The 72089-nt window shown below is 42.7% G+C and overlaps 1 protein-coding gene across 1 annotated transcript; it reads left to right on the plus strand.

Annotated features, from left to right (window-relative positions):
• Positions 1-2354: 2354 nt before the first annotated feature.
• Positions 2355-37985, plus strand: LOC126101018 (phospholipase A2-like; the record flags this gene model as incomplete). Its single annotated transcript, XM_049911685.1, has 4 exons — positions 2355-2487; positions 18521-18680; positions 23980-24132; positions 37894-37985. Coding segments are annotated over 4 exons (531 nt in total), but the record flags the coding sequence as incomplete, so codon positions are not given.
• Positions 37986-72089: the final 34104 nt, after the last annotated feature.

Below are 72089 nucleotides of genomic sequence, written 5' to 3' on the forward strand. Positions count from 1 at the left end.
ACCTGAAGTTGATGTTGTCACTCACCTATTGACAGATAGTTGAAAAGCCTTGTGACTTAGATGGTGTTGGTTTGCCCCAGCACATTTGCCTTTGTGTGGGTGGTTTATGGTGGTCGGGTCTGTGGTCATGGTGTGTCAGCCCATCTGGTGCACTACTACACGATCACCACCTGCCATCGCATAATACGTTCTTTTCCCGTTTTGGCCATGTGAATGGACGCAGTTGGGTCTACTATGTAATGCCCACACACAGCCAGACGGATCAGCTACACAATCAGTATGGGCCATCAGCTGACTCATCGTCTTGTGAATGGCTGGCATTAGAATTCCTGCTTATTGTGCTGGTTGTAGAGACATTTTGTGAACCCATCACCTCCTCCCTCCTTTCTCTGTCCATCTTCTTCTTACTCCTGTCTCCATCTGCTTCTGCTCCCTCTCTCTGTCCATATCTTCCATCCGATTTCCTATGTGCATTTCCTCCCAACCCTCTCACCATCTCATCTTGCCATATCTCTCTGATATTGAGACTTGTTTATTGTTATTACAAATTCAGATTCTGTAGTAATTTTCTAACCATAAAGCAATAAGCCATCAGGACAACTTTCCTTTCTGCTAACAACATTTATTATTATGATTTTGTAACGTTTCTCTACTAATAAATTTATGTATTATGTATACTTAAAAATAGGTAAATAAAAACAAGTGCATACGCCAATGGAACGTTGCGTCAAAATTTTGAAGCATTCGGGCAAACACTTTCTGAGATTAATGATTCTGAACCAACAAAAATATGTTTTTATAACTTTATGTCATTTATTACATATACGTTTACACATATACCAGATGGCATCGCAGCAGGTACACAAAAACACGTGAGTATTTGAATGCAATGTTGTGCCAAAATTCAAAGCAATTCCTGTGGAACTTTCGGGTATTTGAGATTCTGAAGAAATCAACATCTAAGTTTGTGCTTATATAGAAAATGTTGTTCCTAATAGAAAATCTCCGAAATTTTTTACCGATTGCTTTGAAATTTTGGTAGAACGGTCAGGTTTTGTTTATCTATTTTCTAAAGCCGGCCGCGGTGGCCGAACGGTTCTAGGCGCTTCAGTCCGGAATCGCGCGACTGCCACGGTCGCAGGTTCGAATCCTGCCTTGGGCATGGATGTGTGTGATGTCTTAGGTTAGTTAGGTTTAAGTAGTTCTAAGTTCTAGGGGACTGCTGACCTCAGATGTTAAGTCCCATAGTGCTCAGAGCCATTTCAACACATTTTTTTAAAAATATGTGTAATACCAAAATTTATATAACGGAACGTTATCACAAAAACTCTCAAAGAGTTGCACATACATGTGCTGTATATCACATGTTAGAGAATTAGATACGTAAAGAGAGGCGCACATTAGAATTCGACGTTGCGTCAAAAGTTCAAAGCAACTGGTTAAGAATATTAAGAGATTAACGATTTGGAACAAACGAACACTTACACTTTTATAGCCGCTCCACTTTTGTTACATATGCAGCGGATGGCGTTCCAGTACCTATATGAGAACAGTCTAGTATTCGAATGCAGTGGTGTATCATAATTTCGAAACAACCTGTAACGAACTTTCGGAGATTCGAGATTTTGATGAAACGAACATCTGTGTTTGTGCTTATACAGAAACTATAATCATTCCTAATCAAAAATCTCCGAAAGTTTTTGACAAAATGCTTTGAAAGTTTCACCCAACATTGCATTGAAATACGTGTATGTTTTTATACAGTTAATTATTTAAATATGTGTAATATACAGTTTTTTTATATAAATTTAACAGTAGAGAAACGTTGTTGCAGAAAGTTTCAAAAGATATAGGAACATAAGAACACTCCTGTATTACAAAGCAATGGGTCAAGTACTTTCGCTTTCGGACATTCACGGTTATGAGCGAACGAACATTTACATTTTTGTTAAATTACATAGAATGAAGAAATGTCTCTGAATGTTGCTCGTACAAGTAAAGTAATGAAACCGGCTGTCGCCAAGTCCGTGCCAGCGACAAGCAGCGTTAAGGAACTGTCTGTCCAGCTGTCCCGGTTTGGCGATATTACTATGCGTCCAGAGTACGGCTGACAAGACACGGGCGGCAGCCGAGCTACAGCTGGCAGGTAGGTAGGTAGGTAGGCAGGCAGGCAGGCAGGCGGCAGAGGCGCGCCTCATTCCGTTGCGGGGCGAGCCCTTCTGCGACACCGATTCCAGGGCTCACGTACGGCACGTGGAGAGACACGACACGGCGATACCGCAGCTATCTGCCGCCCCCCGGTATAAGGGGCAGCTCCCTGGGCGGCGGCGGCACCGAGAGACATGGGCGGCGCCGGGTGGCGGTGGCTGGCGGCGCTGGCGGCGCTGGCGGCGGGCTGCGACGCCTGGAGCGTCCACCTGTACAATGTGACCGACGCCAGCGTCGAGGAGGGCGACGCGCACGGCCGCCTCGGCATCATCTTCCCCGGTACGTGACCGCCGCTCCAGCTGTGACTCTCCGTGCTACCACTAGCTGGACTCTGGTGGTGTACCCCTCCTCAGCCTCGGCAAGTTTCATGCACAATGCCACCATTTAATTATGGTCCTACCGTTTTCGCTACACTATCGCAATAGGTTTATGCTAATGTCTTTGGCACTTTTGTTTAGCATGTTGGTATTCCAGTTGCTGTGTCTTTTTATATTTATAGTTCACTACTGCTAAAGAGAACCAATTGTATGAATATCAAGAGCTCCTATGGAAACCCAGTTCTAAGCAAAGAAACGAAAGCAGAAATGAGGAAGGAGTATATAGAGGGTCTATACAAGGGCGATGAACTTGAGGATAATATTATGGAAATGGAAGAGAATATGGATGAAGATGAAATGGGAGATATGATACTGCGTGAAGAGTTTGACAGAGCACTGAAAGACCTGAGACGAAACAAGGCCCCGGGAGTAGACAACGTTCCATTAGAACTACTGACAGCCTTGGGAGAGCCATTACTGAAAAACCATCTGGTGACCAAGATGTATGAGACCAGCGAAATACCCTCAGACTTCAAGAAAAATATAATAATTCCAATCCCAAAGAAAGCAGGTATTGACAGATGTGAGAATTACCGAACTATCAGTTTAATAAGTCACAGCTGCAAATACTAACGCGAATTCTTTACAGACGAATTGAAAAATTGGTAGAAGCGGACCTCCGGGAAGATCATTTTGGATTCCGTAGAAATGTTGGAACACGTGAGGCAATGCTGACCTTGCGACTCACCTTAGAAGAAAGATTAAGGAAAGGCAAACCTACGTTTCTAGCATTTGTAGACTTAAAGAAAGCTTTTGACAATGTTGACTGCAATACTCTCTTTCAAATTCTAAGGTTGGCAGGGGTAAAATACAGGGAACGAAAGGCTATTTACAATTTGTACAGAAACCAGAAGGCAGTTATAAGAGTCGAGGGGCATGAAAGGGAAGCAGCTGTTGGAAATTGAGTGAGACAGGGTGTAGCCTCTCCCCGATGTTATTCAATCTGTATATTGAGCAAGCAGTAAAAGAAACAAAAGAAAAATTCGGAGTAGGTATTTAAATCCATGGAGAAGAAATAAAAGCTCTGAGGTTCGCCGATGACACTGTAATTCTGTCAGAGACAGCAAAGAACTTGGAAGAGCAGTTGAACGGAATGGACAGTTTCTTGAAAGGAGGATATAATATGAACATCAACAAAACCAAAACGAGGATAATGGAATGTAGTCGAATTAAGTCGGGTGATGCTGAGGGAATTAGATTAGGAAATGAGACACTTAAAGTAGTAAAGGAGTTTTGCTATTTGGGGAGCAAAATAACTGATGATGGTCGAAGAAGAGACGATATAAAATGTAGACTGGAAGTGGCAAGGAAAGCCTTTCTGAAGAAGAGAAATTTGTTAACATCGAGTATAGATTTAAGTGTCAGGAAGTCATTTCTAAAAGTATTTGTATGGAGTGTAGCCATGTATGGAAGTGAAACGTGAATGATAAATAGTTTAGACAAGAAGAGAATAGAAGCTTTCGAAATGTGGTGCTGCAGAAGAATGCTGAAGATTAGATGGGCAGATCACATAACAAATGAAGAGGTGTTGAATAGGATTGGGGATAAGAGGAGTTTGTGGAACAACTTGACTAGAAGAAGGTATCGGTTGGTAGGATATGTTCTGAGGCATCAAGGGATCACCAATTTAGTATTGGAGGGCAGCGTAGAGGGTAAAAATCGTAGAGGGAGACCAAGAGATGAATGCACTAAGCAGATTCAGAAGGATGTAGGTTGCAGTAGGCACTGGGAGGTGAAGAAGCTTGCACAGGATAGAGTAGCATGGAGAGCTGCATCAAACCAGTCTCAGAACAGAAGACCACAGCAACAACAACAGTGCTATTTAGTCCTAAATATTGCAATTTTGTCATTTGGAGAGAGCCAGTGGAGCTATGAGTGCTACAAAAATTGAGTGCCAAGTGGAGATATCGGAATATTTTGGACATACCTGCTGGAGTTCAATTTAAGGGTGCAGATGTTGCCATAAACATTTTCGGCGAAAATGGGGACAATGCCGCTGGACAGAGCACGGCAGAAATGGTTTTCTTGCTGTAAGAGTGATCGTTTTCACGGTAGTGACTCTCCACGTTGAGGAAAACCTTTTGATGAAGATCGTTTAAAACCATTAATCCACGACGATCCACGCCAATGTACTGGAGAAGTGGCAAATGTAACGAACTGTAATCATTCCACCTCCGTGCAACATTTGCATGAGATGGGACAGGTTTAAAAATCCGGTGTGGGGGTACCACATGCTCGAAGTCAAAATCACCAAATTCAATGGGTGGCCATATCTGCATCTCTTCTTGCTCGTTGTCAATTCGTTTTTGAACGACACCGACCATCCCTATCTTGAATCGTTAATGGTGACGAGAAATGGTGTCTTTATGCTAACATGAGGGAACAAGGGAACGGTTGGGCGCAAAAAGAAGCAGCAACCCCACGAAGCGAGACCTGAGCGCATCCACAAAAGATAACGTCATGGATCTGGTGGAACAGTAACGGTGTGCTGTACTACGAATGCCTTCCCCGAGGTGTAACCGTCGCTGATGACATTTATTGTCTACAACTGACACGTCTTTCAGGCAGTCAAATAACAACGACCAGGAAGGTTGCTTCTCCACAATAACGACCGCCCGCATTCCGGCAGACTGACAAAGCACAATTCACAGGAGTTGGGTTGCCTAATTTTAACGCACTCATCTTACCCAAACGTTGGCAGACTGATGTAAACAGTGGGGGAGAATATATTGAAGACTATCACCTCTGTTTGTGTATTTCCAATTTTTATTAAACTTATAGAAAAACGCTACGAACTTATGCACCAACCCATTATTAGACTGGGTGGAGGAAAGCAACTGTTGCGGTAGCATCTCTTACTGATATTCCTCGAGCTACCCTGCCTAACAAAGGGAGTAAAGCATCCAGAAGACGAAGAGTAAACGAAATGAAATTTATCGGGCAGGAAGGGTATATAACATTGTTTCCCTTACTACAAAGTCGACTCAAATTTACAATGAACGAGGCGCTATAAACACAGGTATCAATATGACGCGCTGATTTAGTTGGGAAGGGTCTCATATCTGCATCTACATACATATTCACGATCCACCGTACGGTGCATGGCGGAGGGTAGCTTGCATCATTACAAGTCATTTCCACTCCTGTTGCTCTCGCAAATAGAGCAAGGAAAAAACGATTGTCTAATTTATCTTATCATTGGGCCTTACGCGAGATGTACGTTGAGGGCAGGAGAATCATTTTGCAGTCGGCCTCAAATGCCGGTCCTCTAAATTTGCACAATAATGCCTTCCGGAAAGAGCATCGGCTTCGCTCCAGGGATTCCCATTTAATTTCATTAAGCATCTCCGTAACACTTGGGTGCTGATCGAACCTACCGGTAACAAATCTAGCAGCCCGCCTCTGAACTGTACTGACGTCTACGTGTCATCCGACCTGGTGGGGATTCCAAGTATTTTAACAGTGCTCAAGAGTGGGTCACACTAGCGTTGTATATGCAGTCTCTTTTCCAGATGAGTTTTTCTAACTTTCTCCCAGTAAACGGAAGACAAGATATTTAATGGAGGTTATATTCAAGCCGCTGCCTACTAAGTTTTTCTTACTCGTCTCCATTAACTTACATTTTTATACATTTAGAGCAAGCAGCAACTCACAACACCAACGAGAAATTTTGTCTAATTCATCTTGTATATCCCTACAGCCACTCAACGATGACACCTTTCGTACACCACAGCGTCATCAGCAAACAGCCGTAAATTGTTGCTCATCCTGTCCGTTAGATCATTTATGTGTACAGAGAATACAAGCGGTCCTATCACACTTCCCAGGGGCACCCCTGACATTACCCCCGTCTCAGAGACGTATTATGTCTTCTCCTGAGATATGCTGCCACACAGCTGCTGTGACCTGTCCGTACTACCCTTGATATTGTCTCTAGGACAGAATTTACATTCTAGGTGACCCACACAAAGCTTTATTGCGAAGAGGTCTGGCAAGAGAGTAGCTGAACATCACGCAGACATCTCTTAGAGAGTCGTGCGATGTATGGATGTGCTTTGTTCTGTTGATAAATGGTACCACTGTCACATTACAGGTAACACACGTAGCATAGGATGTACGTCATGCACCGTTTCGCTGCCAAAGCTCCCTGAATCACTGAAAGTCGAAGTCATATCCGACGGTTTCCCACACCACGACACCAACAGTAACACCGCTGCCCCTCTACGTGACGATGAAAAACGGGAACTCACGCCAGTCACTGTTGTAGAATTTTAGAACATGTTTTTTGCTCGAATATCATGTCGCTTTTGGAAACTCAGAATCTACTATGTAGGAATCAACATGGATTCCGGAAACAGCGATCGTGTGAGACCCAACTCGCTTTATTTGTTCATGAGACCCAGAAAATATTAGATACAGGCTCCCATGTCGATGCTATTTTCCTTGACTTCTGGAAGGCGTTCGATACAGTTCCACACTGTCGCCTGATAAACAAAGTAAGAGCCTACGGAATATCAGACCAGCTGTGTGGCTGGATTGAAGAGTTTTTAGCAAACAGAACACAGCATGTTGTTATCAACGGAGAGACGTCTACACACGTTAAAGTAAGCTCTGGCGTGCCACAGGGGAGTGTTATGGGACCATTGCTTTTCACAATATATATAAATGACCTAGTAGATAGTGTCGGAAGTTCCATGCGGCTTTTCGCGGATGATGCTGTAGTATACAGAGAAGTTGCAGCATTAGAAAATTGTAGCGAAATGCAGGAAGATCTGCAGCGGATAGGCACTTGGTGCAGGGAGTGGCAACTGACCCTTAACATAGACAAATGTAATGTATTGCGAATACATAGAAAGAAGAATCCTTTATTGTATGATTATATGATAGCGGAACAAACACTGGTAGCAGTTACTTCTGTATAATATCTGGGAGTATGCGTGCGGAACGATTTGAAGTGGAATGATCATATGAAATTAATTGTTGGTAAGGCGGGTACCATGTTGAGATTCATTGGGAGAGTCCTTAGAAAATGTAGTCCATCAACAAAGGAGGTGGCTTACAAAACACCCGTTCGACCTATACTTGAGTATTGCTCATCAGTGTGGGATCTGTACCAGATCGGGTTGACGGAGGAGATAGAGAAGATTCAAAGAAGAGCGGCGCGTTTCGTCACAGGGTTATTTGGTAACCGTGATAGCGTTACGGAGATGTTTAACAAACTCAAGTGGCAGACTCTGCAAGAGAGGCGCTCTTCATCGCGGTGTAGCTTGCTCGCCAGGTTTCGAGAAGGTGCGTTTCTGGATGAGGTATCGAATATATTGCTTCCCCCTACTTATACCTCCCGAGGAGATCACGAATGTAAAATTAGAGAGATTAGAACGCGCACAGAAGCTTTCAGACAGTCGTTCTTCCCGCGAACCATACGCGACTGGAACAGGAAAGGGAGGTAATGACAGTGGCACGTAAAGTGCCCTCCGCCACACACCGTTGGGTGGCTTGCGGAGTATAAATGTAGATGTAGACATACGCTACAGCGTGAACATCCAGGACAGTGCAGAGCCGATATTCATCAATGAATATAATGTGGCGCCATTTATCAGCAGTCCACGCTTCTCGGTTACGGTACCACTCCAAATGCAGCCGTTTGTACGTTTGTAATGCTTACGGCTGCCTACGCATGGGATGGTATTTCCCCATTCCGACTGTAGCTTACGTCCCACCGATGGTGAGCAGTGACACACAATGTTGCTCGGAGCCCATCACTTGTTCTCGGATGTCAGGCGCAAGGTGTAAAGGGGTTGCGATGTGCTCGGTGCACACCATCGCGAAATCGCCGTCTGGTGGTCGGACGTGGAAGACCTGATCCTTCACGACGGGTATGCGTGGCCTCACGGACCTCATACTCCAGTATCGCGCCACTGTTACATCTCAATGCCCCACAAATCTGGATATTATATGATTCGACCAGGCGGCCAGATGAAGACCCACAATGAGGCTCTTTACAAACTCTGCCAGGTGATGGTATCCCTGTCTCACATGAGTGGGCGGCTTCTCACGGCTAAATATCTGACGCTGCACTCCCGCTTATGTAGCCCACTATGCCTGGTAACAACAGTAAACATGAGCAACAATAAAGCATCCTAGTGGCCGTTCTACCTACCAAAGAGAACTGCAACTCTAATAACTCTAATTATTTACCTAACCACCGACGACGTGTAGGTGTACGAAGTTACATTGACATCCGGCCATAACGTTTCAGTGCTTCGCTCTTTAAGTGAAGCGGCATAGTTTAGATCCGTAGCGTCTCTTCCAGGAACTGTATAAACTAAACGGGGTCTTCTTCTTCTTCTGCACTCCATGGATTAGGCAGTGTTGCCGTTCCGCTCCAAAAAAGCATCTCACTATCGTTTCGTTGCTCTTCCCGGATATCTACTTCCCTTTTGTCTATAGTACGAGAACACTCTTCTTGAGATACTTTCGTTCGGCATTCTGTAACATGCTGTCTCCAAACATTTCTGTAGTTCATAATAAATCCATTTCAGAGGAGATTGTTGCCATGTCAACTGGAATGCGCACACCATAGGCCACCGTTGTCACCATTACACTTAGAATGCTCTTGTATTAGGCCTACAGAATCTAAAATTGAATATAAGTTTTCTGAGTTGATTTCTGGAATACAAACTAACGTCTCACGGGTAATGAGTGGTTATTTTTGTTTTAATATTCTCAAGAGGTCCGTGCGTGAAATCGGCTAGTCCCAACATCGCGTTTTGTCTGTGTGCCGTTCAAAATTCTTCCACAAGCTAGCTTGCTTGTGTATGCTAAATGTTTGGAAGTCGGACTAAGTTGTTCTACATTGCAGCTGCGCGCCCTGACGTACGAACTTGTGGCTATATACTTCTTTCCTGTTCTTGGAATTAACGGTGTTGTGGAATGTAAACTACCCTTGACATTCGCCGACTCCCTACGAATATCACTCATTTGTGCGGTTACATCAGCACACCACTGAGGCAGGTCTTTTGTTAGAAGAACTTTTATTTGGTTAAAGTCACGATTAAATTCATTTCTCGTAGTACTCTGTTCAGATAGCAGTTACATACTACTCTTTTGTACCGTGACTTTTAGGTCAAATCTAATTTTTCAATAATTGCTGTGTCGTGATCGTCAGTCCACTTTGAAAAGCTGTCGTAAATGTTTTCTCTCGAACATTAAATCGTTCCTGCAAATTTTTGTCTTGGTCAACAGTGAGACTTAATTTTTGTAGTTAATTGCTGAACGGTATGTTCGATTTGAGTGTCAGCAGTCTTAAGGGACTGGACATAAGAAGATAACTGCTTGGTTGTTTCCAGTACATTTTTGTAACATGTTGATTTGTAGTGCGGGCAACCACAGCCAAACTTAGACATTTTTTGAAAGAAAATTCCCCCCGCCATGTTTCACTCTTCGTGAGCAAACTGGGCCACAAATTGGAAACCGTGTGAAACAAGACCCGTCCGACCACATGACTTCCTTCCGTTGCTCCAGAAGTCAGGTTTAATACCCTCAGCACCACGTTTTCCTGTCGGGGAATGTTGCGTCACTGATGTGTGGTTTTGGAATTCGAGATCATCCAGCAATTCCCTGTATGTGGAGCTCCCTTCTTGTTGTTTTGGTGCTGACTGGGTTTGCGAGTGTGACATTCAGTTCCGCAGTGGCTTCGGTAGCTCTCGTTCTCTTATTTTTCATAACAATTCAGAGATGGCTTGAAAACAGTCGTGAGCGCAACAGAATACTTATTTGCGATGGATAACGGTTTCGGTGAGAAGGTTACTTCTTCAGTTCATTTATATGATGCTGGTAGACGGTGACAGTGCCCCGTTCACCACAACCACTTAGCATCATTATGCAGGGTGGTCCATTGATCGTGACCGGGCCAAATATCTCACGAAATAAGCGTCAAACGAAAAAACTACAAAGAACGAAACTTGTTCTGGTGTGCATACTGTAAGACCTTCGGTACACACACCATCAGATTTTTTGACTTGTTGCTCTAACGAAGTAGGCGAGTGTCAGCAATATGTCTCGTGGTCTTATCATGGCGTGTTTATCTTCTGCCGTTAGGTCAGACGATAGAAATGCCACTTGCACGCTTAGAGTAGCAGATTGACGGTGACCAACTTTAAACAGAACTTGATTAATTTTCACACACATTCATTAAAATAATAACAACATAAAATTACTTAACTTGATTCTGGATGCTATTTACAATTGACAATCTTAAGTTCCTTTGGTATTGGTACGTTAATCTTATTCTCACATATCTCTGATACTTGACAAAGTGTCTATACATTTATCTTCATGGCTATGTACAGGACTATGATAATCTTATTAAGGCAGACTGAAACTTGACTATAGACTGGTACAGACAAATGCAGACTAAGGCCGACTAATGCAGACTGACTAATCGGAGGTCTGTACGCTCATTATAAAACCTCGCGCGTTCATGTATTACTGCGCGAGTGTGACCCGCGAGGAGAAAAGGTTCTACGTTAGCAGTAATCTCATTGGCTGCGTTACATATTAATACGCAGATCGGCGGAAGCAGAATTTGGTCCGTCTCTTCGATAGCGCCATCTCGTAGTTCGGAGACGGACGAGCGCTGCGCCTGCGCTGTTGTGCATAGCGGGGCGCGCTCTAGTGGGAAAGTTGTGTACGCGCTGACTACGCGGAACTATGTACACAACACTTGTCTACACAGACGAGTTCGCGATGCCGACGAGCGAGGAAGATGCGCGCGCGGCCGTGGCAGCCGCCTCGGACGCGCCGGAGTCGGCCGCTGTTCGGTCGGTTGGGCCTGGCCCGCCGGACGCCCCAGCGGCCGCTCCACACAGGACGGATCCCAGGTTGACGACCCAGGCTACGACACCGGTTCATGACAGGATAGAACGACGATCGACAGGCGCTATTCGACCGCAGAAGACTACACACCACACGACGAAACCGTATTCGGACGTCGGCCATACATCACGTCACGACGGACGCAGCAATGAAGACGACCGCCAGGACTACGCCAGAAGACTCGATATATGTCGGGAGGAGGACAAAGAAACGCTGAAGGACATACAACGCCTTATCCGCTATTCACGGGAAACGCAAGAGCAGGATAACGACACCTGTCTGGCATCTCCATCTATGGACTCAGATGTCGAATCACAGCACTCCCACCAAACGGTCGACGACGCGGAGATGGCAGCGGCCTTTCCAGCAGAAAACGACAACGACTCCCCACACGCTGAGGAGTACTTTACGCTCGTACACAGCAAACGGCGCAGAAGCAACGCATTAGCCAAGGACTTAGCCAACCCGGCTAAGAGACGAACGGAGACCATCCCCACAACGAACCGATTCGCCCCACTGACACCTCAAGCTGCGCCTCCATCAACCACCATAAAGCCGCAGGCACAAACTTCTAATGCCGGCCGGCCGTGGTGGCCAAGCGGTTAAAGGCGCTACAGTCTGGAACCGCGCGGCCGCTACGGTCGCAGGTTCGAATCCTGCCTCGGGCATGGATGTGTGTGATGTCCTTAGGTTAGTTAGGTTTAAGTAGTTCTAAGTTCTAGGGGACTGATGACCTTAGAAGTTAAGTCCCATAGTGCTCAGGGCCATTTGAACCATTTTCTAATGCCGCAGAAGCCGTGGACAGAGACAAGAATGTGCTTCGCAAAGTGCCCCCAGTCATAATTTATTACACAAAGTATTACGTTCACCTCAATGAAACGCTCAACGGTCTTCTAGAGGGCAACCTTAAAGCTATATACCAAAAGGACCGCATCAAATACCACTTTGAGTCCTTCGAAGACCAAAGGCGTGCAATAAAATACTTCACGAACCACAGCTTCTCCTATTTTACGCATCAAGCACCAGACGACAGGGAACTGAAAGTAGTTGTCAAACGCCTTCCGGCGGAAGTTACCGAAGAACAACTTTACTATGCCCTCAAGGAAAAAGGCTTCAACGTGCTACAAGTCTACCAATTTAAGGAACGCGACGAGAAGACGAAACAATTGATACCGCAACCTGTGTACCGAGTCACCCTCCCATCCGGAAAAGACAGTGACAAGATATATGATGTCAAATACCTGCTCTACACACGAGTGATAATAGAAACCTATAATAGTAAAGAAGGACCAGTCCAGTGCCGACATTGCCAACGTTTCGAGCATACAGCGAATTACTGCAGCATGCCAGCACGCTGCGTCCGCTGCGGTGGATCCCATAAATCGTCGAATTGTACCCATCCTAGGACGGCGCCCCCAAAGTGCGCCAATTGTGAACAAGAACATCCAGCGACCTTCCGAGGCTGCCTAAAATTTCAAGAACTCCTACGGAAGTATACTAGAAGGACACCAAAGAAGTCGACCCCACAAGGGCCTATAATTGTTAAGAACTCGGCCATGGCAGCGATTCCGGCCACCCAACAACAAGCGGCACCTCTCCCTGTGGAAACAATCGCCTCTCGACCACAACCGGCACCCAGAGTGACTCTCCGACAGACAAGACAACAGCGCTCGTACTCCGAAGCAATACGTGCCCATCCATCGACGCCAACACCAGCGGAGACATCATTTGCCTGGACGACCACTTTTACACCAGCGTTAACAGATATTCTTCAACTACTCACCGCCCTCCAGAAGAAGCTGACGTCTATCCTCTCGCTTGTAGAAAGCGTACTGACAGCTTTTCAAACACCCTAAATGGATAGACGGCATCACACGAGGAATCTTAACTTCTGCATTTGGAATGCCAACGGCCTGAAACTGAAGAAAATAGAATTCACGGACTTCTTACATCGCCACAAGATAGACGTAGCACTTGTCTCCGAAACACATCTCCGCGAGTCAACCGACCTCCGCTTGAGGCACATGCACATCTACCGGACGGACAGACGGGACCAACGGGGTGGAGGGACCGCAGTTCTGATCAAAAAATGTATTCGTCACCACCAAGAACGTTTACCCCAACTCCAGACTTTAGAGGCCACGGCAGTAACAATCCACACGACGCTCGGAAACATTACCTGTATAGCGGCTTACCTTAGCCCAAAGAAGCCTCTCCACCCAGAAGATCTTTACTCCGTTACAGAGGGTTACGACAAGATCCTCCTTGGAGGGGATCTTAATAGTAAACATGTTGCCTGGAATTCCCGTAAGACTAACCCAAAAGGACATATGTTGTTTCCACTGGCTGATAATTTACATGTTTCCGTCCATGGACCGCGGGAACCGACGAGGATACCTTACGTCCAGACACAAGACCCTGATGTTCTAGATATCGCCATAATCAAGAACATCAACGCGAATCTCCATCTGCGGACGCTGGATGATCTTTCGTCGGACCACAGACCGGTGTTAGGACTCATAGAGAGGGCTACTTTGCAGCTCACACTGCCGACGACAAGAACTTACGACTGGCAGCAGTTCCAAGCGTACCTCAACAACAATGTGCGACCAACCCAGGTTGTTACTACCAGAGAAGCGATTGATGTGGCAGTCGCAGTACTCACGAAGAAGATTAACAATGCGAAACAACGAGCACTCACGGAGCACCTGCAACCAGAAGTCAATTATGACGAGTTTCCACCACCACTGCAGGAACTTAAGGCAAGGCGCAATCGATTTCGGAAACGACGGGTCCGTTACCGCCACCCGGACGATAGACGGGAGACTCACAGACTAACCCGAGAACTCCGGAGGAAGGTTCAGTACTGGAAGCAACACACGTGGGAACTCAAAATGGACAACTTTCTATTACGCACCAAAGATGAATGGCGAATAGTTAAAAGTCTCAGACAGCAACAGCCCCCCAAAAGGGCAATGCGAGGACCCCATGGCCTCTTGTACGACTCACTGGCGCAGGCGGAGTTGTATGCGGATACATACCAACAACAGATGACTACGCCCCCCACGGAGGATGGAGATGATGCACTCCACCGTGCAGAGGAGGACACAGCGGCGGAATGGGAAGCTATTCGTGACGCCCCTACTAACGCTATGCCCCGGCCGACAACGCCGGAGGAAATTCGGAGGATTATCAAGTATAGCAAACACACCTCACCTAGAGCAGATAGAATCAGCAATACGGAATTGAAACACCTCCCGAGAAAGCCTGTTGTGCTTCTCAGCCGGAGAGTGAACAGCTGCCTCAGGACTGGATACTTCCCAGAGGCATGGAAGATTGCCAGAATAGTGCCAATACCAAAACCGGGCAAGATCTCTCACACCCTGACAGCTACAGACCCATAAGTTTACTGCCGACGCTGGGAAAGGTACTGGAACGTGTCCTACTGAAACGCATGCTGGACATCCTTGTGGCACACAACATCATCCGACCGGAGCAGTTTGGCTTCCAGGCGAAGCTATCGGCTGAGTTACAACTACTGCGCATCACGGAATCTATCCAAGACAATTTCAACAAGAAACGACATACTATTGGAGTCTTTGTCGATATAGAGAAGGCTTACGATAAAGTATGGCGACGCAACTTGATCGTCAAGCTCCGACGTACCACTCCCCTACCAGACTGCTATTTAAAACTTCTCGACAATTTTCTTCAGGATCGCAGATTATATGTTCGCATTGATAACAAGAATTCAACAACACGGCCTGTCCTTGAAGGACTTCCACAAGGATCGGTCATCTCTCCACTGCTGTTTAATTTATATATTAACGACCTCCCGACGGTGCCACATGTTGCTGCCAGTTTCTATGCCGACGACATAGCGCTCCTGACTGCAGGCACCAGAATGGACCACCTCGTCACACGGATGCAGCGCCAACTAGATTTAGTGGACCACTGGACCCACATGAACAAAATAACGGTCAACGCAGAGAAAACCAAAGTTATTGTCTTCACATGTCGGAGACCCATCGTCAATGAACGCCTACGGATATCAGACCAGCCACTCCCCTGGGCAACAACTGTAAAATACCTGGGAGTGCATCTGGACGCCAAACTGTTGTATAGTCACCACATTGTGGAGAAGAAGACGTCTGGCCTCAAAATGCTGGGAGCTCTCCTCCCATTTCTGAAGAGCTCATACCTCAGCCAACACACGAAACTCCAGTTGTACCATGTCACAGTCGAACCATCTATTTTGTATGGATCGACCTCTTGGGGTACTACGTGTGCTACTAACTACAAGAAGTTACAGGTTGTACAAAGCAGATGCCTACGATGGATCACAGGAACCCAATGGTGGATCCGAAATCATGACATTCATCGAGCCTTAAGAGAATCTTTCCTCTCAGACAAGGTCAAGGAGAAGGCACGAATCTTATTTCGGAAGTTGGACATGATACGTGACAGTACATCACAACTCACCACAGTAGGTGCGGTAGAACCCTTACGCAACCACAAATATAAAGTACCGAAGGCGATGGTATTTGAGCCTCCGTAAATGATATCCCTACGTAATTCTCCAAAATTTAAGGACATATCGTCCTTTAGCACTTCTCCACACATGTTTTGAAACACACACCAAAAGCAACGAGTTGAAGGACCCTTCTGTGTGCCCAAACTAAAGCTGAAAGAACAATAAATAAATAAAGAGAAAATTTTTACCCCTTCCATTCCCTACAGAAGTAAAAATCAACGAAGTTGCTCAGACTTCAGCACCACCACAAAAAAAACACTTGTCTAGCTTGAAGGGGGAAACCAGATGGCACTATGGTTGGCCCGCTAGATGGCGCTGCCATAGGTCAAACGGATATCAAGTGTGTGTGTGTGTTTTTTTTTTTAAATAGGAACCCCCATTTTTATTACACATTCGTGTAGTACGTAAAGAAATATGAGCATTTATTGCATTAATGTGTTATTTAGAGGTAATCACACTGTAACAGCATGTGTTCTCAGAAAGGATAAGTTCACAAAGCTACATGTATCACATTGGAAGAACCGAAATAACATGTTCAAACGTACCTACGTTCTGTATTTTAATTTAAAAAACCTACCTGTTACCAACTGTTCGTCTAAAATTGTGAGCCATATGTTTGTGACTTACAGCGCCATCTATCACAAAGCGAAAAAAGTGGTCCAACTAAAAAATTCATATTTCTTTACGTACTACAGGAGTATGTAATAAAAATGGGGGTTCCTATTTTTAAAAAAACGCTGTTGATATCCGTTAGGCGTATGGCAGCGCCATCGAGCGGGCGAACCACAGCGCCATCTGCTTTCCCCCTTCAAGCTAGACAAGTTTCTTTGTAGTTTTTTCGTTTGACGCTTATTTCATGAAGTATTTGGCCCAGTCACGATCAATGGAGCACCCTGTATAAATGATCTGAAGGTGGTGAGATTCAGACCGAAACCAGTAACCTTCGCACATAAATATTTTGTTGCGGTCAACACTGTTATTAATCAGTTTTTAAAGTATCTTTCCTAGCCGCTGTTTTCCCCCAGGAGAAATGTTCTAAAAAATTACAGTTTTCTTCAGTGATCGCCTGTCACAACCACTCAAGACACACTTTCGTCCGCGTTGTGACTTACCGGGTGATGTTTCTCCATTTCCCTGTATGCGGTGTAAATCTTTGTTGTGGTGCCTTTTGAAACACCAAACACTTGGCCGGCCGATGTGGCCGAGCGGTTCTGTGCGCTTCAGTCCGGAACCACTCGGCTGCTACGGTCGCAGGTACGAATCCTTCCTCAGGCATGGATGTGTATGATGTCCTTAGGTTAGTTAGGTTTACGTACTTCTAAGTCTAGGGTACTGATGACCTCAGCTCTTAAGTCCCATAGTGCTTAGAGCCATTTTTTGAACCAAACACTTGGGCGTCCTTGGTTACGGGAGCACCAACGATATGAACACCAACATTTTGCCCTCGTTCGAATCCAGTTTTCTACGACACTTTGCATTCACATTTTAATATTTTTTTTGTGGGATCTAAAATTTATTAACCTCTCTCACACCGGCCTGATTTAGTTTCACTGATCAGGATAGTAAAATCATGCGTATATTAAGGGAATTTTCATTGACAAAGCAGGCTTATCACATTCACACAGTTCAATACTGTTCTATCCTGATTAAATTGAGCTTAACTTAAATTCCATAAGGCAGTGAAGCAATTTCGAAGTCTCGGTGCGACGAAAATTGTCAGTCGATCTCCTAGAAACATTTGTAATAATTATTAACTTTCGGTGATCACATGGGGAAGACCGGAGATCTGCTGGTAAGACCGTGTTAGCCTATTTATTTGATGTAACTGGATATCTTGAGCATACAAAACGGCAGGTTCGTCCAGTGTAAATCAGACGTTCTCCACTGATCCCGTGCAACACAGCGTAGTAAGCAGACACTGTCAATAATAAACAGTTAAATAATACGCGAACACACTTACTTTAGTTTAGTTCATGTATTAAATTCCTTCTCATATAGAATCTCATCAAGATGGCGACTAGCCCAACAATACATACATATACATTCTCCTTTCACGACTAATTGGCAAGAAGTCCTCTTTCTTTTCATAAGAGAAAACATAGATAGCAGAGAAGCTATTCCATGGAGTAAATGGACGCTCCAAGGAATAATTGGGCTTGAAACTACTTTGCATTGATAATCGGTAAGACAAGAAGAGACATTTCGAGATATGTACTGAGTAATATAATTTATAAAATTTCTGAAAATATCGCGGAGAGACCGCTGCAAGAGATATTACAACATCTACACAAGACAATGTTCTGAGCACGACTGAGACTTACGACGTACTGAGGACATTGAACAGGTGTTGTTCATGGTCACATACAACAGCGCAACCTACACGCTCAGCTGGCATCTGCGTTTATGTTCAACCGTGCATTTCTCTCAGTGTTGCCAAATTTTTGGCCAACCTCTATGTTTCCCGTGCTCTCTCTCTTTCTCTCTCTCTCTCTGCTGGAGGTGTGCACCCTACGTGTGTCCGCAGGCACCAAGTGGTGCGGATCTGGCAACGTGGCGTCCGACTACGATGACCTGGGCCAGTTCGCCGACACAGACGCCTGCTGCCGCGCTCACGACTCCTGCCCTGACGTCATCGAGGCGGGCCAGATGGCGCACGGGCTCACCAACAAGGCCTTCTACACGAGGTGGGTGTTGGGCTGTTCACAAAACACCGATACATCGATGTTTTTCACAGAAGATATCAATATGCGTCGGCGATGCTCTTGCCCGATATATCGAAACCAAAATGGCAATACCGAGTGTCGTTATTATTATTTTATATTATATTTCTTTATGTTATATTTTTTTCACAACTTTAGGTAAATATTTGAAGTTCCTTTTTTATTTTTTAATTTATCTGTAGTAGAATATAATTTTACTTTCACTGTGTGAAGACGTCTTGCTACTTTTTGACCTTTAATCACGTCTAGTCTCTCTCTTTGACTATCTGAAACAAGTATAGGTGGCACAAAAGAAAAAGTCAGATTGCACAGGGGGGTGGTGGTATAAATACACTCCTGGAAATGGAAAAAAGAACACATTGACACCGGTGTGTCAGACCCACCATTCTTGCTCCGGACACTGCGAGAGGGCTGTACAAGCAATGATCACACGCACGGCACAGCGGACACACCAGGAACCGCGGTGTTGGCCGTCGTATGGCGCTAGCTGCGCAGCATTTGTGCACCGCCGCCATCAGTGTCAGCCAGTTTGCCGTGGCATACGGAGCTCCATCGCAGTCTTTAACACTGGTAGCATGCCGCAACAGCGTGGACGTGAACCGTATGTGCCGTTGACGGACTTTGAGCGAGGGCGTATAGTGGGCATGCGGGAGGCCGGGTGGACGTACCGCCGAATTGCTCAACATGTTGGGCGTGAGGTCTCCACAGTACATCGATGTTGTCGCCAGTGGTCGGCGGAAGGTGCACGTGCCCGTCGACCTGGGACCGGACCGCAGCGACGCACGGATGCACGCCAAGACCGTAGGATCCTACGCAGTGCCGTAGGGGACCGCACCGCCACTTCCCAGCAAATTAGGGACACTGTTGCTCCTGGGGTATCGCGAGGACCATTCGCAACCGTCTCCATGAAGCTGGGCTACGGTCCCGCACACCGTTAGGCCGTCTTCCGCTCACGCCCCAACATCGTGCAGCTCGCCTCCAGTGGTGTCGCGACAGGCGTGAATGGAGGGACGAATGGAGACGTGTCGTCTTCAGCGATGAGAGTCGCTTCTGCCTTGGTGCCAATGATGGTCGTATGCGTGTTTGGCACCGTGCAGGTGAGCGCCACAATCAGGACTGCATACGACCGAGGCACACAGGGCCAACACCCGGCATCATGGTGTGGGGAGCGATCTCCTACACTGGACGTACACCACTGGTGATCGTCGAGGGGACACTGAATAGTGCACGGTACATCCAAACCGTCATCGAACCCATCGTTCTACCATTCCTAGACCGGTAAGGGAACTTGCTGTTCCAACAGGACAATGCACGTCCGCATGTATCCCGTGCCACCCAACGTGCTCTAGAAGGTGTAAGTTAACTACCCTGGCCAGCAAGATCTCCGGATCTGTCCCCCATTGAGCATGTTTGGGACTGGATGAAGCGTCGTCTCACGCGGTCTGCACGTCCAACACGAACTCTGGTCCAACTGAGGCGCCAGGTGGAAATGGCATGGCAAGCCGTTCCACAGGACTACATCCACCATCTCTACGATCGTCTCCATGGGAGAATAGCAGCCTGCATTGCTGCGAAAGGTGGATATACACTGTACTAGTGGCGACATTGTGCATGCTCTGTTGCCTGTGTCTATGTGCCTGTGGTTCTGTCAGTGTGATCATGTGATGTATCTGACCCCAGGAATGTGTCAATAAAGTTTCCCCTTCCTGGGACAATGAATTCACGGTGTTCTTATTTCAATTTCCAGGAGTGTAGAATAACGACCTCCGATGTGAAGAAATAACACACCAGTTGCGTTAAAAAACAATTTTTAACGCAGCTAGTTTGCTACCTTCTCACATCGACAGTCATCAAAAACAGTTGCTGAAAATGATGAACAAAAATCTAAATGACAAGATTGGTCATTGCGGTGGGCGGAGGCATATGAGGGGATATGCAGACGAGTCGGCGCTTTGAGCTACGAACAGAAACGGCAATGTTTAGCTTCGCCACGCAATTTCGACAATACATGTGCTACTTCATTGGCGTGTGCATAAATGAAAAAAAATGAAAAAAACAAGAATGTCGACATGAAATGTTTCGGACAAATCCGTTATGTCACGAAACCGTATGACTGTCCCAACGGACCCCTAGTATTCTGCCACTTACATGCAGTCACCATTCTTAGCAAAGTGGTTATCGCCAAGCGTGAACGAGCATCGTTTTTCGTCAATTCTTGCTCTAAGGGGGCTAGGCGGGCTGCTAAAACCGGCAGTGTACTTACAATGTGCAGCCTATATTTTTATAGGGCGGTAAGTCGATATTTTTTTCCTTCGATATATCTACGTATCGATACTTTTCTCCGTTATATCGGAAGTGAGTTTTGCAGACCAAAGGACAAGACGCAGTAGGTTTCCTTGGGAAAAAGACGAGATATTCACTTTAATAGATGAAAGGAGAATATGTACAACTGCAGCATAAGATGCAAGGAAAGAGTATAAAGAACTCTAAGAAATGATATTGACAGAAAGCATAAAATGACGGAGCCAACATGGCTAAAGAGCAAACGCAGGGCTATGGAAGCACGCATGACTGGAGGCAAGAATATATGCCACTTACTGGAAACTTGACGACGCCTTCCGAGAACACTGAAGCAGCTGAATGAATATCAAGACCTAAGATGACAAGCAAGAACCAAGCAAAGAAAGGAAAGCTGAAAGGTGTAAGGAATGTACAGAAAGGCTATAAAAGGGAGATTAACTCAAAGGCAGTATTACAGAAGCGGAAGAGTAGGTGAACGAAAATCAGATAGGAAGAAGATACTGCAACAATAATCTGACAGAGAACTAAAAGAGCTAAATCGAAAAAAGGTCCATGGAGTATACGACATTCCCTCAGAATAACTGAGATTCTTGAGAAAGCTAATTATATCACTAGTGTTCCACCTGGTATGCAAAATATGTGAGAAGAATGTTATAGTCTCAGACATTAATCGTTCACGAAAGAATGGAACATCTGGTAGAGGCAACCCTTCGGGGAGATCAGTTCGATGTAGAAAAATACGAGACAGTACTCCAACTGCACACGCTCCACACCATTACAGAACCTCCACCAGCTTCAATAATCCCCCGCTGACATGCAGGGTCCATGATGGATCCATGAAATTGTCTCCATACCCGTACACGTCCATCCACCCGATACAATTTGAAACGAGACTCGTCCGACCAGGCAACATGTTTCGAGTCATCAATAGTCCAATCTTGGTGTAGATGGGCGCAGATGAGGCGTAAAGCTTTGTGTCGTGCAGTCATCAAGGGTACAAGAGTGGGCTTTCGGCTCCGAAAGCCTATGTCGATGATATTCTGTTGAATGGTTCCACGCTGACACTTGTTGACGGCCCAGCATTGAAATCTGTAGCAATTTGTGGAAGGGTTTAACCTCTGTCACTTTGAACGATTCTCTTCAGTCGTCGTTGGTCCTGTTTTTGCAGGTTCCCTCGCCAGTCGCAGCGATGCCGGTGATTTGATGTTTCACCGTATTTCCGATATTCACCGTTCTCTTGTGAAATGGTTGTACTGAAAAATCACCAAATCATCTCTACCCCGGAGATGCTGTGTCCCATCGCTCGTGCGGCGACTACAACACCACGATTAAACTCACTTAAAACTTGATAACCTGCGTTGTAGCAGCAGTAAGCAATCTAACAACTGCGCCAGACACTTGCCGACCTCAGCGCCGTGTTCTGCCTGTTTACATATCTCTGTATTTGAATACCCATGCCCGTACTAGTTTCTTTTGGGCTTTAGTGTATAATTTAGTTTCGTAAATCGACGGTAATGAAAGGGAAGAAGTAGTTGAGAAAGGACTGAGGCAGAGTTCCAGCCTGTTATTCATTCTGTACTTTAAAGCTGTGTTAAGGAAATGTGGGAAGGCGAAATGTGGGAAGTGAATTAATGTTTTGGGAGAAGATATGATAACTCTGCGCTTTCTGATGACATATTAATTTTGTCAGAGACGGCATTGGATTTGGAAGAGCAACTGAACGGAATGGGTTGTGTCTTTAAAAGAGGTTATAAGACGAACGTCAAAAAAGTTTACATATATCCATCAGTGTATCTACTATTTTATTGCAATTATCGTAATTATTATTATTATTTTGAAAGATAATTTAGTATTACTATTATTATGATTACGTACTGTCACATACTACTTATATTCCAACGAAATTACAAACCAATCAAAGTTGCACAGACGTTTCTTTTATTTAAATGGCGACCGGTTTTGGAATTTAGTCCAGTATAAAGCCGTTCACAATTGTCCGATCACAACAGAATAATGTGGGTAACTTCATTACATAATTAATTCCGAAACCGGTCGCCATGTAGATGAAGTAAACTTCTGTGCAACTTTGACGGTTTTTTAATTTCATTGAATCGTAGTAATTTGCTGCCTACTGTCGACCAGCATGCTGAAACTGTGTGGATGTATTTCAGTGTTAACTGACTAATGATGTTTGGTTAGAGGGTAAGAGATATCTTAAGGACCTTAATGTTTCCAGGAGAAATAAATGCATAAAAATAAATAAACTTTAGAACTGATGACCGAAAAATCAGCCTCCTCTTTATCCATCAAGATGTACTGATTTACTTCTCGAACGTACCAAACTAACAGAAGTTACTATGAACAAGTGCAGAGAACTTGTAGAACGTCCCAGTACATCTCACCACTCCGTCGTCCGCGATGGGATTTTCAACCCTAATCTTCGTTCACTCGTTCCACCTCTTAGAAATAGTTACAGTTTTGATAAAACCTTTTACTGTTACTTAGATTTTCAGCTTTCATACAACGTTCCTATTCACAATTATTTATTCAGTCAGTCTGAAGTTCCATAAAATATTTCAAATTTTCCTCCGTAGCATCGAAATCTTGCTTTACTTTTAATAATATTACCGAGAAATTACGCATGTGTTAGTGTATTTAAAAACATAAGAGACTCCATAAAACCCAATTTAAACTGGCGTCTCACCATAGGCTGTGTGACGCAGTGTACTCAGGTCGTTCACTAATCTTACTGTCTACCACTTTGCAGAACACCACAAGCGATCCGAATCAGACTGCGATTGTCAGTTTTCTGGTTCTAAAGGCCTTTAGCGATGGAGAGTCTTAGGCCCACCGTTCGTTTTAACGTCAAGGAGAGGAGTGTCCTCCGACGGAATCCCCCCTAGACAAGTCTGCCGCTTGCCTCTCGTAGACCAGAGTTTCGAGTAGTTGCGCTCTCTTGCAGGCTGGAGTGCACTTGCGACGAGAAATTCTACGACTGCCTGAAGGCGGTCGACTCCCCCGTCAGCTTCCAGGTGGGCGTGGCCTACTTCAACCTGCTCAACACGCAGTGCTACCGCAAGGACTACCCCATCGTCGAGTGCAGGCGCTACTCCACGTGAGTATCACGGTCACACTGTTCGCATTGGCTCTTATACAAGCAATACTGCCTTAAGACGTTAGGCTGGTTCTTTCAGCGTCACGGACAGTCATAGGGAAATTAGAGACAGCATTTCTTACCGCATTCCTTGTTAACTTCAGGAACAAATGCAGTCATCAGTGGATTGTATACGTACATGTTTACTTGGCTTTCCCTTGTTAAGGGGGTTCCCCGGTGTGAAGTTTTCAAAAAGTGGTTTTTTGCGTATTTTGACTCTTTATGGTCTTAAGAGCATCAAAAGAATTTTGTCGGTAAATAATTCTTTGTGCCTGAAAATCATATTTGAATGGGAGCGCGCATACGCCCACTCTAGCCGCTCTCGGCATTTGGTGCTTCGCGACTCCGATCGATATCTCTTTCCCTGTAACATTCTGAGTCGAATAAAATATCGATATACGTGCTGTACTTGCCCACCAGAGGTCTCAAGCATATGCTTGCGACGAATGTGAGATTAAGAACGCAGTTATGACAATCGGCAGCACGGTTACTGTTCTAAAAGTTGGTGTAAATGGAAGGAAGCTGATATGAACATGACACAGGATACGTTTGATCATAAACCATCACTGACGAGGGCAATTACTATTGCTGACGTGTACAAACATATGAGTAACCACAGTGTGATGGAGGCATGCCCTAGGCCGATACCCAGAACGACAAGGAATTCATCTTACACTTACGATCCGAAACACATGTCTTCGAGTGTAAAAGTTCTCATAGTTGCTATCAATCAGGCGTGCGTCATTTTAACGACGGATTTAAGGATATCCTGGTTGACATGATAGTCATGGGAGTCTTTATCGGCTCCACGGCTTCCTCATTCGCCACGAAAATGGACAGGAAATGCCTCAAAGGTTCGTACTGCCACTCGTTCCAGACAAGCCCCGAGCCTAGAATTGCAGCTAGAGAAACTCGCGGTTTAGAAAATGACGTCTTCGAAGAAGATGATCATTTACTCTGCTGGCCAGGAACAGCAGATTAATGGTAAGAGTAAAATCGAATTCGAAATTTTGAAACTACTTTGTTTGTACTAGAACTGCTGAATGCAACTGAACCTACTGTCTCGTTACTTATTTTTATCATTACTTCACTGGCCTACAGAATTTTCCCACACAAGGACGACTCAAACCTAACCTATTCATTTGTTACCCACAATACACAAGCACAACGCATTCTGACTGCTCTAAAATGACAACATGACTCCAAGTAATTAACACAAAAGAATGGCCCCAAAATTGGAAGAAATCATAACAATAACCAATGCTTTTTCATCTGTCACTAACCTCACAGAAAATCTTCATAACACGAACTACAGCAAGCAGCAACTACAGCCGACTCAATGAACAGATACTGACTACTATAGGCTCTAACTACTGGTAAGCGTATGGTTAGCAAAAGAAAGATTTTGTTGAAGATCAAACGATGTATTTAGCAGATTTTATCTTAATCGTGTGACATCCAGTTCCCAAAATTATATAATCATCAATAATTCCACTACCCAAACGTTAGCAAATACATCAATCATCATTTTACAATACGTGTGCTGCCAGCACTAAATCTCCATGAAGGAGACACGTCCGAACCGCGCTTGCTAACTGCTAACCTCTAACTGCTAAATGCAAGTCTGTCGAACCACAGAGCCTCTTACTTAGGTCGCAGGACGCTGTCAGTGACATTAATACAGTCTATAGCGTTGCCAACGTACGAACAGGCCACTTACAACTTTAGAAGGTGTATTTCTCGTGGCAAAGTTTGTCAAAATGCTTGGAATGATTTTTTAAAAAAAGAGGAACCCTGTAAAATTGCATGCCGTTTTGGATTTAATAAAAAAGACCTGAATAAACAGTACGTTTTTCATATTGTTCGTTATTTATTTACGTTTAAATCCAATTAAATCGGGCGATTTCCAGTACCTACGTTTTCAAGTGGCCACCATTTTGAAATGCACATCAGGAAATTCAATCTTCGTGGTTCACGCCACGGAACATTTAGTTTCAATATTGTACATATGTTTAATTACGATTGCAGACCTATACTTCATCCTCAATCGTGCGAACCATTTAGTTGCGCAATCTGCGCAGAGGCATTTTGGCTACCATTTTGTGCTGTATACGCTCATCAATTTATAGACCAAAAATTATTTAAATCGTGTTTAGGGTTGGGTTGTTTTGGGGAAGGAGACCAGACAGCGAGGTCATCGGTCTCATCGGATTAGGGAAGGACGGGGAGGAAGTCGGCCGTGCCCTTTGAAACGAACCATCACGGCATTTGCCTGGAGCGATTTAGGGAAATCACGGAAAACCTAAATCAGTATGGCCGGACGCGGGATTGAACCGTCGTCCTCCCGAATGCGAGTCCAGTGTCTGACAACTGCGCCAACTTGCTTGGTAAATCGTCTTTAGCATATGTACTTTTGTTTGTTGGTAAATATTTGTATGGAATAACAATTTCTGGCAGGAAAAAATGGTGAAAATGAGGATAAAATAAGGCTCTGAGACCAGAACAAACCCTTACCTTGTTTGACTAATCTTCTGTTAGATAGTAAAACGACTGAAAATCTCTCTGTAATATGAAAGCAAGCTTGGATTATTTGTCTAAGAAGCAAGCCATATGTGTATCAATTATGGTAGAAATTCCTCTATGCGAAAGGATTTATGGAGATGTCCTATTCTGAAAGTATTCCAATAGTCAGATGTGTACCCAGAATCCACAGAATTAGTGAGGATAGGAAAATGTGGAGAACACAAATGAGAAGATTGGAGAATTACTAGTTGGAGACATAGAAGATTACGCGGCTCATTTCTCAGTAAAAAGTTTACTTTCTGTCTTACGGACATCACGGAGAGCATAATCCCAAGTCCTTTTACATATTTATATTGTGTTGCTATATCCTATAATGGATTACGTATGTGCTGTATCAAGTAGGACAGAAATACGTCTCAGAGAAAATGGACAGAGCCTAGATGACGTCTGTTCGTATTTTTCCTCGGTGCAATGACATCAACATCGTCCAGTAACTTGCTGATGGAAGAAACATGAATGTTGATTACTATTGGTAGACAAATTACTCATCTCTTCAGGAGCTGAACAAAACACAGCAACTTATCCAATAAGACAAAAATCTGGACAGGGACACAGGTATTCGGTAAAATTTCCTTCACAGCCAAAGAACAACTATAAACTCATATTATTTACTGCTGTCATACAAGGCACCTGAGAAACATCCTAGACGACAGACCTCGAGATTTCAGTTTGTCAGTGTCTCAAACAGAATGTGCAGAAGTAAAACGTCATTCAAGAAAAATAGTCTGAGATATATAATTTTTTCACTGATGTAGTCAGGACATTCACCGCAGAAACGGTATGGATTGCGCTATTTCCCACCGAATTACTGGGTACCGTCTACAACTCCCCCTTCCAGCGTGATCGCTTGTCATCTCCGTGGAAGCATGTGTCAGTCGAGAAATTGTAATCTTTTGCGACATGGACTCACTCAGGCTTCCTAATTTTCTCTGTAGCAAGAGTCCAATATAACCTAGATCCATCTCAAATATTATTTAGAGTTCGAACAACAATTAAACACACCAACGTTTACCTGTAACAGAACATGTGTTTGTATGGTGGTTTATTTCACTATGATCCACACACTGTTTGTAAACATCCATTTAATCGTGACCAAAAATGTGTTTTGTGTATATGTAACACAGTGAGACGTTTCACCACTGCAGACTCTTCCAGTAGATACCAAAAATACCAAGCAGAAGTGGAACGCTAATGTAGGCCCGGCACGAACGAAGAGCATCATGAATATACGAATAATACCACAGTGTTATTCAGCACCACATAGTTAAAACACGGATTGGTTTTGTTTACGATTAAGTCCTGGATCATTATGATCTTCATTATCCTTGCACTGAAAAAATTTAAAGAGGATTTGCACTTTACAGCAGCGCCATTCTGTAGAAATTGTGGCACCGCACAACAAATAACAGAAACCACAGAACGTTCTTAAGGGCCTGAAATTTCGTATGAGCTTAAATACCAGCCGCTTGCTTTCAGTGAAATGGTAGCAGGAAAGAAACTCATGTGCATAAACTGCATTTGTAGAGCTCCGATCGAAACGCTAATAGCATTACACCGTCCAGCCAAAAAGTTCAGAGACTGTTGTTATTAATGGGGTATATGACACGTCAGCGCTATCACTACGGTGTCAGCCTGAACGAACAACACTGTAAAAAAGAGACGGGAACTGGATCAATCAGTTTTGAGCAGGCAATACTAAAGGCCGGCCGGAGTGGCCGAGCGGTTCTAGGCGCGTCAGTCTGGAACCGCGCGACCGCTACGGTCGCAGGTTCGAATCCTGCCTCGGGCATGGTTGTGTGTGATGTCCTTAGGTTAGTTAGGTTTAAGTAGTTCTAAGTTCTAGGGGACTGATGACCTCAGATGTTAAGTCCCATACTGCTCAGAGCCATTTGAACCATTTTTTAGGCGATACTAAGTACTCGACGTGTGAGACTTCGTGTTATAAATATGAACCTAACACAAAGCGACGGAGTGCAGATATTTTTCCGTGCAAGGTCAACGGTTTGACAACATAACGGATATTCTAGCCAATTTAGCGGAGCAGTTGAAGAACAACCGTCATGAAAATTTTGTGGGGTTGGATGAACGGGCGGCCGGTGTGGCCGAGCGGTTCTAGACGCTTCAGTCTGGAACCGCGTGACCGCTACGGTCGCAGGTTCGAATCCTGCCTCGGGCATGGATGTGTGTGATGTCTTTAGGTTAGTTAGGTTTGAGTAGTTCTAAGTTCTAGGGGACTGATGACGTCAGAAGTTAAGTCCCATAGTGCTCAGACCCATTTGAACCATTTATGAACGTTCATCTCTGTTTGTATTCAACTGTGGGGAGACTAGGCGGGAAACCTGAAGCATTGAAATCACCATTTTAACTTTTCCCTATAATTTTATTCATCCAGTCATGAAACTTTTTCGACTGGCTGGGTAGTTACACGTCCAGTAGTCGCTACGTGTAGCAAATATTTCTCATAGTGGAAGCTGCATGGGTGTGTGTGATCTCCTTAGGTTAGTTAGGTTTAAGTAGTTCTAGGTTCTAGGGGACTTATGACCTAAGATGTTGAGTCCCATAGTGCTCAGAGCTATTTGAACCATTTGAACCATAGTGGAAGCTAAGGTGGAATCGGGTAAGGAAGTAGAACAGGGAACCCTCATATCTCTTTTTACGAGTTGGCAACATTGCCTTTTGGCCGTTAGACCATAAACACAGCCGGTAACTTCAGTACGACTATGAGGCTTGATAGTGTCAAAGGGTTGTTGTTGAGCAAATCAGTTTGTTAGATTTTTACCGTTGTGAATCTTACTTTGTGATATTTTGTGTTCAGTAAGGAACTTATACCATCATATTAAAACATGAAACTAGGAACTCAATGTACAATACTTTTAAGAAATTTTTGGAACATATGTCGTGTTAAACGATTCTTCGTCTTTGTCTTACACACAAGGAATTTTACAGATAAGGTGCAGTTGTGGGGTACTACCTGATATTACTCCATGGTTTCGTTAAAGTTAACTTACATGTGTGAAATATAAACTTTTAACTGTACGCTACTTACGTTTTAATAACTGCTATTTAATAATTACATACAGAATTTACAATTATTTTGCGCCAATTTTCAGGTTGTTATTGTCACCAATAATTTGATTAATTATCTCTAATTGAAGAGGTATATTTACATTTGAAATGGAGCCATTAAGCGCTTTATCGAGTGGAAGGTCATTCCAAAGTTTGTCAGGCTGCGAAAGAGTTTCAGAGGGGCCGAACGTAGGGCCTCCACGGTTCGTTTGACGAACTGGTTTCGGGCGTTATCTGTGGCTGACAATGTCTCTGAGCCGGATGCAGTCGTCCACCCTGTTCCAGAGGAAGCTTCTCGGCCCGCAAGGTCTGGACAATCATAGAGGATAGGTTTCCTGGGAGCTCCAACGTTAGGCGGGCAATGGGACCCCTTAGGAACATGACTGCCAAGGAGGGGAAGGAAGCCTGTGTGCACTCCGTGTGTATACCGGGGGGTGTCATTCCATATTTGGAAAGGGTGCTTCCGGATGCCATGAAGACTACAGCGTGCAGCCAGCTGCAGGTGGTGGCTCAAGTCGGCACCAATGACGTGTGTCGCTTTGGATCGGAGGAGATTCTCTCTGGTTTCGGGCGGATAGCAGAAATGGTGAAGACTGCCAGTCTTGCTAGCGAGATTGAGGCGGAGCTCATCATCTGCAGCACAGTCGACAGAACTGACTGTGTTTTTTGGTGCAGAGCCGAGTAGGTCTGAATCAGAGTCTCTGGCGCCATCGGGTGGTGGGTTTCCCGGTTCCGCTCAATAGGTCAGGAGTCCACTACACTCAGGAAGCTGCTACACGGGTACCGGGGGCTGTGTGGAAGGGACTGGGCGGTTTTTTTAGGTTAGAGGGTCTCAGAAAACCACAGAAAGGGCGTCCGTCTAAAGGAGGGCAGGTAAAACACAGTAAGGTAGTTGTAGAAACTATCGGTATTGTAGTTGTAAATTCTCGTAGCTGTGTTGGGAAAGAACCAGAGGTACAAGCCCTAATAGAAAACACTGAAGCTCAGATAATTATAGATACAGAAAGCTGGTAAAAGCCGTAAATAAGCTCAGCAGAATTTTTTTCTAACGAACTAACAGTGTTCAGAAAGGATACATTAAATACAGTTGATGGTGGAGTAGTTATTGCTGTCAGAAGCAGTTTACGATGTAGTGAAATTGATGTAGATAGTTCCTGCGAAACAGTATGGGTAGAGGTTATAGTTGACAATCGGACTAAACTATTAAGTGGATCTTTTTAACGACTCCCCGACTCAGAAGATATAGTTGCTGAGCAGTTCAAAGAAAACTTGAGTCTGATTTCTAATAGGTACCCCAATCATACAGAGCTTTGTCGACCGTGATGTCATTGCATATAGAACCTATCATGTTACCGAAAATGCTAATAAAGACTTCGGCAAATCTACCTATATGTCACCCTCACCCTTTACTTTATATACACGTAATAGACGTAAACTTTCATCTAATGAAACTGTATTTATTTGGATCAAAGGCATAGAGCGGACGGGTGATGACTTCAATCTACCCTCGATTTGCTGCAAAAATTATACGTTTAAAATCGGTGGCAGCCATAAAACATCATTCGATATTGTACAGAATGCTTTCTCAGAAAAATTATTTTGAACAATTACTTCACGAGCCCACTCGAAGCGTAAAGGATTGCATACTTGACCTATTAGCAACAAATAATCCTGGACGAATAGGGAGCATCATGAAGAATACAGGGATTAGCGACCACAAGGCAGTTGCTGCTACGCTGAATGCCGTAACACCAGCAACCATTAAAAAAGAAAAGAAAAGTATACATATTAAAAAACTGATAAAAATGCTCTTAACGCCGTTTTAAGAGACAGTCTTCACTCCTACCGATCTGATCATATAAGCGTAGAAAAGGTGTGGAGTGATTTCAAAAGGGATAGCATCGACGGCAGTTGAATGATATACATCACATAAATTAATAAGTGATGGTACTGATCCCCCATGGTACACAAAACGGGTCAGATCGCTGTTACACAAGGAACGAAAAAAGCACGCCAAATTTAAAAGAACACAAAATCTCCAAGATTTACGAAGTTTTGCAGAAGTTTGAAAAATAGCGCGTACTTCAATGTGAGATGCTGTTAATAATTTCCACAACGAAACGCTGTCTCGGAACGTGGCAGAAAAGCCAAAGAGTTTCTGGTCATACACAAAGCACATCAGTGGCAAGACACAATCAATACCTTCACTGCGCGATAACAACGGTGAAGTCACTGATCATAGTGCCACTAGAGCAGAGTTATTAAACACGGTTTTCCGAAACTCCTTCACCAAAGAATACGTGGTAAATATACCTGAACTCCAATCAAGAACAACTGCCAAGATGAGAAATATAGAAGTAGATATCCTCGGTGTAGCAAAGCAGATTAAGTCAGTTAATAAGGGCAAAGCTTCCGGTCTAGATGGTATACCAATCAGGTTCCTTTCAGAGTATGCAGATGCAATAGCTCCATGTTTAGCAGTTATATACAACCGCTCGCTCACAGAAAGTTCCGTCCCTAAAGACGGGAAAATTGATCAAGTCACACCAATACCCAAAAAGGCAAATAGGAGTAATCCGCTGAATTACAGGCCCATATCACTAACGTCGATTTGCAGTAGAGTTTTGGAACATATACTATGTTCGAACATAAATTACCTCGAAGAAAACGATTTATTGACACAAAGCACGGATTCAGAGAATATCGTTCTTGTGAAACACAACTAGTTCTTTATACTCGTGAAGTAATGAGTGCTGTCGACAGGGGATATCAAATTGATTCCATATTTTTAGATTTCCAGAAGGATTTCGACACCGTTCCTGACATGCGTCTTCTAACCAAACTGCGTGCCTATGGAATTTCGCTGCAGTTGTGCGACTGGATTCGTGGTTTCCTATCACAAAGATCACAGTTCGCAGTAATAGACGGAAAGTCATTGAGTAAATCAGAATTAATATCCGGTGTTCCCCAAGGAAGTGTTATAGGCCATCTGTTGTTCCTGATCTATAATAACGACATTGGAGACAATCTGAGTAGCCGTCTTAGATATTTTGCAGATGATGCTGTCATTTACCGTCTTGTAAAGTCCTCAGATGACCAAAACGAATTGCAAAATGATTTAGAAAAGATATCTGTGTGATGCGAAAAGTGGCAATTGATCCTGAATAAAGAAAAGTGTGAAGTTATGTGAATACTAAAAGAAATCGACTAAATTTGACACAAATCTGAAGGCTGTAAATTCAACTAAATACTTAGGGATTACAATTACAAATACCTAAATTGGAACGTTCACATAGACAATGTTGTGGGTAGAGCAAACCAAAGACTGCAATTCACTGGCAGAACACTTAGAAAGTGTAGTAGATCTACTAAAGAGACTACTTACACCACGCTTGTCCGCCCTATTATGGAGTATTGCTGTGCGGTGTAGGGCCCGCATCAGGTGGAACTGACGGATGACATCGAAAAAGTACAAAGAAGGGCAGTTCGTTCTGTATTATGGCGAAATAGGGGAGATAGTGTGACAGACATGATACGTGAATTGAAGTGGCAACCATAAAAACAAAGGCGTTTTTCTTTGTGACGGAATCTTCTCATGAAATTTCAGTTACCAGATTTCTCCTCCAGGGAAAATATTCTGTTTGCACCCACCTACATAGGAAGAAATGATCATCACGATGAAATAAGAGAAATCAGGGTTGGCACAGAATAATTTAAGTGCTCGCTTTTCCAGCGGGTCGTTCGAGAGTGGAATGGTAGAGAGACAGCTTGAAGGTGGTTCGTTGAACCCTCTGCCAGGCACTTGATTGTGAATAGCAGAGTTATCACGTAGATGTAGATATAGATATGACTTGACTTACTTGACTGAATTCCTTTGGCCCCTATGGGGGCATAGGGCATCCAGGAGAACTCGCCATCCGTCTCTGTCTTTGGCCATTTGCCTCAATTCTGCCCAGGTCTTGCCAACTCTTTTTGCTTCCCCTTCCACTGTCCTCTTCCATGTGCCCCTTGGTCTTCCTCTCTTCCTTGTTCCCTGGGGATTCCATTCCAATGCTTTTTTCTCGATGGCTCCATCTGGTTTTCTCAAGGTGTGCCCCAACCTGCCCCACTTTCTCTCTCGTATCTGGTCTTCTATAGGTATCTGGTTTGTTATTCGCCAGAGCTCCTCATTACATATTTTTTCTGGCCACCAGATATTCATGATGCGTCGAAGACATCTATTTATGAAGCTTTGTAACTGGGTTAATATCTTTTTATCCATTTTCCAGCTTTCACTGGCGTACAGAACGACAGCCTTCACATTTGTATTAAAAATACGGATTTTCGTTTTGTATGTGATATTTCTACACTCCTGGAAATGGAAAAAAGAACACATTGACACCGGTGTGTCAGACCCACCATACTTGCTCCGGACACTGCGAGAGGGCTGTACAAGCAATGATCACACGCACGGCACAGCGGACACACCAGGAACCGCGGTGTTGGCCGTCGAATGGCGCTAGCTGCGCAGCATTTGTGCACCGCCGCCGTCAGTGTCAGCCAGTTTGCCGTGGCATACGGAGTTCCACCGCAGTCTTCAACACTGGTAGCATGCCGCGACAGCGTGGACGTGAACCGTATGTGCAGTTGACGGACTTTGAGCGAGGGCGTATAGTGGGCATGCGGGAGGCCGGGTGGACGTACCGCCGAATTGCTCAACACGTGGGGCGTGAGGTCTCCACAGTACATCGATGTTGTCGCCAGTGGTCGGCGGAAGGTGCACGTGCCCGTCGACCTGGGACCGGACCGCAGCGACGCACGGATGCACGCCAAGACCGTAGGATCCTACGCAGTGCCGTAGGGGACCGCACCGCCACTTCCCAGCAAATTAGGGACACTGTTGCTCCTGGGGTATCGGCGAGGACCATTCGCAACCGTCTCCATGAAGCTGGGCTACGGTCCCGCACACCGTTAGGCCGTCTTCCGCTCACGCCCCAACGTCGTGCAGCCCGCCTCCAGTGGTGTCGCGACAGGCATGAATGGAGGGACGAATGGAGACGTGTCGTCTTCAGCGATGAGAGTCGCTTCTGCCTTGGTGCCAATGATGGTCGTATGCGTGTTTGGCGCCGTGCAGGTGAGCGCCACAATCAGGACTGCATACGACCGAGGCACACAGGGCCAACACCCGGCATCATGGTGTGGGGAGCGATCTCCTACACTGGCCGTACACCACTGGTGATCGTCGAGGGGACACTGAATAGTGCACGGTACATCCAAACCGTCATCGAACCCACCGTTCTACCATTCCTAGACCGGCAAGGGAACTTGCTGTTCCAACAGGACAATGCACGTCCGCATGTATCCCGTGCCACCCAACGTGCTCTAGAAGGTGTAAGTCAACTACCCTGGCCAGCAAGATCTCCGGATCTGTCCCCCATTGAGCATGGTTGGGACTGGATGAAGCGTCGTCTCACGCGGTCTGCACGTCCAGTACGAACGCTGGTCCAACTGAGGCGCCAGGTGGAAATGGCATGGCAAGCCGTTCCACAGGACTACATCCAGCATCTCTACGATCGTCTCCATGGGAGAATAGCAGCCTGCATTGCTGCGAAAGGTGGATATACACTGTACTAGTGCCGACATTGTGCATGCTCTGTTGCCTGTGTCTATGTGCCTGTGGTTCTGTCAGTGTGATCATGTGATGTATCTGACCCCAGGAATGTGTCAATAAAGTTTCCCCTTCCTGGGGCAATGAATTCACGGTGTTCTTATTTCAATTTCCAGGAGTGTATTTTTCCATATTGGATACAATTGTATGAAGGCAACATTTGCCTTTTTAATGCGGTTTTTCACGTCATCTCCAGCTCCACCATCTTCCGCCACTATACTACCCAGATACAGAAATGAGTTGACAGTCTCCACTCGCTGCTCACCTATTAACAGGGGCATCTCCATGTTACCTGAATTTACTCTCATTTCCTTTGTTTTGCCTGTATTTATCTTGAGGCCAGCAGTCTCTGCTTCTTCTTTCAGAAAGCTTAAATTAGCTTGCATATCAGTCAGCCTTGGAGCTAATAAAACTATGTCGTCTGCAAAATCCAAATCCTCCAGACGTTCGTGGATCCCCCACTCGATTCCTCGTCTCCTGCCTGCTGTGACTCTGCTCATAACAGAGTCTAGAACGAGTAGAAAAAGTGTCCTGCCGGACTCCAGTTGTTACTTTTATGGGCTCTGTCATATTTCCCTTGTGGAGTATGCAGCATTCGTAGCCATCATATAGATCTTTTATGATGTTTAAGATCTTCTGTGGTATGCCATACTTCCGCAACACCTGCCAGAGCACTTTATGTTTCACGGAATCGAAGGCCTTTTGAAAATCAATGAATGCCAGGTACATGGTTGCTTGGAATTCTTTTCTTTGCTCTAAGATGATCCTAAGAGTGTTAATAAGATCAACACAGCTGCGTTGTGCCCTAAAACCGGCCTGTTCTTTACGCAGATATAGATATGGCCAGGAAATTAAGACGTGGCTTAACAGCCATCCGGGAAGAGTGGCAACCCAGAACCAAATAGCTCAAAAAAATTGAAATTTGTGGTAAGGTCTTAAGCGACCAAACTGCTGAGGTTATCGGTCCCTAAGCGCTACACACTACTTAATCTAAGTTAAACTAACTTACGCTAAGGACGACTCACACACGAATGCCCGAGGGTGGACTTGACCATCCGACGGGGGGAGCCGCGCGGACAGTGACAAGACGCCTTATACCCCGCGCGCCTCCAAATAGCTCAATTGTTCTGACTTGCATATACTAGAACAGCAACAATGCAAAATTACCAATCTGGGTTTAAAAAGACTGGTGTCTTCCCTCTTAATGCAAAACAGAGAAATTTGCATCGTCAGTTACAACAGAAAGAATAATGCCAAATTCCCAGAACACAACAGAGTCAGTTACTGCTTCCTCTCCACATCCTGGTCCGTTGACTGGTATGCTGACACAGTCTTCATTCACTGTATCACCGCAGAGTGTAACGCCAGTTTCTCATTACGAGAGGCCATCATCATCCAAGTGGAGAGGAAAATTTGCTGTGGTCACCGAGTCTCCCCACTAAAATGAACTAAGTGCAACAAAAGCATCTGCCCAGCAGGTTAAAAAGTTGTTGAAGGACTCCGTTTCTAGACAACGGAAAAGAGCCAGAAGAATCTGAAGTCGTGTCAGGGAAACAGATCTTCTTTGTAAAATCAAATGGCTCTGAGCACTATGGGACTCAACATCTTAGGTCATAAGTCCCCTAGAACTTAGAACTACTTAAACCTAACTAACCTAAGGACATTACACACACCCATGCCCGAGGCAGGATTCGAACCTGCGACCGTAGCAGTCCCGCGGTTCCGGACTGCAGCGCCAGAACCGCTAGACCACCGCGGCCGGCGATCTTCTTTGTAAAGAGCTGCTGATTCACAAGAAAATCGAATGACTGGCTAAAGTACAGAGAGTGTGAGAAGTAGGACCATGAGGACTGAACAGGGTGGATTTAAGATGATTTACGTGAGTATCGATGTGTCGCATTCATCAGACGGGAAATGTAGCATTGCCGTTTGTGGCCACAGAATACCTGCTTTTGCCCCAAGGTTGGGGAATAACCGCACACTACACAGTGCTGAGTTATATTAAATATAATTTAAACCACCAAAAATATGACCTCGTATTTCATATATGTTGTTCATGCCTTAGTTATCTTTCACCGAAATAAATTTGAAGTCCCAACAGAGAAAATTGTCATTGTTATCTAGACTTTTTCTCAGCTACTCAATTATAGCTCATATTCCCCTATAAATTTTAAAGAAGTATCCATATAAAGATAGGTATCCGATTCGAGAAATAAATCTTACCACTGAATTTTTTATTGAGACTGTGACAGAATGGACTCTCAAATTTGTACTTTGATATTCCTCTGTATGCCTTTTAATGTAATATTAGACAACACTGTAATATTTTATGGTAAATGTGTGAAATAATTTTTAGGAATGATCTTTCTTCTTGTAATCTGATATTATTTTAATTTTATCTAACACACCTGTTTTTGTGTTTCTAGAATAATCCGCTCCAGGTGTCTGGAATATCAGCTGGATGAGTCTGCGATGCCTAAGTATCAATGGTTCGACGTACCTTTATACTGAAGATGGGTAATAAAATCAGTACCAAAATATCTGTTTACTGAGTTTTCTTTCCCTGTACCTTTTCTACATATGCATAGCCTTCGTGGACAATCTTCCTCCGAAATGAAACGGTTATCATGAGTAGAGGCGATATTAGAGATATTACAACAATGTCACATGTCTATGGGTGACTAACGTTTTGTCTACTGTGGTTGTTGGAGAAGTAATTCTGTCTGCGGGTTTCCGTTGTACACATATAGCCAAAAGACATGGGAAGGCACTGGGTCTGAAGCCAGTGGCGGGCGTCTCTTCCGTTGCTGAAGCCTATGCGCTATGTTTCTGTCAGTAAGGTCCCGTTAGGAAAGGCTTACTACGGCCCCACATTCAAACTGGAGGTGTGTAGCTCACATCAGACGGTCCATCTTCCCGTATGTCTTTGCGGGGGCGGCGTGATGTCAAACACTGTGATCGTCCTGCTCGTTGGGATGTGCCTGTCGAACCACCATGGTCTCTGCGATACTGAGGATCCACCTTAGATAATTCTGGCCTCAGATTAAGAAATTCTAATGTGACCTAGGACACGCGTGATTAGGGGAAGATCAGGGTCTAACGTCCTGTAGACATTGAGGTCATTAGACATGGTCATGCGATTGTCATCATGCGTTAAGAATCGTTTAAGTAGCGACATCTTGCCATCTTCACTACACCCTTGTCTACAGTATAACAGACTGCTCAAATATCCTATCTACGAAAGAGACAGAACAAACATAAAGAGGCTATGGCACATTATTCACCGCCTCTGCAGTACGAAGCTGAACTCTTAGCCACCTTGTTTCGTGAAGGCATTTTGCAGCTGATTTGAAAGCAAGAGAGTACGTGTGCGAACTTCTAACATAAACAGTTACCGAATTTATTTTCCAGTTCGTACCTGCCGTTTGCACTGCAAGCACAGAAACAATGAAGCTCGGCATAATTCTTATTTCGAGTGAATATTGTTTAAAAATACCATCTGTTATTGGTTCTGTTCATATGTCTCATACGCGAGTAGAAAAATAATTTTCCGGTGTTTAACTTTACTCGGAAATATGACGTTACTATAGATGACTGCTATCCGTACGTTTTTTAGACAGCGACCACAGAAATGATCGGTGTGCCAAAAATGTGTGGATAGCAGTCATTGATTGCTGGCTCTTATTTTGACTCGACCGAGGTGGGAATCTTCTTATACGTCCAGGGTGCCTGAAGATGGCGTAATATATCGCCGTAATTGGTATCCCAATAAAATAACGATGTAGCAACTTAGAATGGTGAAGGCTGTCTGACGTGACTTCTGTGATGAGCAGCCGATGTCCTGCAATCAGCTGTGGAAAGATGAACATACAGAAACTGTTTAAACCATAGATGAATCAATTCATGGAAGTTGAGCGGCTGTACGGATATTTTCAGTAAGATGGAGCAAGAGCAATCACCGACTTGACAACCTCGTCACGAGTAAACGCTAAGGTGTTCTGCAAGGAATGGACAGTGAGGGACAATGAGGAGGGGCAGTGCAGTTTGCCGGCCACCTCGATCTCCTGATCTCTCCCACTGTAATTTTCAACTGTGGGGCAAATAGAAGAGTCAGTGTACTCAAATAAATCTCACACACTGGAAGAGCTACTGCAGGACATGGAAAACGCTGCTGCTGCTGCTATTCCTCAGACAGAGCTGCTACGTGCGTCTCATTTGTTTCATAGATCCAGCACAGCGCTGCGTCAACGCCACCGGGTGGCACTTCGAGCACCTACAGTGGGGTTCATTTACAAGAGCCAGTCTCTAAATACGTAGGATGGAATTTAAATAGTGGCAACACAGCTGAGGAGACACTGTGCAATGGAATCTACTATTGTCGCTGATGGCACACGTTGTTGACATGCCTACCTTACCTCGTAGCAAATGGACTCGCCCGTCCCAAGTCACCGGCGTGCGCACAATCAAGGGAAACACAGACACTTGTGAGCGAGCGGTCTAACGTAACGCTGTCACTATGTTTTCGAAACAGGAACAAGTGAGTTGGATCCAAACTGAATGTGCCATAGGTCGTTCAGCACGACAGTGTCATTAAGGTCTTCAAGAGGTGTGGGGGGAATCGGCATTGCCGTACAGACCAGTGGCACGTTGGGTAAAAGCCTTCAACGAAGGTCGGCAAACTGTGGCAGACATGCATCTGGCAGATCGACCTTCTGCAGAAAACGTGCATGCTGTTGCCGCGTTAGTGGACAGTGATCGACCCCATACGATTCGTGAGCTCTCCCACGTAACCGGATTAGCGCATACGACTGTGCATCGCATTCTGAAGGAACGCCTGAGCATTCGAAAAATTGCTTCACGAAGGGTTCCGCATGACATGACAGAAATGCAGAAATGTATGCGTTACGACGCTGCTCAGACGCACTTGGAGCGCTATGAGCGCGAAGGAGAGGCTTTCTTACGCCGTATCGTAATACTGGATGCGACATGGGCCACATCTTGTGAGCCAAAACTGAAACGCCAATCCAACGAATGGCGTCATTCTGGGTCGCCGCGAAAGTAGAGAGTGCGTCAGAGCCTCAGTATGGTGAAAGTTATGGTGATTCTCGTGTACGACTCTGATGGTGTTATCCTAACATACTACGTTCCTCCACGGCAGACCGTCAATGCACAGTATTAGTTTTTGGAGGGTCGCCTGCGACCAGCTTTGCGAAAGAAGCGACGACACTTTCGGCGCAACCCACCCATCATTTTGCACTAAAATGTGCTGATGCATACAACGCAAGCTGTGGTTGCTCTGTTGGGTCGATGGGACTGGGAAGTACTGTACCATCCAACATACTCCCCGGGCCTCAGTCCTTGTGACTTTGATTTGATTCAAATGGCTCTGAGCACTATGGGACTTAACATCTATGGTCATCAGTCCCCTAGAACTTAGAACTACTTAAACCTGACTAACCTAAGGACGTCACACAACACCCATCACGAGGTAGAGAAAATCCCTGACCCCGCCGGGAATCGAACCCGGGACCCCGTGCTCGGGAAGCGAGAACGCTATCACGAGACCACGAGCTGCGGACTTGATTTGATTCCGAAGATGAAGGAACCACTCCGTGGCATTCGCTTCAGAACTGTTCCAGAGTTTCGACAAGCAGTAGACCTCTCCATTCGCACCATCAACAGAACAGGCTCTGCTAACGGTATACTACGCCATCCACATCGCTGCCAACTGGGTCTACGCAACGCTGGTGACTACTTTGAAGGACAGTAACTGGTGCAAGCATGTAACTCTTTTGTATCGGTTGTGAATAAACAGTTGCCACTATTTAAGTTCCAGCCCTCGTACTTGCCGGACAGTTCCATTTTGCCCACTCCATAGGTGAGAACAAGTTCTAGGAGACTTTCCTATTACCGGAGTTTCGTTCTTCTATGTAAGGCTCTGTCATGATATACAGATTCTAATAAAAGGCTAGACGGACTTCGTGACGATGGAGACGGTGTCTTAGGCAACAAACTGCGCACCGTACCCCATGTCCAGAAACGTCATCTAGTGACACTGTAGCGCGTACAAGTCAAGGGCATCCCCTTGTACAGAAAATGTCTGTTTGTTCTTCAGAGGAATCCTCTACTGCTCCAATAAGTCTGTCGGGGCCGTTTTCTACATCCTGTGCATCAGTTGAAGACATGAAGTCTGAAAATGAGTGCGCGATCATGTGGTGGCACTTTATTTGTAAAGATCCGTCTTGATCAGGTGAGTCGCACAGCTCACAGTTACCGGTTTTGGGTACATCTACAACATACTCCGCTAACCACTATCTGGTCCCTTCAACCGTGTTCCACTCTCGAATAGTGCGTGGGAAGAAAAATTGTCGGTAAGCCTCTGTATTGGCTCTAATTTCTCGAAGTTTCTCCTCGTGGTCAATACATGAATGTGGCAGGAAGTAATATGTTGTCCGACTCCTCCTGAAAAGTGCTGTCCCGAAATTTCAATAGTAAATCTCTCCGCGATGAACAACGCCGGTCTTGTAATGTCTGCCAGAGGAGTTTATTTAGCATTTCCGTAACGCTCTCTCGCCATCTTAACGCTCCTATGACGAATCGCGCCGCTCTTCATTTGATTATCTCTATCTCCCCTACTAGTCCTATCTGACAGGGATCCCAGATGGATGAACAATAGTCAAGAATCGGGCGAACAAGCGCCTTATAAGCCACGTCTTTCGTGGACGAGTTACATTTCCTTAAGATTCTCCCGATGAATCTGAGTCTTGTGTCTGCTATTCCCACTATCTGTTTTATGTGGTCATTCCACTTACGGTCGCTCTGGATAGTTACGCCAAGATATTTTATGGCAGAGGCTGTCTTCCGCTGTTTCTCATCAACAGTGTATCTGTACAGTAGCGGGTTTTTTTCTCTATGAATGCGCAATATGTTGCATTTACTTACATTCAGGGCCAAATACCAGTGCCTGCACCGTTCATCAATTCTTTGCAGGTTGTTCTGCAAATTCTTACTATCGTCTGGCGTTGCTATCTTGGTATAGACAACTGCATAATCTGCAAATAACCTTAAAGAGCAGACGACGCTTTCTACTAGATTATTTATATATAATATAAACAGCAACGGCTCTATCACACTTCCCTGTGGTACTCCGGAATTAGTTCCATTAAGAGTGACATGTTGAGTTCTGTGTGCAAGAAAGCCTTGAATCCAATGGCAAGTCTGCTCCAATACTCCGTAAGCTCGTACTTTTTTCATTAAACGGCAGTGCGAGACGGTGTCAAATGCCTTACTGAAATAAAGGAACACGGCATCAATCTGAGCGCCGTTGTCCACTGCGCAATGGATCTCATGGAGAAACACAGCGAGCTAAGTTTCGCAGGATCTTCGTTAGCGAAATCCATGTTGATTTTTATAGAGGAGATGTTCGTTTTCCAAAAACGTCATAATTCTTGAGCACAAAACATGCTCCATAATTCTACAATAGATTGACGTCAACGATGTAGGTCTATGATCTGCCTTGCGGCCTTTCTTAAAAACGGGAATGACTTGCGCTTTTTTCCAGTCGTTAGTTGCCTTTCGTTGCTCAAGCGATCTACGATATATTACTGCTAGAAGGGGAGCAAGTTCTTTCGCATAATCTTTATAGAAAATTATAGGTATCTCATCTGGTCCCAAAGCCTTTCCACTAATCAGCGATTGTAGCTGATTTTCAGTTCCGCGATATGGTGTCTCAGTATCTGCCACTTCGATGTTCGTACGACGGTTGAAAGGAGGGACAGTATTACGATCTTCCGCGGTGAAACAACTTCGGAAGACCGAATTCAGTATTTCGGCCTTCTCTCTGTTATCTTCCGTTTCGGTGCCGGTGTGGTCGCTGAGAGAATGGTTAGATGAGAATACATGATTTTGACCCACTTCATGATTTCACATACGACCAAAATCTCTTAGGGTTTTTATTCAGGTCGGCTGACAACGTCTTACTTTCAAAATGATTGAACTCATCTCTCATTGCTCTCCTTACGATCAACTTAGCTTCGTTCAGCTTTTGTTTGTCATCTAGGTTTTTACTGCTCTTGAATCTCAGATGAAGTGCTCTTTATTTACGTAGCACTTCTCTGACACAGCTGTTAAACCACCGTGGATATGTTCCATCCCTTAAAACCTTACTTGGAACATACTTGTCTAGGGCATATTGAACGATGCCGTTGACATTTTTCCATTTGTTCTTCACATCTTCGCCCTCATCGCCGAATATTTGATGCTGACTACTGAGATGTTCTGAAATTTGTGTCCTGTCACCCATACTGAGCAAATATATCTTCACACCTTTCTCAACATTCCTTGTAAGACCCGTCGTAATAGATGCTGTCACAGCCTTATGATCACTGGTACCTTCCTCTACGTTAACTGCTTCGATAAGTTCAGGTATATTGCCAGGAGGTCTAAGTCGTTACACCCTCGAGTTGGTTCTCTAACTGTCTGCTCAAGGTAATTTTGGGGCAACACATCCAGAACATTGCCACACGATTCCCTGCCTCTGGCATCAGTTTTGATGGCATAACACTTCCAATCAATACCTGACCAGTTGAAGGCACCCCCTATTACAACGGCTTGATCAGGATAATTGCTAACGATATTCTGCAAGTTCTGTCTGAGGCGCTCTACAACTACAGATCCTGACCCAGGTGGTCTATAAAAGCATCCGGTCACCATTTTTGATCGTTCTTTGGTACTCAATTTCACCGAGATTAATTCACATTCGGAATCCGTGATAACCTCGTTAGATTTTATCGAATATTTTAATGCAATAAATACGCCGCCACCATTGGCCACTAACCTATCCTTGCGATAAACATTCCTATCTGAACTTAGGATTTTGTTGTCAATGACCTTTGGTTTCAACCAGTTTTCTGTTTCCAATAATGTCTGTGCATTATAACCTTCAGTAAGCGATACTGATTCCCGGACCTTTAATTGGATGCTCCTGCAGTTCATGAAAATCATATTAATCTTTTCCATCTCTGTTCTGCGAGACCAAGTTTCTCTGAGGTCGCTGTGGCTCATTTAACAGGCAAATCGTCCTTGCTCCCGAGGGAGGAGTTCACTAACCTTAAAAAGCCCCATGTGCCCGCCACACGTATTCCGCTACCCTAGTATCCGTTTCCTGCATGTAGTACACGCCCGACCTGTTAAGGGGAACCCTACAGTCCTGCACCCGATAGCAGAGATCGAGAAATTCGCATCTAATACCGTCGCAGATTCGTCTGAGCCTCAGGTTGAGACCTTCCATTCTGCCCCAAATCAGAGGACCGCGATTCAACCCTGGGCACGATGCTACAAACAGACAGCTTAGCCTGCACCCCGCGTGCGTCGCTGGTTGTCTTCACAAAATCAGCCAGCCGCCGAAAGGAGCCGAGGATGACCTCAGAACCCAAGCGGCAGGCGTCATTCGTGCCACTACATGCAGCCCGTTGCACCCAGTGTGCTCGATAGGCGCCGGCAAGGGCTCCTCCACATCACGGATAAGACCTCCCTCCAAACATACCGAACGCACACTGGAATTCTTTTCCACCTTGTCTGCTATCTGCCTGAGGGGCTCTGTCACCCGCCTAACATTGGAGCACCCAATGACAAGCATACCCACCCACTGTACTTGTCCGGACTGTGCAGGAAAATCGACCGCTGTCCCAACAGGAGAGGTATCCCGTGCTGGCTCAATCAACAACAATGGATAGCACCTCGTACCTGTTAGTAAGACGTGGTGAGCCGCCCGCACGGCCTGCTCTCTCTTTCGCCTTCCGGCCAGTGACTCGCGAACCCACCACTGTCTGCCACCCACTCTGGAGTGAGGACGGACCGGTCAGATGTTGCGTATTAGAAGCCGCAGCGATGTCCGAGTCACCAGGGGATTCCAGTGGCACCGAAGTTGTCGCAGGTCTGACGCCCCGACGTCACGGCAACATTGAGCATTAGCTAGCAGCTTGTCGACGGAAGCCAAAGCAACGTCCAGCTGTTTACGGACAGTAGCCAACTCTCCTTGTGTCCGCTCACAACTTTCACAGTCCCTAGCCATATCGTACTTTGTATACAATAGATATAAGGTATCAAATGACGCTACTGAGTTTGAAAATATACCGAAGGATAATAAAGTAACACTAATAGTTACTGTGCAGATTTCTCACGGTACTCTGAGACCGCAAGCTATTAAAGCGAAATAAATTTCTCTACTGAGGCTGATGAATTTACAGATACCTGTTTTTAGAAGCCCCTCCTGTCGAACAATTACTGCACGAGACAAATATTCATACTAGAATGCACCGATCTAAACTGTGTGCTGTCTGCTAGCACAAAATTAAAACTATGCGGCGTGACGCAGTTTCTGGCGACGGGAAAATTTACACTAGGAAGGCGCCCTACACAAGGATAATCACAAGACTTACGCAACAGTAACGTACGTACTTATCTGCAGAAGAACGTGAGAAAAAACAAAGACTAAATTAATTTGCAGTCCATTACACAAGTGCTGCTGCTGCTCCGCTCCGCGTGCTCTTTGCGCGGCGGCTGCCGCTACACTATTGCCATCTTCAGATATTTACAATGGGGTGACCAAGTTCAGTTATCTGAGGCTAAATCTATAAAAGACCTATGAATACATAGGAAATCACAAAAATAACAACGTAACAGCCACGCATACCAACCAGACAGATTCAGTTATTAATATCAACGTCAATATCTCTACATCTAAAAGCATGTTAGGTGCTCGTAATGGCCTGGGGTTGATCCCATAGTTCCGTATGTATACACAATGTTTATCATAGTAACATTTAGGTAATTATACAGTCCTCCTGCCCGACGTTTCCTCTCCTACCATATGTCGGTAATCTCTCCATTTTCACTTGCAGTAATTTGGTGACACATTTGTAAAATAATCGGTCGAGTATTTTCTGTACTTCCTTAGTTGTTAAAAACCGTTCAACAGCCGAGATAGCATCCTTTTTTTATTTAAGACGACCGGTGTTAACTGACTATGCTGTCATCGACAGGTCTTAAAATCTTTTTTCTTGTAAGTCTTGTTCATTTTACGGTGAACTCACGCACAAGATGTCAAGTAGATAAAAATAGCACATTATGAAAGGTTTGTCATTGCTACAAACAGTTGTGCTTTTGTATATAGCGTTTGTATGATGCAACAAGCAACTGTGAGCAATATGTAGATTAACACAGCTTATTGCACAAGGTGATTAATGTTTTTTTTTTAATATTTTAGCGAATGCAAACCTTTCATAATGTGCTGTTTTCTATCAACTTGACATCTTGTGTGTGAGGTCAGCGGAAAATGAACAAGTTTTACAATAAAAAAAATTTACGACCTGCAGATAATATCCTAGTCTATTGAAACAGGTTGTCTTCAATAAAAAAATGTTTTATGCGATCTTAGCTGTTGAATGGCTTTTAACAATTAAACAGATCGCCCTTCAGCTCTCTCAAAATGACAAAATTCTATTCCTTACCTGACTCAGTGTATATTCATATGTTTATGCATTTCTTTCACCTGACAAGACTATAGCCTTCAGGTCCTCTTCCACATCTGACCAGACATTGTTGAGTCAGTACTACAATTTGTACATTTCTACCAACCATTATATAATCATAATGATAATAGTAACACTAGTCTACTAAAGAAATATTTTTCTGACACCTACACCTAATTTTTTCCTACGTTTTTGCCTTCTTAAATATAAATATGAGCCATAAACTTCCTCCTTACGTGCACATCTCAGCTTCAAATAAATTTGAGTGTTTTGACAATTGCTGAAAACATTTTGAGCAAACAACATTTTTAGGAAGAACTAAGTAGTAAATATTCTTAACTAACCCAAAGAATTAAAAAAAGCAATTACAAAATTATAAATACCTTTATGTTCCAAAGCATTTTTTCATTTCTTTCTCTTATATGATGCTAAAGTTCTTCTTCCTAAAAGCAGCAGTAATTCCCTTTCATAGCTCAGTCTTACTGGTGCTGGTATCTGGTTTTAGTTGTTCTACTGTCTTGGTAAAACATTTCATCTTGCTCGTCAGTAACTTGTCCTACTTTTCTGAGAAATAATAGTCCTGTTACGTATGGAAGGATTGTAGTTTTAGAGACATTCGGTACTCTGTGGGTTTTATTGAGACATTTGTAATTTTTACCCGTATGTTGGCTAAGAAAGCCTTTAACTACCTTCACAGATGGCTTACATTCAACATGATCTTTTCATGTGGCTCACTCTCATTTAATTCCGAGTAACTTAGCACTTTTCTGGCCCCGTGGAAACTTTTTTCTTCAATTTAGCTTCACTGACTGTAGGGAAATGTTCAGACACATATTTCATGTATCGCATATACACCATCCGCAACTCAGAAAGTTTTTAATCAGTCATAGTTTATCTCCCCCCCCATGAACCATAGACCTTGCCGTTCGTGGGGAGGCTTGCGTGCCTCAGCGATACAGACAGCCGTACCGTAGGTGCAACCACAACGGAGGGGTATCTGTTGAGAGGCCAGACAAACGTATGGTTCCTGAAGAGGGGCAGCAGCTTTTTCAGTAGTTGCAGGGGCAACAGTCTGGATGATAGACTGATCTGGCCTTGTAACGCCAACCAAATCGGCCTTGCTGTGCTGGTACTGCGAACGGCTGAAAGCAAGGGGAAACTACAGCCGTAATTTTTCCCGAGGGCATGCAGCTTTACTGTATGGATAAATGATGATGGCGTCCTCTTGGGTAAAATATTCCGGAGGTAAAATAGTGCCCCATTCGGATCTCCGGGCGGGGACTACTCAGGAGGACGTCGTTATCACGAGAAAGAAAACTGGCGTTCTACGGATCGGAGCGTGGAATGTCAGATCCCTTAATCGGGCAGGTAGGTTAGAAAATTTAAAAAGGGAAATGGATAGGTTAAAGTTGGGTATAGTAGGAATTAGTGAAGTTCGGTGGCAGGAGGAGCAAGACTTCTGGTCAGATTAATACAGGGTTATAAATACAAAATCAAATGGGGGTAACGCAGGAGTAGGTTTAATAATGAATAATACAATAGGAATGCTGGTAAGCTTCTACAAACAGCACCGCGAACGCATTGTTGTGGCCAAGATAGACACGAAGCCCACGCCTACTACAGTAGTACAAGTTTATATGCCAACTAGCTCTGCAAATAATGAAGAAACGTCATGTATGATGAGATAAAAGAAATTATTCAGAGAGTGAAGGGAGACGAAAATTTAACAGTCATGGGTGACTGGAATTCGAGTGTAGGAAAAGGGAGAGAAGGAAACATAGTAGGTGAATATGGATTGGGGGTAAGAAATGAAAGAGGAAGCCATCACGTAGAATTTTGCACAGCATAACTTAATCATAGCTATCACTTGGTTCAAGAATCATAAAAGAAGGTTGTATACATGGAAGAATCCCGGAGATACTAAAAGGTATCAGATAGATTATATAATGGTAAGACAGAGATTTAGGAACCAAGTTTTAAATTGTAAGACATTTCCAGGGGCAGTTGCGGTCTGTGACCACAATCTATTGGTTACGAACTCCAGATTAAAATTGAAGAAACTGCAAAATGGTGGGATTTTAAGGAGATGGGACCTGGATAAACTGAAAGAACCAGAGGTTGTACAATGTTTCAGGGAGAGCATAAGGGAACAATTGACAGGAATGGGGGAAAGAAATACAGTAGAAGAAGAATGGGTAGCTCTGAGGGATGAAGTAGTGAAGGCAGCAGAGGATCAAGTAGGTAAAAAGACGAGGGCTAGTAGAAATCCTTGGGTGACAGAAGAAATATTGAATTTAATTGACGAAAGGAGAAAATATAAAAATGCAGTAAATGAAGCAGGCAAAAAGGAGTACAAACGTCTCAAAAATGATATCGATAGGAAGTGCAAAATGGCTAAGCAGGCTTGGCTAGAGGACAAATGTAAGGATGTAGAGGCTTATCTCACTAGGGGTGAGATAGATACTGCCTACAGGAAAATTATAGAGACCTTTGGAGAAAAGAGAACCACTTGTATGAATATCAAGAGCTCAGATGGAAACCCAGTTCCAAGCAGAAAAGTGGAAGGAGTATATAGAGGGTCTATACAAGGGCGACGTACTTGAGGACAATATTCTGGAAATGGAACAGAATGCAGATGAAGACGAAATGGGAGATACAATACTGCGTGAAGAGTTTGGCAGAGCACTGAAAGACCTGAGTCGAAACAAGGCCCCGGGAGTAGACAACATTCTATTAGAACTACTGACGACCTCGGGAGACCCAGTCCTCACGAAACTCCACCATCTGGTGATCAAAATGTATGTGACAGGCGAAATACCCTCAGACTTCAAGAAGAATATAATAATTCCAATCCCAAAGAAAGCAGTCGTTGACAGATGTGAAAATTACCGAACTATCAGTTTAATAAGTCACGGCTGCAAAATACTAACGCGAATTTTTTACAGACGAAGGGAAAAACTGGTAGAAGCCGACCTTGGGGAAGATCAGTTTGGATACCGTAGAAATATGGGAACTCGTGAGGCAATACTGACCTTACGACGTATTTTAGAAGCTAGATTAAGAAAAGGCAAACTTACGTTTCTAGCATTTGTAGACTTAGAGAAAGCTTTTGACAATGTTGACTGGAATACTCTCTTTCACATTGTGGAGGTTGCAGGGGTAAAATGCAGGAAGCGAAAGTCTATTTACAATTTGTACAGAAACCAGATGGCAGTTATAAGAGTCGAGGGGCATGAAAGGGATGCAGTGGTTGGGAAGGGAGTCAGACAGGGTTGTAGCCTCTCCCCGATGTTGTTCAATCTGTATATTTAGCAAGCAGTAAAGGAAACAAAAGAAAAATCCGGAGTAGGTATTAAAATCCATGGAGAAGAAATAAAAACTTTGAGGTTCGCCGATGACATCGTAATTCTGTCAGAGACAGCAAAGGACTAGGAAGAGCAGTTGAATGGAATGGACAGTGTCTTGAAAGGAGGATATAAGATGAACATCAACAAAAGCAAAACGAGGATAATGGAATGTAGTCAGATTTAAGTCGGGAGATGATGATGGAATTAGATTAGGAAATGAGACACTTAAAGTAGTAAAGCAGTTTTGCTATTTGGGAAGCAAAATAACTGATGATGGTCGAAGTAGAGAGGATATAAAATGTAGACTGGCAATGGCAAGGAAAGCCTTTCTGAAGAAGAGAAATTTGTTAACATCGAGTATAGATTTGAGTGTCAGGAAGGCGTATCTGAAAGTATATGTTTGGAGTGTAGCCATGTATGGAAGTGAAACGTGGACGATAAATGGTTTGTACAAGAAGAGAATAGAGGCTTTCGAAATGTGGTGCTGTAGAAGAATGCTGAAGATTAGATGGGTAGATCACATAACTAATGAGGAGGTACTGAATAGGATTGGGGAGAAGAGGAGTTTGTGGCAGAACTTGACTAGAAGAAGGGATCGGTTGGTAGGACATGTTCTGAGGCATCAAGGGCTCACCAATTTAGTATTGGAGGGCAGCGTGGAGGGTAAAAATCGTAGAGGGAGACCAAGAGATGAATACACTAAGCAGATTCAGAGGGATGTAGGCTGCAGTACGTACTGGGAGATGAAGAAGCTTGCACAGGATAGAGCAGTGTGGAGAGCTGCATCAAACCAGTCTCAGGACTGAAGACCACAACAACAACAACATACTTTATCTGAAGGGGATGAGGAAGTAAGCACATTCCTGGGATCAGCAAAGAGAGTGTGAGATAAATTGCTTTCGCCAGGCTCACAACGTATCCTTTTGTGGAAGCCTTCCTTAAAAATATGTTGCTTTGTAGCTATACTGTCCCATAAGCATAAAGATATCGCAGTACTTTGTGTAACCTCTGTGCAGCCCAACTAAAATAGCTATATGCTTCAAATTCGCTCGTATTTACCAATTTCGACCAATTTTATTAAGCTTCAAATTGTCATCAAATTGTCGCCACATTGAAGGTCTCTTTGACTGAAACTGAGTGAATGACTGAAAAGCACGGTGTTTGGTTTACATTGTGACGTTAAACAGATTTCAGGCTATATTTCGACGAATCAATGAGGAGATGACGTTCTCAAGGGTCATGATCTATTTAAGGCTCATCCTCCATTAACCTGTTTAATGCAAAAAAAGCAAAGCTTACATTCTTGCTTACAGAAGGCTGAATAAAAAACGTTTAGTTTCCTAAATGAACTTATGGTAAGACACTATTATGCTACTTCCTGGCAGATTAAAACTGTGTGCCGGATCTAGACTCGAACTCGGGACCTTTGTCTCTCGCGGGCAAGTGCTCTGTACTATTACGCTAGTTAGTAGCAGTGTTTCTAGCAATAAAACAATTCAAGCGTACAACAGTAACAATTGTTTCATTGGTGGTCGTAGGAACACTTGTGACAAGATTTTTTTGGATGATTACTTATTGTTTCCTCTTTCTTTTATGTATGTTACCTATGTTATATTTCACTCGTAAACTTAGATGTAATGCACTGTATGTATAATATTCTATGTCAGTATAAACTAAAATAAATATAACATGAGGAGAACAAGGAGAGCGAGGAGAGCGAGACAACTGAAGACCAGCTGAGTGGAGAAAGACAAGTTGGGCTAGTTGGCAGTACGACAAGCTAGAAATACAAAAAGTTACATTCCACTAAGAATTAATTACTCATGTGGAAATTGATGTAAACTGAGAACAGACTATCGGAAGTTGATATGTTATGTGTAAAAATTACTACGACGGACTGCATTTTAAGATGTGCTACACTTATTCACTGGGACGACTGTGAGGACTTGGAAGATACTCTGTCTGCATAAACAACGCAGGTACAGGTCGGATGGAGTCTAGTTAATAATCAATGAAAGAATGATCGTCTATTTACTTGCATATAAACTGAGTCAGCGATCCTATATTAATGAAACTGATGACTGTGAGCAATTCATATCACATCCCACCATAAATTGTTGTGCGTACATTGCAAACTGTACTGGAACCTGTAATCATACAGCCATCCGTCAGTCATTTAACTTCATTAGTAGCTTTAACAACTAATTACGTAACATTGAAGAAATAAGACTCCTCATACTGGATACAGATTCATTGATCACAGCATCATACGCCGTCTTCATACTTGGATACATCTTTGACCACAGTTGAAGTAACCAATTAAAGAAATGATTCTCATGTGCATTCATAGTGTAACAAGAATTTAAAAAATTAACGAGGATACAAATTAAGACGCGTTTAGTGAAAAAACCATTTTAGAATCTCAATCATATGCAAAATTATTTGAACAGTTTGTGTACTTCCTTACTTAGTGGCTTAATAAGGAACAAAAAAATTATCTGTACCTAATAAAAGCTGCTGTTATCCTGTCTGTCTGTACGTTACTGATAAACATTCGTTGGTCTGTAGTAAACGTCTTTACAACGAATAACGCGTACTAATAACGGTTGAGGAATTAATAAAGTTCTGAAAGTGTTGTTGTAATGTACTTGCATGATACGTGCGACGCGACTGTAATTTTGCTACCAACGAAAAGGTAAATACCGCGAGTACATCAGTAAGAAAGTACAATAAAGGAAATAAAATGAATACCGATACAGGAAAATATTATGTGACGAATGACTCAAGACAGGAAATTACTTGACACTCTGTACATATGCAGTCGTCTCCCATGAAGAATGTACTCCTCCCTTTTTCTCTTATACTGCTGTTACTTTCGGAGAAGTTCCCTTTTCTGCCGGAAAGGGCACGAAATTTATGCCCAGTATAGACCACGAGAGGGAGCTCTACTTTAAAGCTCCCTTACTTTCTTCCCTTTTTTTTATGACGTGGCCCCTCCAGGTTGACGTTCGCACTCTGACAAGTTGCTCATTAACTCCAGAAAATTCCCCTCCAGATATGTCTCTGTTCTCCCTCTGTCTTCTCCGTTTACATGTTCTCGTCACCGGAACAGGAGGCTGAGTCTAGACTGCTATGAATGCTGTGCATGAGATGGTCTGCGTGTATTGGCGACAAGTCTCAGCTGAGTAACCACTCCTTCTCGATACCCCCTTGTCATATGAAAAGGTATTTAATAAGGAACTGTACTTCATCATTCCTCGATTATCTGACCTATGTAGGGAATTTCAATATCTAGACGATACTCCATAACAACGAGACACTGAACGAGAATAAATTGCTGGGAGTTCATCATAGAAACACGGTGTAATTTCAGGAATGAAAGCTAATATTCCTGAAATTGTATTTTGATCGAATTCTTGCCTCCAATGCTTAAAATTTAGAAGAATTTTACGAAGAAAGAGATGGAGTACGTAGCTGCAGAAGCAAAATTAAATGTTGAATTTCGTTGGAAATAAATAATACACTACATTACTTTCGTGACTTCCACGTTCTAGGATAAGTAAGGACTGGATAGATAATACACAGCATTATTTTCATGAGACTTACACTCTAGAAGAAGTTATCTTACACTCTAGAAGAAGTTATCTTACATCTATTCATTTACCAATTTTAAACTGGAGTGAACAAATTTACCTTTACCAACTTTCGCTTCACTGTTTATTGATGTTATTTACCATATGTAACACATCTCATTTTGAAACCAATAATTTTGATCATGGTATCATCAACGCAAACACATAAACTCATTCACTGTGGTCTAGAAATGTATTCGTAATTCTTTAAGAAACATTTCCAGTATCTTGCCAGTAGCTGTATAATGCTTACCATTAATAAAGTACAATATATGAGAAACATAACGAATCTAATAGAGACAAAGTATTTCTACTCGACAGACGTCTCTCTTATCATGAGCAGTTGGAGGAATAAACACACAAGGGAGCTGTTATTGGTACTCCTAGTTCCTTGAACAGATCTTTCGATGACGTTCTTGAACTCACACCACAAATACTTCTTATTCCACCCTGTCGCATTCTAATATCTTTAGCTCGGCTAGATTAGTTATCCCAATATGTGGTCTCATTTGACACCGTGAAATAAAAGTTCGCGAGGTAGGCCAGAGTTTTTGTTTTTATACCACCTTTGTCTGACAGTATCCCCACTGACACATCATAGTGTTTCAGCAATTCTGGAACATGTTCCTCGGATCAGAATTGATTTAATTGTAATTCAAATAGTTTAACACCTCATATTTCTGTCTCCACGTTTTTTTAGTTCGGACGTCTGCTGGGAGGAAAGCTCTTTCCAATTCTGAACTGCACGTAGTTTTTTTTCCGACAGTGTCACTATAGTAACCATAATTTGCTATACAACCATTTATTATACTCATGAAAGTGTCATTAAACACTCTTTCTAAAACTTCGCTTTATTTGATAGTTATCGTAATGCTTGTTTGGTAACCGAGGGAATCAAAAACCAGGTAATACATGAAGTTAGTAACAAAAGAACGCTGAAGAGTGGCCTCACTCATGGCTCGGAACTTTTACCGTTCTTTGAACTAACAGAGGAATGAAGAAATCCGTCTATGGTCATGAAACGGTATATAAAGTAGATCCGACCGTTCAACCAGGGGGAGCGAACCAACCAAGAAAACCATGGAGCTTCCTCAACCGTGTCAGTACTGAGCACTCAGTGATCATAGCAAGATTACATAAACGACGAATGACTGATGATGAGAAATGTGACTTTGGAACATCGGAACGAACACTAGAGCACATTTTGCAGGATTCTCCGAAAAGAGAATTCATGGGTACCTGGAAAGAATTTGCTAACGCAGCACTTGAAGTAACCACCTGGTCGTAGTCAGTATTGATCATTACTTTTGCTAGTCATTTTATTTCATCTTATAAAGTATCATTTCAGTGTACACGCTAAGATAAAAAAAGACACACCACGAAGGAATTATGCGAATGGGGCAGATTTTAGTAGTGTGATGAACATCTGCAGGCAAATGATTAAAATTTCATAAAAAATGGGTAATTTATTCCGGACAGAGAGCTTCACAAAATGAGCAAGTCATCAACGGGTTGGTCCATCTTTGGCCTTGATGCAAGCACATATTCGGCCTGGCATTTATTGATACAGTTGTTGGATCTCCTCCTGTGGGATGCAGTTTCAAATTCTGTCCAGTTGGCTCCTTAGATGGTCATACTCTCGGGATAGTTGAAGGTCCCTCCCCGTAATGCTCCTGACGTTCTCAATTGGGAAGAGATCCGGCGACCTTTCTGGCCAGGGCAGGGTTTGGTAAGCACGAAGACAAGCAGTAGAAACACTGGCCGTGTGCAGGCGGACATTACGAGACGCCCCAGGCGCTGGTGGGATACCCAACTGACTCACTCGCCATACTGCCTGACGATCAGGAGTTATTGGCCTGGGATGCCAGTTCAGTTGTTATCCGCGACACCCTTACAGCGCCGCGGTACATCGACGACTTTTACGGCCCGTTTTGTTGCCCTTCATGGCTAACCATCCTGAGCTTTCATTTCAGCAAGATAACGCCTTTCTGCTCACGGGGAGAGCTTCTAACGCTCGTCTTCCTGATTGGCGAACGCTTCCTTGGCCTGTAAGGTCGGTGTATCTCTTCTCTACTGGCAACTTTCGGCGTATTCTGTTCAGGTCCAGCCAAACATTTCGGGATTTGGATGATATAATGCGCCAATTGGACAGAATTTGACACGATATTCATGAGAACGGCATCAATTAACTCTGACAATCTTCGCCAAGCCGAGTAATTGTTTTCACAAAGGCCAGAGTTGGGCCAATGCGTTAAGGGGCTTGCTCAATTTGAGAAGCTCATTCTCTTTAGTAAATCATCCATTAACTCTGAAATTGTAGTCACCTGTTTCTCTGTACATTAAATCTGCGGCTTAGCATCGTTCTTTTTGTCTTGGAGTGTAATGTAAATCTGCACCACACCAGGAACATCATGTTATCAGTCTGTATCAGGAAGAGACACCCCTCTCCCCTCCCATGAGGTATGGACCTTACAGTTGGAGGGGAGGCTTCAGTGCCTCAGCGATATACAAAGCTGTACCGTAGGTGCAACCACAATGGAGCGGTATCTCTTGAGAGTCCAGACAAAAGTGTGGTTCCTGAAGAGGGGCAGCAGCATTTTCAGTAGCTGCAGAGGCAACAGTCTGCATGATTGGAGTGGTCTTCTAACATGAATCAAAAGAGCATGGCTGTGGTTGTACTGTGAACAATTGAAAGCAAGGGGAAACTAAAGCTGTAACTTTTCCCGAGGGCATGCAGCTTTACTGTATGATTAAATGATGATGGCGTCCCCTAGAGTAAAAAATTTGGAGGTGAAATAGTCCTCCATTTGGATCTCCGGGTGGGGACTACTCAGGAGGACGTCCATATCAGGAGAAACAAAACTGGCTTCCTACCCATCGGAGCGGAGAATGTGTGATCTCTTAATTAGGGAGGTAGGTTAGAAAATTTAAAAAGAGAAATTGATAGGTTTAAGTTAAATATAGTGGGAATTAGTGAAGTTCGGTGGGAGGAGCGACAGGAGTCCTCGTCTTGTGGATACAGGATTACAAAAACATCAAGTAGGTATAATGCAGGAAAAAGTTTAATAATACATAAAAAATAGGAACGCGGATAAGCTACTATGAACAGCATAGTGAACGTATTACTGTAGCCAAGATAGATACGAAGCATACGCCTACCACAACAGTACAAGTTTGCATGCCAACTATCTCCGCAGATGATGAAGAGATTGAAGAAATCTATGATGAGATAAAAGAAATTATTCAGATAGTTAAGGGTGACAAAAATTTAATAGTCACGGGGGACTGGAATTCGATAGTAGGAAAAGGAACAGAAGGAAAAGTAGTTGGTGAATATGGTCTGGGGGTAAGGAATGAAAGAGGAAGCAGCCTGATAGAATTTTGCACAGAGGATAACTTAATAATAGCTAACACTTGATTTAACAATGATGAAAGAAAGTTGTATACGTGTAAGACGGCTGGAGACACTGGAAGGTATCAGGTAGATTATATAACGTTAAGACAGAGATTTAAGAACCAGCTTTTAAATTGTAAGACATTTTCAGGAGCAGATGTATACACAATTAATTGGTTGTGAACTTTAGATGAAAGCTGAAGAAACTGCAAAAAGTTAGGGATTTAAGGTAATGGGATCTGTGTGATCTGAAAAAAACAAGAGGTTGTAGAGAGTTTCAGAGAGAGCATCAGTAAATAATTGACAAGAACAGGGGAAAGGAATACAGTAGAAGAAGAATGGGTAAATTTGAGAGATGAAATAGTGAAAACAGCAGAGCATCAAGTAGACAAATAGACAATGGGTAGTAGAGATCATTGGGTAACAGAAGAGTTGTTGTTGCTGTCGTAGTCTTCAGTCCTGAGACTGGTTTGATGCAGCTCTCCATGCTACTCTATCCTGTGCAAGCATCTTCATCTCCCAGTACTTACAGCAACCTACGTCCTGAATCTGCTTAGTGTATTCATCTCTTGGTCTCCCTCTACGATTTTTACCCTCCTCACTGCCCTCCAATGCTAAATTTGTGATCCCTTGATGGCTCAGAACATGTCCTACCCACCGGTCCCTCCTTCTTGTGAAGTTGTGCCACAACCTCCTCTTCTCCCCAATTCTATTCAATACCTCCTCATTAGTTATGTGATCTACCCATCTAATCTTCAGCATTCTTCTATAGCACCACATTTGGGAAGCTTCTATTCTCTTCTTGTCCAAACTATTTATCGTCCATGTTTCACTTCCATACATGGCTACACTCCATACAAATACTTTCAGAAACGACTTCCTGACACTTAAATCTAGACTCGATGATATCAAATTTCTCTTCTTCAGAAACGCTTTTCTTGCCATTGCCAGTCTACATTTTATATCCTCTCTACTTCGACCATCATCAGTTATTTTGCTCCCCAAATAGCAAAACTCCATTACTACTTTAAGTGTCTCATTTCCTAATCTAAGTCCCTCAGCATCACCCGACTTAATTCGACTACATTCCATTATCCTCGTTTGGTTTTGTTGATGTTCATCTTATATCCTCCTTTCAAGACACTGTCCATTCCGTTCAACTGCTCTTCCAAGTCCTTTGCTGTCTCTGACAGAATTACATTGTCATCGGTGAACCTCAAAGTTTTTATATCTTCTCCATGGATTTTAATTCCTACTCCAAATTTTTCTTTTGTTTCCTTCATGGTTTGCTCAATATACAGATTGAATAACATCGGGGAGAGGCTACAACCCTGTCTCACTCCCTTCCCAACCGTTGCTTCCCTTTCATGTACCTCGACTCTTATAACTTCCATCTGGTTTCTGTACAAATTGTAAATGGCCTTTTGCTCCCTGTATTTTACTCCTGCCACCTTTAAAATTTGAAAGAGAGTATTCCAGTCAACATTGTCAAACGCTTTCTCTAAGTTTACAAGTGCTAGAAATGCAGGTTTTCCTTTCCTTAATCTTTCTTCTAAGATAAATCGTAAGGCCAGTACTGCCTCACGTGTTCCAATATTTCTAAGGAATCCAAAGTGATCTTCCCCAAGGTTCTCTTCTACTAGTTTTTCCATTCGTCTGTAAAGAATTCGCGTTAGTATTTTGCAGCTGTGCCTTATTAAACTGATTGTTCGGTAATTTTCACATCTGTCAACACCTGCGTTCTTTGGGATTGGAATTATTATACTCTTCCTAAAGTCTGAGGGTATTTCCCCTGTCTCATACATCTCGCTCAGCAGATGGTAGAGTTTTGTCAGGACTGGCTCTCCCGAGGTCGTCAGTAGTTCTAATGGAATGTTGTCTACTCCCGGGGCCTTGTTTCGACTCAGGTCTTTCAGTGCTCTGTCAAACTCTTCACGCAGTATTGTATCTCCCATTTCGTCTTCATCTACATTCTGTTCCATTTCAAGAATATTGTCCTCAAGTATGTCGTCCTTGTATAGACCCTCTATGTACTCCTTCCACCTTTCTGCTTTCCCTTCTCTGCTTAGAACTGGGTTTCCATCTGGTCTCTTGATTTCATACAAGTGGTTCTCTTTTCTCCAAAGGTCTCTTTAATTTTCCTGTAGGCAGTATCTATCTTACCCCTAGTGAGATAACCTCCTACATCCTTACATTTGGCCTCTAGCCATCTCTGCTTAGCCATTTTGCTCTTCCTGTCGATCTCATTTTTGAGACGTTTGTATTCCCTTTTGCCTGCTTCATTTACTGCGGTTGTATTATTTTCTCCTTTCGTCAATTAAATTCAATATATCTTCTGTTACCCAAGGATTTCTACTAGCCCTCGTCTTTTTACCTACTTGATCCTCTGCTGCCTTCAATACTTCATCCCTCAAAGCTACCCATTCTTCTTCTACTGTATTTCTTTCCCCCATTCCTGTCAATTGTTCCCTTATGCTCTCCCTGAAACTCTGTACAAGATCTGGTTCAGTCAGTTTATCAAGGTCCCATCTCCTTAAATTCCCACCTTTTGGGAGTTTCCTTAGTTTTAATCTACAGCTCATAACCAATAGATTGTGGTCAGAGTCCACATCTGCCCCAGGAAATGTCTTACAATTTAAAACCTGGTTCCTAAATCTCTGATTTACCATTATGTAATTTATCTGATACCTTCTAGTATTTCCAGGATACTTCCATGTGTACAACCTTCTTTATGAAGACAGAAGAGTTATTGTATTCAGTTGATGAAAGGAGGAATATAAAGAAGCAGTAAATTAAGCAGGCGAAGACGAATACGAACGTCTCAAAAATGAGATCGAGAGCAGGTGCAAAATTGCTAAGCAGGAATGGCTAGAGGACAAATGTAAGTCTAGGGGTAAGATTAAAATTAAAGAGGTCTTTGGAGAAAAGAGCCACCGAATATCAAGAGCTCAGATGGAAAAGCAGTCCCAAGCAAAGAAGTGAAAGCAGAAAGGTGGTAGGAGTTTGTAGAGGCTCTATACAAGGGTTATGTACTTGAGGTTATTATTATTAAAATGGAAGAGAACGTAAATGAATATAAAATGGGAGATGTGATACTGCGTGAAGAATTTGACAGAGCACTGAAAGACCAAAGTCGAAACAAGGCCACAGGAGTAGACAACATTCGGATAGAACTGCTGACAGCCTTGGGAAAGCCAGCCATGACAAAACTCTTCCATCTGGTGAGTAAGATGTATGAGACAGGCGACACCCCCTCAGACTTCAAGAAGAATACAGCAATTCCAATTCCAAAAATAAGCACGTGCTGACAGGTGTGAAAATTACTGAACTATTATTTTTTAGCCACTGTTTCAAAATACTAACACAAAATCCTTACATACGAATCGAAAAAGCGGTAAAAAGCGACCTCGAGTGAGGGCAGTTTGGATTCCATAGAAATATGGGAACACATGAGGCAATACTGACCCTACGACTAATCTTAGAAGACAGGTTAAGAAAGGACAAACCTACGTTTCTAGCATTTGTAGAAATAGACAAAGTCTTTGAGAATGTTGACTGGAACACTCTTTTCCAAATTATGAAGGGGGAAAGGGTCAAATACAGGGAGCGAAAGGCAGTTTACAATCTGCACAGAAACCAGATAGCAATTATGAAAGTTGAGGGACACGAAAGGGAAACATTGATGAGAAGAGAGGGAGACAGGGCTAAGGCCTATCCCCGATGTTCGTCAATTTGTATACTGAGCAAGCAGTAAGAGAAACAAAAGAAAAATTTTGAACGAGAATTAAAATCCAAGGAGAAGAAATGAAAACCCTGAAGTTTGCTGATGATGTTGTAAATCTATCAGAGAGAGCAAAGGACGTGATAGAATAGTTGAACGGAATGGACAGTATCTTGAAAGAAGGATATAAGATGAACATGAACAAAAGCAAAACGAGGATAATGGGATGTAGTCGAATTAAATCAGGTGATGCTGAGGGAATTAGATTAGCAAATGATACACTTAAAGTAGTAGATGAGATTTGCTATTTGGGCAGCAAAATATCTAATGATGGTTGAAGTAGAGAGGACATAAAATGTAGACTGGTAATTGCAGGGAAAGCGTTTCTGAAGAAGAGAAATTTGTTACCATTGAGTATAGATTTAAGTGCCAGAAAGTCTTTTCTGGAAGTATTGGTATGGAATGTATCCATCTATGGAAGGTAAACATGGACGATAAACAGTGTAGACAAGAAGAGAATAGAAGCTTTTGAAATGTGGTGCTACAGAAGAATGCTGAAGGTTAGATGGGTAGATCACGTGACTGATGAGGAGGTACTGAGTAGAATTGGGAAGGAAACGAATCTCTGGCACAACTTGACTAGAAGAACGGTTCGGCAATTTAATATTGGAGGGAAGCGTGTAGGGTAAAAACGGTAGGGGGAGACCAAGGGATGAATACACTAAGCAGATTCAGAAGGTTGCCGTAGTTACTCGAAGAGGAAGAGGCTTGCACATGATAGAGTAGCATGGAGAGCTGCATGAAGCAAGTCTCTGGACTGGAGACCACAACAACAACAACCAGCTTATTTTTCGGAAAATTCTCAGATGACTTGTAAGTAGGCTGTTCAGGTTTTTATATTGGTAACGCCACGTAGCGCTCTGTATGAAAATTACTGGCTGTGCTGTGTGCACTCTGTGGCTAGTTTGCATTGTTGTCTGCCATTGTAGTGTTGGGCAGCTGGACGTTAACAGCGCATAGCGTTGCGCAGTTGGAGGTGAGCCGCCAGCAGTGGTGGATGTGGGGAGAGAGATGGCGGAGTTTTGAAATTTGTAATACTGGATATCATGAACTGCTATATACATTATGACTTTTGGACACTATTGAGATAAATACATTGTTTGTTCTCTATCAAAATCTTTCATTTTCTAACTATGCCTATCAGTAGTTAGTGCCTTCAGTAGTTTGAATCTTTTATTTAGCTGGCAGTAGTGGCGCTCGCTTTATTGCTGTAGTTCGAGTAACGAGGATTTTTGTGAGGTAAGTGATTTGTGAAAGGTATAGGTTAATGTTAGTCAGGGCCATTCTTTTGTAGGGATTATTGAAAGTCAGATTGCGTTGCGCTAAAGAAAATATTGTGTGTCAGTTTAAGCACAGTCACGTATATAATTTTTCTAAGGGGACATTTCATATGTCGACCCTTAGCCGAGGATACCTCACTGGAATCTTCTGATTTCTTCTTGTAGTTTGTGCAATTAGTGCAGCTTTTGTTTATTGCTAGCGCGTAATTGTAGAGAGAATTTCCTTTGTAGTTGCAGTTTTTCATTCTTGTACAGTAAAACAGTTGTGGCATGCATGTAGGTTTGCACCAAGTATTTCGCAGCTGCGCTTGCAATTAACTGGATATTATTTTCAGTGCTATGTTAATGTGTTCCCCTATTTTTGCTCTTCACATTGTGTTTTTCTGTGTCGTCGTGTGAAATATTGTGACAATAATGGCGTGTGAAAAATGTAATACTAGGCACCAAAGTAAACTGAGAAATGACAGTGAAGACGAAAGCAGTGTGTTAGCGCCACCATGTAATGAATTAACTAATGTTCAACATAGTAATTTGGTAATTATGCATAGGAAAATGGAGCGGGTGGCAAACAATGGCGTAGGCAGTGAAACAATTAGTGAACAGGGAAGCTTTATCGATCGATCGCTCGGCAACAGCTCGCCTCAGGAATCCGAAATGACAGGACACAATTTTGCAAATACTGTAGATTCAGGTTTTGCGTCCTCACCGTTTTCTCAAATAAGTCAAGACACATTTTCTGCTTGTCAAAATGTGAATGTTGCCGGTGTAAATGCACTGCCGAAAAGCGTAGAAGAACAGATTCCAGACACTAATGCATTGTTATTACAGCTAATGCAACAAGTGGAACAAAATCAGAGACAAACACAGCAAAAGCTTCAAAAGTTAGACACAATGGAACAACACCAGAGACAAACACAGCAACAGTTAGACACAATGGAACAACACCAGAGACAAACACAGCAACAGTTAGACACAATGGAACAAAATCTTCAAAAGTTAAACACAATGGAACAAAATCTTCAAAAGTTAGGCACCACGCTTGAACAAACACGTGAAGATTTAACTACTGAGTTACATAACATCGAATCGAAATGTCAAAAAGTCTGTAATGACGTAAAAACACAAATTTGTGAGCATTTCCAACCTATTTTTTCGCGTCATCAAAATGCAATACAGAATCACGAAGCAGCCATGAAAGAGGTGCAAACTATTGTTCATGAAAATCACGACACCTTGCAAGCTAAAATTGACTCAGTTGCATCTACCGATTCGGTTGCGCAACTTGCAAAAACTCAAGATAACTTAAAGGACACAGTAGATACGATTTCAACACAAATGGACACTCTGAAACTTGGTTCAGAAAAACACACTGAGGAAATAAGTACACTATCGGAGAAAGTAGCCGAACTTTCGGATCAGTTCACTAACTTATCTGCCAAGGTACATGATGATCTGAATGACACAAGACCTGTAGCCATCACTGACACAGAAGAGTATGAACAAATTAAGAAATTTAAACAAAATCAGAATCAAATTAATACGCAATACAAAAGAGAAATCCGGGAAGTACAAGGTCAGTTGGCACAAGTTATACAAAAATTTCATATTTCAGAGGACACTCGTGCTCCAACACGGGAAGAGGAACTTAGAAATACAGAAAAGCCACAAAATAATAACACAGGGCATTTCGGAAATTATGAAAGAAATTGGCAAGGTGCACCGAATTTTGAGATGGAACCGCCGACACAACGTAACAATGACTGATATGCTACTCGCTGACACGATGATTTTGACTATAAGCTGTTCAGTACTACACGTAAATTTAAAACGTTTAAGAATTCTGCCAACGACATTCATCCACAAGCGTGGCTTCATCAATTCTCTCACTGTTTTCCTCCCAACTGGTCATTGGAGCACAGGTTAGAATTTATGTGTGGCTACTTGGAGAATGAACCAGCTGTAAGAATGCGATCAGTCATTCACGATTGCCACAGTGAAGGAGAATTTTATCATGTGTTCCTCTCAGCATATCGGTCTCAAGCTACATAAGACCGAGTAAAACATAGCATCATGATGATGAAACACTTTGAACAATCTGAATTTTCCAATCTTGTCAAATATTTTGAAGACATGTTGAATAAGTATCAATATCTTTCAAACCCATACAGCCATTCAGAACTCATCCGCATTTGCTTAATGAAATTGCCTGAACATTTAAGAAATATTATTTTGGCAGGGTGTTTCAAAGACGTCATTGAAGCTTTTCAGGGACTGTTACAAGAACTGGAAATTGACACTGACAATCGCCGAACGCGAAAACAGGAGCACAACAATTACAGAGCACATCCGTCACAATTCCGCGATGACAGAAATAATAACTGGACACGACAAGGCTATTCTTACAACGTAAATCGTGACGAAAACAGACATCACCTGTATGACAACCGTTGGCAGAATAATCGTTACAGAGAAAGATCGCACTTCCGTAGTAATGAATATGAGAGAGATAACAGTAGAAACAGACAATATGGGGACAAAAACAATTATTATCAAGGGAGACAGAATAACTTCAGACGCAACAGTTCAGCACGCAGCTACAATTCAGGAAGAAATTCTCCACCACGTGACCGACACGAAAGAAACTATGGAATCTATCGACATGACGACAGACGATATGATCATAACGACAGACCTGAATTGCATCAGAACTGGTGGGATTCAAACAGTGCAGAGCCCTCTCGGCAAGGTGAATTTGTAGAAGTTAGGTCTCCAAATCCCAATAACGACGCGCGCCAACAAAGACACAATTGGTAATGACTCATACCGCTGGCAGCCACAAAACGTACTTATGAAACTGACGACGCAGCTGCCGTAGCTAGTAATTACGTAAAAATGGAAGGCATTAGGGACATCTTACTCCAGGAACACGACGTAAAACATAACAAAATTGCATATCCTGTGATTCACATTACTGTAAATGATGTAATATTTACGGCAGTATTTGACTCTGGCAGTCCCATTTCAGTAATTAGTGAAACAGCTTTTAGAAAATGCAACATATCGAACGATTTCCCCACACTTCTGTTACGTAAGATTAAATTACAAGGTGCAATCTTTGGAAAAAGTGTAGATGTACGCCAACAAACCAATTTAGAATTCTTTTGCCAAAGCCACAGCTTCTCTATGAACTTTCTTATTGTGTCCATTATTGTCGACGGAAATTATATTGGGAGTAGACTTTTTGAATGAATACAAAGCAATCTTACACTTTCACGATGCTGAAATAAGTTTAGAGAAGGAAGGTAAGTCAATAGCTTTGAAATTTGAAGATTGGCTCTCAACCATGACGAGGAAATTAATCGTCTTTACCTTCTGTTAGACAACAGTTCGGAATTTTCTACGGAACTAGACACTAACAATCACTGTGCAAGTACTGGCAGGGATGATATCGACGGCATATTTGAAATTAATGAGTTAATTCAGAATAAAATTCAAACAATTGAGAATTGTAACGACATTGATAGGCAGGACCTTTTTGAGATTTTACAAGCACATTCCACAGTTTTTACTCACAAAACAGGAACAATCAAGGTATGTCAATACCAATTTCGTGTTCGTGAGCATACTAAATTTTGTGTTAGACCATACGTAATTCCAGCACATTATAGGGACCGTGTTAGAACAGAAATACAATCTATGCTTGACGAGGGCATTATTGAGCCTGCAGTAAGCTCATACAACAATCCATTACATGTTGTTGAGAAGAAAAATGGATCGATCAGGCTTGTCTTAGATTCGAGACAAATCAATACTATCATTATTCCTGAAACAGACAGGCCGCAAACATTGGAAGAACTTCTTCAAAATTTTAATGGTGTAAAAGTGTTGTCTTCCATGGATCTCAGATCCAGCTTTTATTAGATCGAACTTCATCCAGAATGTAGAAAATACACAGCTTTCCTTTGTTTCGGCGTTTCTTATCAGTTTCGGAAACTTCCTTTTGGTTTGAACATTTCTTCGGCAGCATTCATTCGCGGGTTAAATTCCATATTACCTGAGTTCTTAAAACGTCACATCACCTTATATGTGGACGATATTCTAATAGCAGAAGCTTCATGGGAACAACATAACCGCATCCTCAACAGTTTGTTACGTATTTTTGCAGAATCTGGAATTACACTTAACTTGGAAAAGTCTGAATTCGGTAGGTCAAAGGTGAGGTTTTTGGGACATATTATTTCTTCTGAAGGCATTCAGCCGGATCCTGAAAAGTTAGAAGCAATCAGAACCATTCCAGTTCCATCCACGAAAAAACAAGTCCGCAGTTTTCTAGGTCTCGAAAATTTTTACCGTCGTTTTCTGAATATGCAAATTCTTGTTACACCAAAACTTTGTTCTCTCACTGGAAAAAATAATATTTGGAACTGGGACGAACAAGCACAGTTGGAATTCAATTCTTTGAAAGAATCGCTACTTAATGCGCCAATACTAGCTCATCCAGATCTGTCACAAGATTTCTGCCTTAGCATGGATTCTTCTAAAATCGGTCTTGGTGCCCATTTATTTCAAGAAGCCATAGAAAATGACACTACCATTCAGAAAACCATTGCTTTTGCTAGCCGAGTGCTAACAAAATCTGAAAAAAGTATTCCGTTACTGAATTAGAAGTTTTAGCTATCGTTTGGGCATTTAACAAATTCCGTTTCTTTCTTTCTGGTAAGCACGTAAAAGTATACAGTGATCATCGTGCATTACAATTTCTTATGTCTTCAAAATTAAATCATGACAGGTTAAAACGTTGGGCATTGTTTCTGCAAGAATTCCACTTTGCAGTAGTCTACATTCCCGTCAAGGACAACATTGTTGCGGACGCATTGTCACGCGCACCGGCTGGGCTTGAGAAAAGTAACACAGAAGGCAACCTCGAGAAAAATTTCAGTATTCTTTACATTCAGAAAGACGCCTTTGAAAACTTCATCACCACATATTTAAAGAACATTGCTCACGAACAAGATAAAGATCAGATTTGGAAAGACATCAAAAGTAGATGGCATGAAAAGACACACACTCAGATTCGGCATTATTATCTGGTTAGAAACAACATACTCTTCAGACGCTGCACTGTTGATGACAAGCTATGGGTACTTTGCATTCCAGACGATTTTGTTAATAAGCTCATTTGGTACATTCATTTCAGCTATGCACATTTTGGTCCACGAAAATGTTATCATTCTTCAAACGACTTGTTATTTTAACAATATGGAAAATAGAATTCGTAGAGTCTTGTCTATTTGTAAACTTTGTCAGAAGGCGAAACCATCTACTATCTCCCATCGTGCTCCGCTGTTTCCTATCATTCCTTCTAAATTAAAAGAATTTGCTGCTGTTGATCTCTTGGGACCCCTTGTCAGAACATCGAATGGATTTTCGTACGTTCTAGTCGCTGTTGAACTTACTTCAAAATTTGTTTCTTCACACCGTTACGTAAAGCCACTGGACGGTCTGTAACCAATGCCTTTGTTAAAAATTTCTTACGTGAAGTTGGACACGTTAGTAAAGTCATTTCAGATAACGGACCGCAATTCAGATCTGCTGTTTGGTCACGCATGCTTCGGAATCATAAAATCAAACCTGTTTTTATTTCATTGTACTCACCACATTGTAACCCGTCTGAACGGATTATGAAAGAAATCAATAAGCTTAGCAGACTTTATTGTCACAGAAAGCATCAGCATTGGGACAGATATTTACACTTATTTCAAAATGTGCTGAATGAAATGCCTCATGACTCCACTGCTTTACCACCTCCTCTTGTACTAAAGAATGAAGAACCACCGAACAGAATCAGAGAGCTTGTACCTTTCCCGAATACACGTAAACTTCGACACAAAGACATAATTGATTTGGCTCTTAAAAATATAAAATCTGCAGCAAACAAAAGGCGAAAACTACACGGTAAAGCAAATGCAAAGAAATTATATATTGGTCAGAAAGTTCTCATTAAAGCTCATTCATTGTCACATAAGAAGAAACACTTGAGTCACAAATTCTTTCTGGTTTACAATGGAACTTACAGAATCCGACGTATACCACATGATAATTGCGTTGAAGTTGAAACTCTGCGTACTAGGAAGAGTAAAGGTTTACACCACATTTCACATGTAAAACCGTTTATTGAAGGATAATCTGCTTTTTAACTTTGTCTTTGCCATATAACTTTTCACTTTACATTGCTAGTAGGCTTTGTCATACTTAGAATCTGTTAATATGCAACAATGTTTGAAGTTAAATATCCAGTCAAGAACCAAGAGAACTTATTTCAACAGAAATTACGAATGCATTGTTATTGCGAACGGACGACACAGTGTAATTGTGTGTGTACATTCTTGCTTGTTAGTTGCATGATTACGTAACGACTATAAGGCTTACATACTTAGAACATATACTGGTACTGCTAATGAGATTTTAACGCAACATTTTGGTTTACTTGAAAATACATTCAGGATTTAAAGTACTTTCTGTGAGATACCAGATGACACAGTGGTTAGTTTGTGTGACAGCTACACGATTATATCACGACGTTACTAATGAGTGACCATTTACAATGTTACTTTTGCGGTGTATCTGTTTTATATCTGCACAGTTTTTCTGTATTATTCTGGAAAGTAAAACACGTTTTAGTAGTAACTTTTGTGGTATAACTACAATGAGACTGCCTCTTTCGTAGCACAACAATACGTTACGTCATAGTACTTTCTTGATCATGGTAAGGTACGTAATAACTACGATATCTATTTGCAAAGCATTTCACTTTCGTTTATGATGAGGTAAGTACATTGACTTCTGCAGAACTTAGCTTTCGGAGGAAAATGACTACGACACTTCCACAGAGATTATCTTACAAAAAGACGCACATTTAGCGCTACAGGACACGCATTTCAGTGATTAATTTTGTACTTAGAACATTTATTTTTAAAGATTTTTGAATTACAAAGAAAGTTTTCCGTGATACATTTCATTCCATTGCTTTAATCTGTAACACCTGAGGGTTTAATTACATTAATCCTCAGGGGAGTACACGCTTACTTTGTGTACCATGTGTTTGGCAAGCACAAGGAGCCCTAGCTAATATGGTATTTGCTTACACCACTTTACTCATCGGTACCATATTTCTCTAACACATAAATTACACAGCTATCTGATCATTTAACTGAGAGACAAACATTCATTTTACTACATCAGTGACAGATGTTTACGTAATTACACAGTTGGATAACTTCACACTTAAGAAATTGTATTTTGTCTGTACTCTGTGAACTGTTCATATATTTTCGGACCCATTGTGATATTATGAGAGCTTTGAATGATATATTTGGTATGGGATCACGATTTTTAAACTACGTTTGAGGTAGATGACACTACTGAAATGAGCAGAGAATTTTTTTTAGGTTTTGAAATTATTGCAGAAAGCTACGACGATTTTGAGATTTGACTGAGGTGTTTTGATGTTATTTTTATGACAACAATGTGTATTATGCTGTTGAGGCATGTTTATGATCAATAAGCTGATGCTATATGAGGAATTTGATTATGCTACGTATTTATTAAGATGAAATATTGAAGAAGTGTCGACGAATATATATATGTGTAATAAGGTAAGCAATAATGAGTAGTGGTTAGGGACTCTGGTTTGTGAAAAAGGTTGTTGGAAACCAAGAATCGTACTTTAAGAGTTACGAAATGTATGTAAATGCGTGAATGTATTACAATGCCGACAAAAATTTTTTGGACTCTGTTATGTCAATAGGATTTTGTCTCTACAGATTTGTAACGCAAATTCTTGACCTGTGAAATATTTTTATATGGGACTGTCACTGTAGCGGAAACTGCTGTCGTAAATACTTCCGTAAGAAAGTTAAGTGACCACCTGCACATAATGCGTCGTCAGACGCCTGGAAAAAAAGACATTAGTGTGTGCCTTTTCAGAGGCAAAGGTAGAAAAAAAAGGGAGGTCGTTATCCTTGCTATTGACATTTCTTTGTAGAAAGCATCGCAAATACGACACACTCAAACTTGAAAACATATGATAACACAGTGGAGCTCTTAATTTATGATATTTACTGAAATGCCTAATGAAACGACGAGAAATATTTTTATGTCTATACACCTGATTATGACTACTGTCTTTCTAGTTGAGAGATTTTTCTACTAACTTATGAAATGCCTCATGACTACTGAATGATGTTCTTATCCTTTACTTTGTACATAGTTGCTTATTTCATTTGATATCTGGTTTCCTGCTGTCTAGCAGCATTGGTTTCATAAAATAAAATTAAATGAATTTGCTAATGTGAACACTTTCTGTCAACAGATCTATTAAATAATTATTTTCTGATCCACATTCTTCGAAAAAGGAGCTCTTGGAATGGAAAGAACAATAAGAAGGGTCTAATAACAGTAACTGCATATATAATTTTTTTTCAAGTACTTGGTAATTTTTTGTAGAATTAGTTTTTGTGGTGCACCACTTTAATTACATAGACATTACGATGTGAATATACATTTCCCTTGTCTGCATTATTGTCTTTAGTGCAATTTTTTTTCTGCTTGAGTTTTGTCATGTTTAGATATAAGTTATTACATTTGCTGCTGCTGCTTGCCAGGCATAGTGCTACTAAATTTCGCTTTGTATTACTCTGTTAAGCCAGTTTTACTACTGATTTATTTTTCTTCTTGCTGCACATTGGCTCAAATTAGTTGTAATGTTGCATTTGCTTGGTAATTTAGATTTACTGTAGCTTTCTTTACCAATCTGAATTTTTTTGTCATTGCTGTTTCTGTTAATTGTTTGTGCTGCTGCATTGCCTCGTCCCTTAGTTTAGCATCTGAGCTCAGTAGATTTAAGTTAGCTAAAGAGGGGGTAGCCTATAAGAGTGAGTTGCGATGAATTTGAAGAAATGCACTGAGAGGCCATACGAGAAAAGTACAGAAAGCAGGTATAGATAGGACTTTTGGAAATAATGAAGAATGAAGGGAGATCTCCGAGAAGTAAAGAAAGTTTTGTTTGCAAAACACTGCAGTAAAACAAACCCTGTCCTTTCCTTGTATTATTCCGCTATATGTTTGTGTACCATTGTGTATTTATGTTTTTTCTGTATTTATATGTTTATCTGATAAGACTTATGTTGTAGAATTTTTCTAATACTAAGCTACATTCACTACGATGAGGAATACTGTTATCCTCAAATATAATTGGCATTAATAATATGTTATTTAGCTTGTAAATATGCTTAGACATTATTTATCTGTTCTGTTTTGTTGTCATGTGTGAAGTTGATGTTTCAAAAGTTATTCTGATCTTTTATGTATGTACTTATGTCATAATTCCTGTAACACTGATGTATATGTTTATTCGGATTCTTTTGTAAAACCTGTGCTACTACAGAGTTTTCTGTATTGTTATGTTCTTTAATGATGTATTTTGTACCTTTGTAATTGTCTTCTTACTTTATAATATTGTAATTGACACCAGTTCATCAGATTAAGTAACTTGTAAGCATTCATTTCACTGCACACATTTCTGTTGGTCATAGTAATGCACAATATGTGAGAAGTTGGGACTGTTAGTGTTTGCACGTGTGTTACTAATTCAGCAAG

The sequence above is a fragment of the Schistocerca cancellata genome, chromosome 9 (assembly GCF_023864275.1).
Source record: "Schistocerca cancellata isolate TAMUIC-IGC-003103 chromosome 9, iqSchCanc2.1, whole genome shotgun sequence".
Classification (NCBI taxonomy): Eukaryota; Metazoa; Arthropoda; class Insecta; order Orthoptera; family Acrididae; genus Schistocerca; species Schistocerca cancellata.